This window comes from Culex quinquefasciatus, chromosome 2, assembly GCF_015732765.1.
Source record: "Culex quinquefasciatus strain JHB chromosome 2, VPISU_Cqui_1.0_pri_paternal, whole genome shotgun sequence".
In the NCBI taxonomy this organism is placed as follows: domain Eukaryota; kingdom Metazoa; phylum Arthropoda; class Insecta; order Diptera; family Culicidae; genus Culex; species Culex quinquefasciatus.
Window position 1 is genome coordinate 117,530,272 of NC_051862.1, and position 60,948 is coordinate 117,591,219.

Genomic DNA, 60,948 nt, shown 5'->3' on the forward strand with positions numbered 1-60,948 from the left:
GGGATCCTGGAGAGTGCCTTAGGTTAGATGACGCCTAGCACTCTTCTTGTCATTTATTAACATTTGCAGTGCGCCATTGCATCAAATGCATTGAAACATCACAAGTGTTAAAGCGGCCATGCCTACTGCGTAAAGCCGTATCGCAGAGATGACTCGTAATTGGGTTGAGTTTGAACACTGAGTGTTCGAACAACAACACAATTCTGAGTCGACAGGGGAGGAAGAAGCGTGGGGACACACCACCATACGCTCCGAGATAGCATAGCACCATGCTAAGAAGGTTTGGTACTCCGGGACCCTCTGGGATGGGACATTGTATTTCCACGAATGCCCTGGACACTATTTGTCGTGGTTATAGCGCCACAACTCGCTCTCTGTAACAGTATTACTAATTCCAGTCCACGCTCACCAAGTCGTCATGGCCTAGTGGTTAGCATTTTTGCTTACCAATCCAAAGGACGGGGGATCGAACCCCGCATCGAGCGACTTTGATTTTTCGTTCATATTCATCATTTCAAATTTATGTGTTCTTAACTTTCTCGTTGGGAGCAGATGGGCATCGAACCCAGAACCATTCGCTTACAAAGCGAACACCGTAACCAGTCAGCCACGGCCGCTCCCTAATAGTTACCTCATGACATTAAAATTAAAAACTCACCGTCTGATAACACCTATAAAAAGCGATGACCAGGAGTAAACAGGCTTAACTTATTGTGCCTTTTATGCTCATCCTCAATATTTCTGAGTTTGGTATAAATTAAAGCTTTTTTTTATATTAGCTTAATTGTTAACAAGCCAGCTAGTTTTCTAATAGTTTGGAAAAATAAGTACTATCAACAGGGGTGACATTGGGTCTGGGAGGTGAGATTGGGTCACACAAAAGTGCAAAAATTTGTATGACCTAATCTTACCCCTAGACCCAATGTCACCCCTGATGACGGTAGTTGAAATAGTTGAAACTTGTAAAATGGAAGGAATTAGAATACTATAATATTTAAATAACTAATCATTTTAACAGTTTTATTCCTCTGCTTCAACTGCACTGCGTTAAGGTTTTAAAGCCTTTGCCTAAAACCCATTTATGATATCTTTTTTATTTAATGCAAATAATCGAAATTAAAAATACTAATTCTTCGATGGATCAATTAATCCTCATGGAACGAACTGTCAAACATGAGCTTTCAGCCAATAAAAGATTCAAATAGTAGATTATGCAACTAGTTGCAAAAAGAAGATTTTTTCAGCACGAGTCGTACATTTATCCAACGAGGTTTACCGAGTTGGAGAAATACGACGGGAGCTGGAAAAACAAGTTTTGCAACGAGTTCCTTATAACATCGTTTGCAATTCTGAAAAATAATCGCTGAATGAGTTTTTTTCAAAAAGAAACCAAAATGTGTTGACGTCCAAGCATCTAGCCATTTCTCCGACTTAGTACCCGAGCATGGGTAAATAACAAGGGAAATACGTAATAATACCTTTCTCTGGTATCAATACCAAATTTTGGTATTCCTGGACCCTTTAAAATTTGTCTTAAGGATTATGCAAGAGCAAAATGTGGTATCATACCAATTTAAGGTATTGTTTTGATATTGCAAAATTGCAGAATTTGTCAATGATCGAACACCACATTTTGGTATTACAGTATTTTATCAAATTCCTCTGCAACTATGGGAAAATTTTGACCAATTTTGACAAAATAATTAATTTTGCGCTAAAATGATGTCTCAAAGCGAATGCTTTCATTCAAAACCGGAAATTTCAAACTTGATTTTAAACATTTTTGATAAACCCCCTATAGAAATGACTTGAAATTGTGGAAAATTTTCTTAGTCAGGATGGCACATTTTGGTATTATTTTGGTATTTAAGTGTTTTATCAAATTCCTCTGAAACTGTGGGAAAATTTTGACCAATTTTGACAAAATAATTAATTTTGCGCTAAAATCATGTCTCAAAGCGAATGCTTTCATTCAAAACCGGAAATTTCAAACTTTATTTTAAACATTTTTGATATACCCCCTATAGAAATGACTTGAAATTGTGGAAAATTTTCTAAGTTAGGATGGCACATTTTGGTATTATTTGAATATTGAAAGGTTTCATCAATTTTCTCTGAAACTATGGGAAATTTGTTAAAAAAAATTTACGAGTTAATTAATTTTGCGCTAAAATGACTTGAAACCCAAAAATGTGAAAGGATTTTAAAAATTAGTGTGATATACCCACTAATATTTTTTTTTTCAAAAACGTTGAAATATCTCTAAGTCGGGATAACCAAATACTTTGAAAAACGAGTCAATCGACAGATTAATGAATTTTGGTGAATTTCAATTCAGTTTCATTTTAATAAAACTTATTTTTCAATCTTTTTATTTTTTAGAAGCTTCAAGAACTTCAAGCACAGGCCGTTCATCAATGACAAATGCATTCGGTGTGGTGAAGAATATCACTAAGAACAACATGGAATCATCAGGTGTTGCATATATATCATTACCGTTTTTTCACTAACTGCAACTGCTGCACTAAAAATGGTATGAAAATACCAAATTTTGGTATTACTTGTGCAAATATCAGCGACCAAAATGTGATCTTGGTTGCCCAGTAATAGATGGTAAAATACCATGAAATCATACCAATATCATGTACAGTCATCCCACATATTCGGAACGGTTTCCAGATCGGCCAATGTTCAAAAAATCATAGCAAATCGATGATTGAACTTAATGATTCGCTTTTACCTTCATTTGAATGCTTTTCTTGTGATCTTTCGAATGCTGTATCGAACATCAGCAAATTTTAACTTTTATATGAAGTTTTTGAAGAATTACTTTGACCCTTGAAATCCACACATTCGGAACACTTTTTTCTTACTTTGGATCTTTCCAGGAGTACATATTTATTACCAAATAATGACTTCACACACTGAAACCAATAAAACTCAAGCTTATTGATGTTTTATACATGTTTTGATAACTTTTTTGTGAAAATATCAGTTAAATTCAGGTGTTCCACAATTGTGGGCGGCAGAATAACATCCCACAATTATGAAACATGCCATTTGGAGGCAGTGTTTTGCTGCTCTGGACAAAAAAGTCTTGGAATGAAGTTTTTTGTTCAAAAAGTACTACTTTTACTAGTGAAATAGCAAGATAATGTCCAAATGAAGGTTCTAAAAATTGTAAGATCGACAGAAAAGCTACTTTTGGCATGCTATTGACAAATTATCATAAAAGTGTTCCGAATTTGTGGGTGTTCCTAATAAGTGGGATGACTGTATGTGAAAGACCACAGAAATACCAAAATATGATTTTCCAAGGGCGCGGGAATACCTAAAAATAAAATCATGGCAATACCAAGTTTTGGTATTCAAGCAATGTTCAAAAATCCAGAAGACCTCAACTTGGTATTGAAATGGTTTTATTTTGAGGTATTATTTTACCCTTGGAATAACATGGTTTGGTATTGTTGTGCCCTTACACATACAAGATTTTGGTATGATTTCATGGTATTTTACCATCTATTACTGGGCAACCAAGGGCACATTTTGGTCGCTGTTATTTGCCCAAGTAATACCAAAATTTGGTATTCCCGTGTTATTTACCCCTGCTCGGGTAAATATGCTTCAACGCTATTACTAGGTTTCCCTTTTTATTGTTGTTGCATCATTTCTTTGAATATGTAACTAACAAACTGAATAGATCCTCATCCACATTCTCTATATCCCGCGGGTAAACCTTATATGTGTGTGTAAGTGCGTGTGTTTGGTGTTTGATTAACACTTGAATATTTTATACGAAACAGTCATTAGGAGAAAACGCTTGTTGGTGCCCTCAGTATACAGAAAGTGTAGGTACTAACGGAGGAAAATTAGAGCGAAATGGGCGTGATTTGAATTAGCGATTAAAACGGTTCTTTATGGGTGTAGTAAACTTTGTGTGCGATTTATTTCACCGTAACAAACTAATTGCAGAGAATAGGGATAAAAGCGTGCGGAGAAAATGTTTCTGATTTTACTCGCAATGTCATAATCCTTTGAACACGTGAAGAATTGTTGTTTTAAATATTTCTCCCAAACCATACACGCTTGTAGTAGCAATAAAACACGTGATGTGGGATGGATGCAGCAGATTTTTGTGCCAAGCGTGGAAGGATACGAAAGGAAAACAAAACAGTTAATTTTCAGATTGAATAGCCGATAAATTGATTAAAATGTACATAAATTAATTCTGCCCTGCTTCCAGTTCTGTGATTTCAACATCCGCTTGGCCGGTCAAAAATCCACCCGAACCGGACCGATAGCAGCACCGCAGCGTGGAGCTTTCCCTCGTAAAAACGAAAGTTTTATTAACTAACCAATGCATTTACAATGGAGTGTGTAGCGCGTACCATTACTGGCTGTGATGGCGGTCGCGAAAAAAAAAGGATTCGCCCCCTCTGATGAAGATAGAGGGAAAGAGAAAGAGGATCAAAATTGATATTCATATGGGCGGAAAAAAACGCTCGATTTCGCTGATTGTTGGACTGTGTCATGAATAAAAGTTTATGACTCAGCGAGTGTTTTGAAAATGCGTTTTGCCTATGTAATTTATTGGTTTTGCTGATGATGTGTTTGCTGCCGGATGGCTCGCGCCACGAGCTGTAATTGATTATAAATCTAAAATTTTAATAAAAAGCTATTGAGCAAATAGCACTAAAGCTTCACGTTGCCAAAATAGTGCAATACTGACAGAAATTCGATGGCTAAACATCGATACACTATCAATTCGGCATAACGATAATTGGTACATCAAGATACAACCAGATTGTATAAATAATTAAGCAGGCCTAATTGACTTTGTTCGTACCACAATCTTCGATAACCGTATCACAACTCGGTGGAGTTAATTGCATCCTGATGTGTTTTTCGTTTATTATTCACGACAGTATTAAGCTACTGGTGTTCAATGGGGCACTTTTATCTGGAGTGGAATGTAAAGACAAGAAAAGTGGTTCGCTGAAAAGTAAACATGTTGGATTTAAGAATGGCAAGCGATGATAAACTTGTGTTTAAAAATTTTGTAATATTCAATAGAATTGAACTTTTTTTTAGTCTGGTAGCTTTTTTCTATGAAAAATTGCGCCTTCTACAGGTTGAAAACTGAAACACTTGCTTTTTTCCATACATTCTGACGAGTTTTCCCAAACAAACTTCAACCCCTCCCTCTAAAGGAGGGGTTACCGTGGTCAGAATGAGCTCAATTTTGGAATTGATGGGTCAATCTTTGATTTCAGGGAATAGCCCCGAGGAAGGCCGGATTTAGTAGTAATGTAAATAATTTTTTCTCAAGTTAAGATTCTTTCTGCTTAGTTAAAAAAGGATTTTGAGATATTTTTTATATTTTAACGAAAAAGTTTACGAACTCAATAAAAAAATAATCAAATCCTTGCTTGTTTTGTTGCATGTTGTTGTCGCATGGGTGAATTGCAAGAAAGTACGATGACAATGTAAATATGTATAAGAAACAAGATGTGATTCCTTTTGACAAAACCATAAATAATATTATTTAAATTTTCAAATTTTTATCATCGATAAACCTCTATATTTTAATGGAAATGCAAGAGAGCAATTACCTGAAATAGTTTATAATGCATACAGTTCTGCGAAAAGGTTTTTTTTAGAAAACAATTATTTTAAATATTTGGTCCAAATTTGACTATACAGTACAGTCATCCCACATATTCGGAACGGTTTCCAGATCGGCCAATGTTCAAAAAATCATAGCAAATCGATAATTGAATTCGCTTTTACCTTCATTTGAAAGCTTTTCTTTCGATCTTTCGAATGCTGTATCGAACATCTGCAAATTTTAACTTTCATATGAAGTTTTTGAATAATTACTTTGACCCTTGAAATCCACACATTCGGAACACTTTTTTTTTACGAATGTAAACAAACTTTGGATCTCTCCAGGAGTACATATTTATTACCAAATAATGACTTCTCACACTGAAACCAATGAAACTCAAGCTTATTGATGTTTTATACGTGGTTTGATAACTTTTTTTGTGAAAATATCAGTTAAATTAAGGTGTTCCACAATTGTGGGAGGCACAATAACATCCCACAATTATGAAACAGGCCATTTGGAGGCAGTGTTTTGCTGCTCTGGACAAAAAAGTCTTGGAATGAAGTATTTTGTTCAAAAAGTCCTACTTTTACTAGTGAAATAGCAAGATAATGTCCAAATAAAGGTTCTAAAAATAGTAAGGTCGACAGAAAAGATACTTTTGGCATGCTATTGACAAATTATCATAAAAGTGTTCCGAATTTGTGGGTGTTCCGAATATGTGGGATGACTGTATGAGCCATTAAAAAAATGCGACATGTGCATATTTTCACAGAAAATTGGTTCCATTCTAAAATGTATTTAATAAACTGATTTTTTATGTATTATGGTGTAAGTTTAGTATGTTTTGAAGATATTTTTATGACAGTTTTTTGCAGTTCACCAAAACTGTGTATTGGCGGGCATAATGGTTCAAAATTTACCTACGGAACAGTTTAAAATACCCAACGCTGTGTCAAAAGCATCGTAAGAAGTCTCTTTTAAAGCCCAATCGAAAAAAGATATAAATTTTTATAAAATTATTCATTTTAAAGATACATGCCATTTGGGTTATCATCTTGAGTGATCCGGTCAAAATAAATTAATCCTATGTCGATGGCTCTAGAAGGTGCCCTACGGCTCTATATTGTTAATAGTCATATCAATGCATCTGTTAGAGTCAGTTACCATCATTTGTTACATTTTTTTCCTTGAATCATTGCAGGCTCCAAAAACTCAAAAAAATTGAAGCATTTTCAGAATTGGGATATTTTCAAAAAGTTCACTGTTTTAGTATAACTGGTTAACAGAATGCGTAAAATTCAGTGTAATTAATTGTTAAAACACTCAAAAACTACTACTTTTTAATCCATACAAAAATTCACAGGTGGCTCTTCAGAACGATCAACATAGAAAAATCATTTTTTCTTCATATGGCCTGGGCTGGAAGAAAATTGGAGAATTTTTGTGTTTAAATGTGCTGTGACATTTTTTATAGCTATCGAGAAATTAAAAGTGAGAGTGTGTGTGTGCAACATGGAGTTAAACTTTCTATGAAGTTGCTGTGAAGGTTACCATGGCACTTTGAAAAGTTTAACTCCATGTTGCACGCACACACTCTCACTTTTAATTTCTCGATAGAAAAGGTTTTCAATGCATTATTTGTTTGTTTGGAACCTATTTAACATGTATCATGTAACAGACATCATAAATAATCAAAACAGGCCCGATTTTCACCTAATAACAATGTCGCATTTTGTTATGGGCCATACTGTATGTAAACTTTTTCAACGCTGAAGATTGTCAAACTGGCAACCCTTGGAAAATTCGAACTGGAGCAATGTTCTGTTAAATGACAAGTACAACATTGTACATAGTACCATTGTTTTCCCCAGACAAATTCACATAGTGAAAACAACAAATTGTCATATTGAGTATGTCTAAAAGACTCATGTCCACTACAATGCACTTTTCACTTAATCACAAATTGTCAGCGTATGCCAGTTGCATGTGTTAATCAATAGGAAAACTAGAAACAATATGTTTTGATTTTGTCCTGTTGTTTGAAGTTTATTAATACAGGAAAAATTCGAAACCGTGAATGATCCATTATTGTATTGTGCAACCAATACCCGGGCGTTCATTCAGTTGATTGCCACCAGCAAACGAGTAGAGTCCAGTCCTGCCACATTTAATAACGCTGAAGTGAAAAGTAATCAACGCAATGCACGCTGAAATCCAAGGTACGCGACCGGCAGCCAGCGGTAAATCGCTGCAATCCATCATTTCGTATCAATCCAAACAATAAATCACATTTCCCCCTTTTTGTGCCACGGCGACGGCACGGCACATGGCACAGCAGCAGGACCACATTGCTTCCACGTGCGCTGGTTGAGGCCCCCAAGCTGAGCCCGGCCGTCAACTAGTCAGCAGGACGATAAATCGAGTCAAGTCGGGGCGAGCGAGCCTTGCTGTGTGAGGTTTGGGGGAAGAGGTATATCGCGACCCATTGTAAATATAAAACACAGCAATTGGAACGAAACAGTTTATTGAAAACAATGTTTATAGATTGATTTCAACCGGCAAAGGGATAATTTGATTCTAGCTGAACAATAACAATGTGATCGTTGACTGACAGATTATGTCGTTGTTACAATATCAAATCAGTTTTAATTTGCGGGAAAGGATTTTCATTAACCAAATTAAAAATAGTTTACACCTCATGAGTGTTTGTCATCATTGTAGACACGGAATGTGAATTATCACATTTACAGATTTCTGAGAATCTTTTTTTGAATATTTGATATCCATTCATCGCTTTTAAAAAGTATAAAAGATTACTGAATCATATTATGTTCTAATTAAACTTTAGCATATTATTTGCGATTAAATGGTGGCGCACCAATGTGATAGAAAAATTGTGCATTTTACATTTTACAACTAACAAGCATTTTAGTTTTGCACTGATTATGTCAACATTATTTAACTAAATGAATAAATATAATTCTGTTATTGACGTATAGTGACAGATGCTTGTAATTTATGCCATCTCGAATAGGTAAACAATGTGATGAGAAACAAAAAAATAATAATATTTTGAGTTCAAGAGGGATCTTTAATTTTAAAATAATTAAATGCCATATATATGGCATAAGGGTGTAATGCTGTAATATGGTTAAATCGAAAAAATAGAGTTGTCAAAATTTTAGTCCAACTTTTCGGTTCTTGTTGGGGTCCTAAACAACTCCCCAAATTTGGGAACAATTGGCCGGGAACCGTGGTGTAGGGGTAAGCGTGGTTGTCTCTCACCCAGTCGGCTTGGGTTTGATCCCAGACGGTTCCGGTGGCATTTTTCGGAGGAGATTTGTCTGGCCACGCCTTCCGTCGTATGGGGAAGTAAATGTTGGCCCCGGACTAACCTAAAGGGTTAGGTCGATAGCTCAGTCCAGGTGTAGGAATCGTCTCCCTGGGTCCTGCCTCGGTGAAGTCGCTGGTAGGCAGTTGGACTAACAATCCAAAGGTCGTCAGTTCGAATCCCGGGGTGGATGGAAGCTAAGGTGTAAAAAGAAGTTTGCAGTTTCCTACCCAACCAAACCTTCGGACACCTAGTTTCGAGTAGGAATCTCGCAATCGATAACGCCAAGGCAATGCTGTAGAGCGAATAATTTGACGAGCAAACTATTTTTTTTAATTTTGATATATTAAAAATCCACGTTCAACGCTACATTAAAACCGGACTTGTAAACGGTTGCTCTGGAAGGTGCTCTAAAACTGAATGCCAAACATTGAAGGTGTGTACCGAGCTCTAGAATGCTCAAAACTGTTATTGTTGGATCGCGGACCCTATTATGACATAATTTTGTATTACCCCCCGGTCACGCAATGTTTCCCTCATTTACCGCTGGGAGCGCTAGTAGGTTGACAGTACAGATTGTCACGTTTGTTATTGTTTATCTTCGTGATGTTATTTCTGTGATTTAGATTTAAGATTTCGTACACCCAAAGGAAAAATATATCTCAAAATCTGCAACATTGGATTTGCTGCAGAAAATGTCACATTTTATAACATTTTTTGCAGCAAGCCCGTAGATCATTTTTGCCCGCGTGTAAACATTTCAGCGATCTGCAGTTCTCACCAACACATATAAAGCTGGCCCGTCCAAGAGCAACAAACCAAAGAGAAGAATATGTTGGTGCTCTTTCACTCACTCTTCATCAAGCGTCCATGGCGCGGTGGTAGCGTGTCGGATCAATAACCAAAAAGTTGGTAGTTCAATCCTCGTTCTGCTGAGTGTTTTTTTGTGAAATACAACTGTAGGGTCTGATCCGCTGAGTGTCATGCCCCTTGACAGATAAGCTGAGAGAGAATTAGCGTGTGGGGAAAAACCGAAGAGAAAGAGTTAGTTGAGTGGTAGCTGTGAACGAGGACGGTGCTGGCGGCGATGGTGATCGAGTGTGCGGCATTCCGGACATGTGGTCAGAGGGCGGTCGGGAGGATGATCGGCAGCCTGCGAGCTGCGTCCGGAATGGCGAGGACCCCACAAAGTTGGCGACGAGGATTAACTACAGGTATTTAAGGAACAAGTGCTAAGTCGGGCCATGGTTTTGAAGCCGCCTATGGTGGCGTTATTTTCAAGTGATCTCCAAAAAAAATAAAAAACAGGAAGGGAGGAGGAGGAGTAACGGTCTCTCTCTCTCTCTCTCCTTTATCGAGTTATTTTCGTTCGCACGTATTGCGTGTGCGTGCATTAGGGGAAGTGAGCTTGGATTTTGTCGGCAAGCAGTAAAGGCAAATCGTGCGCTGGTGTGCGTATGCGAAACGTCATAAAGCTGTTTGTTTTTGTAAAGTTGAAAGAAGGTGTTGAACTTGATGAAGGTAGTGGCGCCTTGGTTGGTTGTGTTTATGGATTCACAACGAATTGTTTACATTTTTCTGACACACACATGGGAAAGTCAAATGCTCGGGTGCGTTTAGTGTTCCACGACCAAGAAGGATAGTTGACAGATTGGCTTGACGTAGGATTCGATGATTCAACGTAGGACTACAATAAGCTTGACGTAAAACTTTGTTAGTTTTGACTTGGAGGATCAAAATAATTATGACTGATACTTCGAATGATCTTGTAGGCCTACAATAATTTTGACGTAGAACTACAATTACATTGACGTAGGACTAATACAACTCTGACAATGAACTTAAGTTTTATCAACAGAGAAAATATTTTTTGACGTAGAACTTCGTTTGCTTCATTGTAGGATTATTATGTTGACGTAGATATGCGAGTAGTTTAACGCAGGATGACAATGATTTCGACTTAGATTTTTAATTGTTTTACGGAAGACTACTTTGATTTTTACAAAGAGTTTTAATTGTTTTATCGTAGGACTACAATCATTTTGACGCAGAACTTTGTTTTATTTTGACGTTGGACGAAATAGGTTATCCTGAAATTTGGGTTGCGGTACTAGTTAAAGCAACAAAAAGACGAGCTTACACGCGGAGCGTGGAGGGATGGTTTACTTTATTCCGGGTTTAGACAGTCGTTGGTAAGTCAGGCACCAAGAAAATGTCCCTGTAGTTGAACAGGTGGTGAACATGTAGTTGTTCACGGGTAAATGTCCCTGTAGTTGAACAGGTGGTGAATATGTAGTTGTTCACGGGTAAATGTCCCTGTGGTTGAACAGGTGGTGAACATGTAGTTGTTCACGGGTAAATGTCCCTGTAGTTGAACAGGTGGTGAACATGTAGTTGTTCACGGGTAAATGTCCCTGTAGTTGAACAGGTGGTGAACATGTAGTTGTTCACGGGTAAATGTCCCTGTAGTTGAACAGTTGGTGAACATGTAGTTGTTCACGGGTAAAGTGTTCAGTTGTCTAGCTGTTCACGAATCGTAATGAGTTGTCCCTATAATTATTATAGGTGGTGAACCAAAGGTTGTTCACGGGTAAAGTGTTCAGTTGTATAGCTGTTCAGTGTCTTGCGAACCTTCGTGGTGAACGGACACTAGAGCTGCGGTATTTTTTACTACCTAAGCTCAGAGTTATTTCAAAACAAAATTCACAGTCTTTTTAAAGACTACCTGAGTTATTTTCCAAAATTCTAAACAGTCTTTTCAAGACTAACCCCGCCTGAAATTTTGTTGTATTTTACAAACGAAGCCATCTTTTAAGAGAACTTTGCTTGCAAAATGCGTCAAAACAAAGGTAAACGCAAATCTTCTGAAGATTTGGTCGTTACGTCGGTGAAGCGTTTGAACGCTAAACCGGCTAACGGAAGCAGAAAAAGAAAACAGCCTCTTCTGAGGTCTGATTCTGATTCTGAATGTGAGGTCAATCCTCCAATTCCATTGACAAACAGTTTCGGTGTTTTATCCGAAACTGATGACAAGGAACCTTCTCCTCGTACTGAGCCTTCTGCCGTCGAGAAACGAGTAAAGGCTCCGCCAATTGTAGTGACTTCCGTCTCCGATTTGGCCAGCTTTCGAACGCAACTGAAGAATTGCAAGGAAACTTGCAATTTGAAAGTTTCGTTCCAGCTTGGTCGAAGAGGAGAATGTCGCTTGTTGACGGAATCTTTACAAGATCACCAAACTTTTGTTGGTTATTTGAAAACCACAAACACAATTTCTACACGTATGAGACCAAGAATGCTCGGCCATTCAAGGCGGTCTTGAAAGGTCTCTCCAACGACTTGTCGGTGGATGAGATCAAAAACGAACTTAAGGTGTTGCTTGGCTTTGCCCCATCCCAAGTAATACCGATGAAGAAAAATCAAACGGGAATATTTCTCGCTTTGGTTTGACTTCACAATTTTATCTGATTCATTTCAACAGAAATGAAATCAACAATTTGAAACTTTTGGACAAAGTTCAGTTTTTGTTCCATGTACGGGTAAAGTGGGAGCATTTTAAGAAACATGGCGGTAATGGCCAGAATCTGACCCAGTGCCGGCGTTGCCAGGCATTCGGTCACGGTACTGATCATTGCGCCATGGTTCCAAAATGCATGGTTTGCGGGGATTCTTCTCACGACAAGGACAATTGTCCCGTGAAAGAAGTCACCCAATTTAAATGTGCAAATTGTGGTGGAAATCACAAATCAAATTTTGGGATTGCCCCATCAGAAAAAAGGTTTTGGATTCTCGTGCTAAGCATCAGCCGAAATCCAAACCGAAATTTTCTCAAAGTCAGGTTGTACCTGAAACTTTAAACCAAACGTTTTTGCTATCTCCCTCTAATGAGAGAGCTAGAAAAAATACTTCTACCATTGAAACAGGCAACGGTATTTCCTATGCTGCCGCTGTTTCAGGTACATCCAAAAATTTCAAATCCTCTGCAATTCTTCCTGAAATTGGCCAGGTACCTCAAATTTCATTTGAAAATTTTTCTGCTGGCAACGCTTTGGGATCTTCTGATCTCGGCGATGTTACGTTTGAAAAAATGACTTTTTTGCAAAACTCACTGTTTGGTTTGATTCAAACAATGAGTAATGCTACATCCATGATGGAAGCAATCCAGATTGGATTAAAATTTGCGAATGATGTTGTTCTTACCCTGAAGTTTAATCATGGATCTAAGTAATTCCATCAATATTATGAATTTTAATGCTCGCTCTTTAAAAGCGAAAGAAAATGAATTTTTCAACTTTTTACGAGTTCATAACGTGCATGTTGCTGTTATAACCGAAACATTTTTAAAAACTGGCACTTATTTGAAAAGTGATCCAGATTATAAAGTAATAACTAATAACCGAATGAATCGAAATGGCGGTGGAGTTGCAATAGTTATCCACCGTAGTATGACTTATAGCACGTTACGTGACTTTAAGTTAAAAGTTATTGAAAGTTTGGGCATTGAACTTGAAACTTCCTTTGGGAAAATTATGATTGCAGCTGCATATTTGCCATTCCAATGCACTGGGGAAAATAAAAATTATTTCAAAGGGGATTTGAATAAACTTACTCGGCATAGATCTCGATTTTTGATCATCGGTGATTTTAATGCCAAACACCAATCTTGGAATAATTCAAAAGTAAATTCCAATGGTAAAATTCTGTTCAGAGATTGCACTTCTGGTCTTTATTCGGTTTTATACCCGAATGGGCCAACTTGCTTCTCTTCTGTTAGAAATCCATCAACAATTGATTTGGTTTTGACAAATCAAAGTCAGTATTGTGGTCCTTTAGTGACTCATGCTGATTTTGATTCTGATCATCTTCCAGTAACTTTTTCACTTTCTCATGAAGCAGTTACCAGACCCAATAGTTCTGTGTTTAATTACCACAAAGCTAATTGGGACAGGTATCAGCATCATATTGAGAATAATTTAAATCATGATTTTGTTTTAGAAACCAAAGCTGATATTGATTCAGCCTTGGAATCTTTAACTAATGCAATTTTGAATGCTAGGAATATTGCTATTCCAAAAGTCCAAGTCAAATTTGATTCTCCCATTATTGATGACGATCTTCAGCTTCTGATTCGTCTGAAAAATGTTCGCCGAAGACAGTATCAACGTTCTCGTGATCCTGCACTGAAGCGAATTCAAAAAGATTTGCAAAAGGTTATTGACCACAGATTCACTCTCCTGCGAAATGAAAAGTTCGCAAGAGATGTCGAACAAATTAAACCTTATTCCAAACCTTTTGGAAACTTTCAAAGGTTCTTAAGAAACCTCAAAACCCATCCCTTCTTTAAAAGATGGTGATAATATTCTATTAACTAATGGGGAAAAAGCTCAAAACTTGCTCAGCAGTTTGAGAGTGCTCATAATTTCAACTTTAATGTTTTGAGTCCTATTGAAAATCAAATTTCAATAGAATTTCAGAATATTGTTGAACAAGAATTTTCATCAGATGAAGTTTTTAATACGGATCTGAATGAAATAAAATCTATTATCAAAAATTTAAAAATATGAAAGCCCCTGGTGAGGATGGCATTTTTACATTTTAATTAAAAATTACCAGAAGCAACTTTAAGTTGCTTGGTCAAAATTTTCAACAAATGTTTTGATTTGGCATATTTTCCCAGTAGTTGGAAAAATGCCAAAGTAATTCCGATTTTGAAACCGGATAAAAATCCTGCTGAAGCCTCAAGCTATCGGCCCATTAGTTTGCTTTCATCTATTAGTAAATTATTCGAAAGAATAATTCTTAATAGAATGATGACGCACATTAATGAAAATTCAATTTTCGCTGATGAGCAGTTTGGATTTCGCCTTGGGCATTCAACTACTCATCAGTTGTTGAGAGTTTCAAATTTAATTCGAAGCAACAAATCTGAGGGCTATTCTACTGGCGCTGCTCTTCTAGACATAGAAAAAGCATTTGACAGTGTTTGGCATAAAGGTTTGATTGCGAAATTGAAAAGGTTTAATTTTCCGATTTATATCGTGAAAATTATTCAAAATTATTTGACGGATCGTACTCTGCAGGTATGTTATCAGAATAGCAAATCTGATCAACTACCTGTACGTGCTGGCGTCCCTCAAGGAAGCATTTTGGGTCCAATTTTATACAATATTTTTACTTCTGACTTGCCTGATTTGCCCCCAGGATGTCAGAAATCACTTTTTTGCTGATGACACAAGCATCTCCGCCAAAGGCAGAAGCCTTCGTGTCATCACAAGAAGATTACAAAAAAAGCTTGGATATTTTCAATTCTTATTTGAAAGAATGGAAAATTACTCCAAATGCTGCAAAAACTCAACTTATTATTTTCCCTCACAAACCAAGGGCTGATTTTCTTAAACCAAAAAGTCATCACATTATAAAGATGAATGAGGTTAATTTAAAGTGGGAGGATCAAGTGAAATATCTTGGACTTGGTTTTGACAAAAACCTTACCTACAAGGATCACATTGAAAGTATCCAGGTTAAATGTAACAAATATATTAAATGTTTGTATCCACTAATAAACAGGAATTCTAGACTTTGTCTCAAGAATAAACTGTTAATTTATAAACAAATTTTCAGACCTGCCATGCTTTATGCTGTGCCGATCTGGACAAGCTGTTGCTTAACCAGGAAGAAAAAACTTCAGAGGATTCAGAACAAAATTCTGAAAATGATTCTGAAACTTCCTCCCTGGTTCAGCACCAGTGAACTTTATCAATTAGCCGAAGTTGACACTTTGGACGTTATGTCCAATAAGATAATTGATGCATTTCGACAAAAATCATTGCAGTCTTCAGCTGCATTGATCCGCTCTTTATATAGTTTATAAGTTAGTTTTAAGGTATCCCTTTTCCCTTTTGTACATGTAGGACCTCCTACATTTGAAATCACTGAATTGCGAAAGCTACAATATTTCATGAATAAATGAAAGTTGCTAGTATTTAAAATTGAGGTGAAAAGTCATCGTTTGTGATTGGACACTCAATAATATTTTAACTGAATGAATGTACATGGAAAAAAAAAAATTTGAATAAATATAAATTAAAAAAAAAAATAAAAAAAAAATTGTATAGCTGTTCACAAATTGGATCTAGTTGTCCCTATAATTATTATAGGTGGTGAACAAATGGTTGTTCACGGGTAAAGTGTTCAATTGTCTAGCTGTTCACGAATTGGTTGTAGTTGTCCCTATAATTATTATAGGAGGTGAACAAATGGTTGTTCACGGGTAAAGTGTTCAGTTGTCTACACAGAAAAAAAAATCGGGTAAATTTACATCATTAATGATGTACCAAAAGTGCACGTCATTAATGATGTGAATTTGCATCTAATTCATTTTAAATTTAAATGCCATCCGATGTAATTGTGCCGAACAAACATCTTTCCAAAACATGTAAATTTCCGATGAAATCTACGTAAATTTACCAAAGCTAAATTTTTTTTGCTCCGTTGAATCTTGAATCCGATGTAATTTTCAAATTCTTTTGCAGGTTTATTTAGCTTAGAAGGCACACTTTTAGAAAACTATTTACTAAAGTGAACCATTTTAAACAGTTATGTAGATGCAAAGAATTTGATAATTTTTGTGCAGATTCAGATTCAACGGAGCGGCATATTAACTTAATTTGGAATCACAATCATGTGAGTCTCTTCTCTTACAGATAGTTTTAGAAAATAAGGAAATTAAGCAAAAACTTACTTTTGCTATCTTCTGATCAAACGAAGATGCATGAGTGCTGATGTTAAATCTTATTCTACTGGATCTTGTGCCATCTGTCGATCTAGCTCGATTAAGTTTGTGATCATGCGACCTCGCGCCGCATGCGAAACTCAAAATCCTGATAGCAGATTCGCTGCGACGACTGATGCCCCCGGAGTCGAACCGTTTTAGCAGCTACAACTTCGACCACTTCCAGCTTGAAAATTAAATTGTTACATGAAATTCGACAGCTAAAATAGAATAATTATTGTTAGTTTTAATCACAAAAGCTGTAAAGAAAAAGACAAGGAGAACACAAACCTGTGCAATTATTTCTTTAGAATACCTAGTTGATGATTTATCCGATGCAATTTAGTCATGGGTGATTGCTACGATGCAACCAGATTTTGGTATTGGCCGCCGCATTCTGACTGGTGTGCAGCATCTCTACGAAATCCGGTAACTTCCATGGAATAGTTAATAGTAGATTTAGAAGGCTACCATCTTCTGCCTGAACACTGAAGTTTTCCTTGGTCGATGTTGGTCTGGGCGTGGGCAGCATCAATTACGATCGCCGAGCAGATATCTGCGTCCGCGCCGATAATTTCGAGATCAGCGATCTTCGCCACGTTGTTCAACTTGTTCTCCGAGGTGGCCATGTGATCGGAGATGTACTTGCACACTTCCGATGAGACGTAGATATTCTTCACCAAATCGTCTGCGTTATTCGCATCCCGAAGCGATTATTACAAACGATTTGGTTCCTGCAGCTGCAGCTCACATAACACATTCTCAGCCGGCTGTTCGATCTCTCGCAGGCGCAAAGTTGTGGCACAGTCGTAGGTGATTGCTATCGCCGAATTCTTCCACCAGCTGTTTGTCTAACCAGACCAAACCCAGCGAAGATTTGACATTGTTGGCAAATGACGAGGCATCCCAATCTAGAAAATAACAGAATATGTGATTAGGTTTAGCCATTCCAGTTTACTTTTTAAAATCTACCATTAAATATCGGTTTGTGAGGCGCACCGGTTGTCTGCGATCCCGCTGACGGATTGACGGACACAAAACTAACACTTTTCACGAAAAAACTTGACGCAGCTAGCACGGAATTGCTGCTGTTGCGGTAAAGGAGCGGGTACAAAACAATTTTCACCGATTTCCCGCGGACCGCGACACTGTTTTGCTCGTTTTGTTTTGCTCTTCTTCGTTCCTGTCACTTTTTCGTCGGTCGACGGCAAACTACACAAATATAAAGAAACACTAAAAAATCAACCTAATTTTGAATACACCTTGTAAGAACACAAAATTGCTTACTCCAATTCTGGTGAATCAAAATTATAGTTTCATACACGTAGGCAAATTTGAGTAAGTATTGTAAGTAATTTATTGCCAGCGTGTTTGCTAGAAGCTAGAAGTTTAATGTCATGTTTTTTAGCCACTTTTCTTTGTTTATGTTTGGCCTGTGAAATTCAGATTTATATAATTTTAATTCTGAGTTTTTGAAGTGTGTTGATCTGTATTCAAAGTGCTTAAATAAAATTTCAATTATTTATCACAAGGGAAACAGCAAGGACCGGATTGAACTGTCGCCGAGTTTCTACCATAATCGTCGGGACTGATCAATAGAAATTAGTATTTACCAGCAGATACGGGATACGACTCTACTCCGGATGTGAAGAGTGATCGCGGCCGCCGATAACTTTTTATGAATGCGCAGGCGATGACGTGTCGTGGCCGAAAAAGAAGCTTTCAAGACTCCAACCGTGGAACATCGGATTCACCTGTGCTTAAGGTGCACTGTCGTCAAAGGACCTCCCAGGACAGCACCGATAAGGAATTGGAGAAGATGCTGTTCAAGACTAGGTTACCGCTAGCAGGCCAGCCAAAACAATGGTGAAACCTGAAATCAAATCCCAACCACAAGATAATTGACTGAATTTACGACATAATAATGTCCCCAACGTTTGCAACCTATCAGTGATTACCGTTATTGCCGATTGATGTTAAAATTACTAACGAGCAGGATGCACTGCTTTATACAATGTCCTCCGACATCGTTACGTCGAAATTTGGTACGGAAACTTTTCCACTTCACTCCTCACCAAACAATAACAACATTAAACTGATTCCTTTTGCCAGCTGTCAATCGCCAAACAATCGTGCAATTGAAATTTACATTGTTTTGTCAAAACACTTTAGAATTTTTACATTACAAACTTGATTACATGTTTTTTAAGTTTTCAAATTTGTCATTTGTCAAAAACAAAACAAGCAATTACATGAGATACACGCATTACGTTGAATTTCAGTTTACATGAACCCTCTTTAAGTGTGATTCAACACTTTACGATGAATTTCAATTTTCAATTGAGCTTATTTACATGAAAAACATGAATTCAGTGGCGTGTAATTTTACACTTTTTTTTTCTGTGTAGCTGTTCACGAATCGTAATGAGTTGTCCCTATAATTATTATAGGTGGTGAACCAAAGGTTGTTCACGGGTAAAGTGTTCAGTTGTATAGCTGTTCACAAATTGGATCTAGTTGTCCCTATAATTATTATAGGTGGTGAACAAATGGTTGTTCACGGGTAAAGTGTTCAGTTGTCTAGCTGTTCACGAATTGGTTGTAGTTGTCCCTATAATTATTATAGGAGGTGAACAAATGGTTGTTCACGGGTAAAGTGTTCAGTTGTCTAGCTGTTCACGAATCGTAATGAGCTGTCCCTATAATCATTATAGGTGGTGAACCAAAGGTTGTTCACGGGTAAAGTGTTCAGTTGTCTAGCTGTTCACGAATTGTTTGTAGTTGTCCCTATAATTATTATAGGAGGTGAACAAATGGTTGTTCACGGGTAAAGGGTTCAGTTGTCTAGCTGTTCACGAATTGGTTGTAGTTGTCCCTATAATTATTATAGGAGGTGAACAAATGGTTGTTCACGGGTAAAGTGTTCAGTTGTCTAGCTCTTCACGAATCGTAATGAGTTGTCCCTATAATTATTATAGGTGGTGAACCAAAGGTTGTTCACGGGTAAAGTGTTCAGTTGTATAGCTGTTCACAAATTGGATCTAGTTGTCCCTATAATTATTATAGGTGGTGAACAAATGGTTGTTCACGGGTAAAGTGTTCAGTTGTCTAGCTGTTCACGAATTGGTTGTAGTTGTCCCTATAATTATTATAGGAGGTGAACAAATGGTTGTTCACGGGTAAAATGTTCAGTTGTCTAGCTGTTCACGAATCGTAATGAGTTGTCCCTATACTTATTATAGGTGGTGAACAAAAGGTTGTTCACGGGAAAAGTGTTCAGTTGTCTAGCTGTTCACGAATTGTTTGTAGTTGTCCCTATAATTATTATAGGTGGTGAACAAAAGGTTGTTCACGGGAAAAGTGTTCAGTTGTCTAGCTGTTCACGAATTGTTATGTAGTTGTCCCTGTAACTGTTGTTATGGGTGGTGAACAAATGGATTGTTCACGGGTAAGATGTTCAGTTGTCATGCTGTTCAAGAATTAAATTAGAATTGCTCCTGAAATCATCGTTATAGGTGATGAATACATGGGATGTTCAAGGGTGGAGTATGCAATTGATTGCAAACCGTAATGACTCTTTAAATAGTTTAATGGTGTGTCAGAGGGTTTCTAGAGGAATCGTAACAGCTATTGTAGGTGGTAAATCAGTTTACTCTCCAAGTAGTAAGTTAAAAGAAGGTGTGAATTGTCACAAGAGATGAGCAGAAGTGTTTATTCACGAGTAGTTCTTGGGTTAAAAGTTGGTTTAATCTGTAATTTCTAATGCTTCAGCGAATGACATTTGTTACGTTCAATAATTGGTTATATATATTTTGTTCTAAGATGAAATGTTAATTCAAGAGAGGATCACTGCCAATGTTCCGGAGGTTCGAGAAAAGTGAAGGTCATGTAATTAATGTTTCTTGAATGCCTGGTGTTAATTTGACTAGTGATGTTCACTAGCCAGGGTAAGGGTATTAACTGTAAAACTGACGCTGAGGAGGCTTGTGGATGTCAACTCATGCCTGGCATAGAGATGATTTGTGAATTTTCGCTGTAAGACCAGGAGGAGAAGAGGCTTGTGAATATTCACAGTATAATCTGATGTAAAGCGTTGAGGTGGATTGTGGATTTTCTGGAAGGTCTTGTAAAAAGAAGTTTGTGGATATTATTCGGTGTTAAATTGTAATCCGGTAAAGGTTGTGTATATCATCGAATCAATGGTTAGGATTTTTGACTGGAAACAAAGTACAGCTGTGTTATATCTAATGATAACAGTTTTAGTCTAACTGAAGATAATGGTTTACATTTTATACGCTAACATATTAAAGATAGAGATTAAACGCAACGGGGGAATAATTCGTTGTTTTCAATATGGTGTAGCGTAAGTGAGCATCAACTGCCAAGTAGATTGACAAATCAGAAACTGCGCTAGTGACGAGCTCATTTGCATTTCTTTTGTGATATTAACAGATGTTCGATGGAAGTGAAAGGCAGATAGTTTTATCGTTATGTTTATGTTGTTGTTTCGAAGACATGTCTGGACTTAGATAACTTTAATGAATATTTTGAGTAAGAATTAAGTTATAAGAGGATTTTCTAGTAAGGAGGTTATTCGGAAGTGTTCATGTTCATTGTATGGAATGTTATTCGAAGTTGCTAGATATAAAGATTTTTAGATGACATGGTTGAACATTACTTGTAACACTGTTGCACAGGACTTTGTTTAAAAAATGTCTTACTAAAGTTTTCTGAAGTTTTCACTGCTCAGAAGAATAGATAGATGTTGGTAAATGGTTGAAGATTTATCGAGAGGTTTCTAAATTATTGACGATGGCACGACACTAGAATAAATGCTATTTACTGGATAATATAGTAGGCTAACTAAGCATTGGGTGGTAAAAGTGCTGATTAGTTACATAACTGAAGTTTATCAATCACTACTTTATAAAAGGGCATCAAGAAAGTCTGAAACTGTAGTTCTCATTTTAAATAACTGTTTCTGATTCGGGCATATATCATATAATTTTGCTTAGATGCATGGTTTAGATTAAATTGATTGATAGTGAGTTTTCTGTCCGATTAAATATTAAATAAATAAGTTTTTAGATGTTTCTATGCATTATAACAATCATAGGAAATTTAGAATTGATTTAATTCTGTATAACAATATCGATGTTTATGAATTGCAAAACTATATGTTTTGTTGAACTAGATTTGTTTGATAGTTTAAAGTAGTGAACTATGATTGTGAATAATAAGTATGTTTTATTATAAAATCTTAGGAAATTTTCACTTTACTTAGACGAAGTGGCACTCATTTGTCTAACAGTATGCATGCCTGTGACAGGAATTGAGCAATTATAACTGAGGAAATATATTGTGGTTAATATGAGGTGATATTGATTAACTCAATGAAGTTTCAACATAAGACATTTGACATTTGCATTTGATACTGATTCATTGGAATATTGTTTCAACTTTATTTTGTTCGAAGGTTGGATAGGATCTGAATTAGAATTTATTTGTAAACGAATCATTCTTGTGTTGAAGAAGAAATCGAAACCAAGCCCATCGATACAATATTTTACCTTTAAAGCAGGATATAACTGAGATTAAGATCATGGGATGTTTTTCCGTTACGTTGTGTTGGTGTGTTTTGTTATATATTTTCAGACGTTGTGTAAGACGAATATAGTGAATTGCGCAAGGGCCATAACGGATATATTTTTAAATTTGTTGATTCAGGATATTGTGCTGAGGTAGACGTTCTACTTGGAGAATATATTCCAGTGATATATTTAGTCAAACAAATATAGTTCTCGAGTACATCTTGATGTGATTACCGACATCATCAATATTAAAACAAATAGAGATTCTGTATCCTAGATAAACAAATGTTAAATCAGTAATTTTTAATGTAACATGGCTAAGTTCACAAAAGGTAGAACATAGTAAAAGCGTTTATGTATATGGAAATTGATTATGCATCAACAGATGAAGAAAAAGAATTTATTCAACTTTTGTTGTGTAAGATGTATACATTAGAGTAGCATAATTGATAGGTCACCTTCACGATCTGCATCACATTATTACCATGAATGGGTAAAACAGGTCTCAAGACGATAATATGTCGACGTCGTCGTGCTATCGCACCCGCCATTTTGACGTTCCGAGAAAAACGCGTTTTAATGTTTAACCTTGAATAAACAAAAACAAAAGCACGCAATGTAAACAATAACAAACACGTTTTGTTTGGCTGACCATTTTGTGCATTGTCCCGAAGTTTGGTTGAAGTTGGTTGCTGGAGTCCCGAGTTATAATTAAAAATGTTTACGTTAGTCTAACTTGTACGTGCGTCAAACGCATCCTGACCTGAAATCCCTTTGCCCTTTGTCACACTTACATCAATTTTTAGAGAGTGACAAGATAGCACGACAGGATTGAAACTTCTTTTATATGTAGAGTGACAAAAATATTCAGAGCTTTTTTGGTTTTCATTGAATATCTCAGGATTGAAATCGATTTTTGGGGATCTGTGAAGGTCAAAAGATGAGGCATTGTGAGCTGCACAAAATGGCGTTCTTAACTCAATTTGGCCCAAAATGCACGTACGACAAGTTAGCATGATGGCGACGATGTATAACAGTAAGCAGTAAGTTAGAGTAGAGTTTCACATATGACAGATACTATTTTATTTTAAAGAAGTTAGAGATTTCTATTGACATTGTTAGGTTTTGCACTAGGTCAACATCATTCAAATAAAACCAAGGGGGTTTGTAGGGTCTGATCCGCTGAGTGTCATGCCCCTTGACAGATAAGCTGAGAGAGAATTAGCGTGTGGGGAAAAACCGAAGAGAAAGAGTTAGTTGAGTGGTAGCTGTGAACGAGGACGGTGCTGGCGGCGATGGTGATCGAGTGTGCGGCATTCCGGACATGTGGTCAGAGGGCGGTCGGGAGGATGATCGGCAGCCTGCGAGCTGCGTCCGGAATGGCGAGGACCCCACAACAACCAAAAAGCCGTCGGTAATGTCGATAATTGTCGGTAACGGGCAAAAATGTCATACTCCTATATCGCAAAAAAATGCATGAGGACAGATTTCATGCAGATTCTGATATACTTTCATGCCGCCATGCATCACAATCATGCGACTGCCAGTTGGGTGTATTTTGTATAATTGTGAAATAAAGTTCTTCTGGGTTGAATCTCCGAGGAGGCAGGTGGCCTCTCGGAGCCTTGAAAGCCACCGTCGTCGTCCGTGAGTTGTTGGTTCCGGCAGTCTCACAAAGAGTAAGAACACAACGTAGGGACTGGCCGATTGGGCCGAACAGTTATGTTATGTGTACTAAAACTTGTGCAATGATTTGACCTACATGCCAGTGATGCTGAAAATAAACGCATTAGTGGCCAAACTGCCACAAAAATTGATATTTATGAGAGTAAAATATTGAAAAAAATCAAATGCAAAACGTCAGCTCTGGTTACGTCCAATTCTGGTCAAATTTGGGATTTGTACTCAGTACGCCCACCGAAGCAAACCGCTGAATGCCCGTCCAAAGTCATTTTGTTACATCCTGTTGTAGGTATGATTTATTAAACACAATAGTAGTTACTACCACGGTTGAAATCAAAGTTATAAAATGTGTTTTTTAAGGCAACCCATTACACTCAAAGCCACTTCGAGTGTGTGGTTAACGTGTACATCAAGATACAACCAGAGATGTAGTGAGTAGATTGTATCGAAAGCAAAAACTTCTCTTCATAATGTGTTGCAATTTGCGCCTCCATAAGCGGATAGTGTTAGTATAATGACGAAAGCAGTTTTCTGATTCAGTTCCAAATGGGGTTTGTGCATGACAAACGGCTCTACTACCTTCCCACAATAAAACACTCAACCGCTTCAAATGATGGGAATGGCTAATCGTCAGTTACCGCATAAAATTCCGCAACAGTGAAAAGCAATAAAAGGATTCAACATGGTGGCGGTGCTCAGTAACAATAGTATAGCATTAGACTGGTAGTTTCGTGCCACGGCAAATGAACTGTTGTATTTATAACGTGAAAAGTCGTAATCGTTTTACTCGCTTTTCCTGCTACTTATTGCTCGCTGGTGTGGTCCTCCCTTCCAATTCTGTGCAAGTTGTGTCGCGACTGACACAGTTTTCCATAAATGAGTATTTTTCCCGCTCGCGAAACAAACTTTTCAAATACTCTTCATCATGCAATCTTGCTGTTGGAAACAACCAACTAGCTGTGAAAAAAAAAAACTAAGTTCAAACTGTCTGTTCGACTAATTAATTTCAGGGTAGCTACTTCGAAGCGCTATTATTTCATCAAGAGCCAGCTCACCAACTGACTGACTGCTGCTGGTTGCAACTAAATGAACTTTGCATGAAGGAGTGTAGAAACGAGGTCCTGGGAAAGTTGAAAGGGAAATAACACTCTAGATGGGCTGCTGATTGAATTGTTTGTCACGAACCAGGAAACTGGTGGAGTTGTAGTCGATACGTTTACGATGCTGGTGTGCGTACAAAAGTTTCAGAATAGCACAGGAACTGGCAGCATCAAGTGATGGTTCTCCAGTACTGGAAGTGCAATCCGATTCAATCAAAGAAAGACTTATTTGTTTACTGCAGCCCAATGCGTTCCAGGAATAATACAGTTTGTATTTTAAAAGCATCTATGAAAAAAGAGATAATAGAATTTAATAAACAAAAAAAAAACGCGTGGAAGGCGTAAGATAAAAGAACTTCGGAAGTCTATAAATTACAACCCCAAATACGAGCTTTATTGATTACGACTATAGCTGGCGATCCAGCTTTGAAGTTAAATGTGAATTTACCGCAAAATCGAATAATATTTTTTATTTGATTCATCGGTAACTTTTCTGAAATGTTTTCAAAGAAATAGATCTATGTATTTTTTAACATCCTAATCCCAACACTGTGATTGATTTATGATGTTGCAATTAATTTACGAAACACGTGCAATTGATGTTATGATTAGTTTTCACGGCATGTAGTCGGGCTTCACCCACAGCTGACAATAACTGCAAAACAAACAGAAAACAATGTTTTCAATTTTCAATTGTGACAAAACCAAACGTTGTCATACCCACCGGCGGGCCCACTCTCTGGCAACTAATTAAGTGGTGTGAACAGCACGTGGAATGTGACCACCCACCCAGCACACACACACACACACACACACACACACACACACACACCACCACCACCAACGTCGGGCAAATCGGTGAGCTGCGAATGTTAATTGATTGTTCCTGGAACCGCAAAACCAACGCGAATCTGTTCGGTTTTCGCGGTGTCGACACACACACACACACACTCACACATACACACGTGTGTGCGTTAATCAAGACCAGGTGTTCCGGGCAGATCCAACGGCGGAAAATCCCGTTGCGATGTGAGCGGGTGCGGGTCGTCATGGTAGCCGTGGTTCTAACTACAGGGGTGTGAAGTCATCATCTTGCCAGTTAGTGGTCAATCATGAACCCTCCAATTGGGGCGGTCTCGTTTAACTAACCAAACATTTGCTACTGCTCATTGATTTCGTTGGTATTAATTTAACTAATATCAAGTGATATGCATAACGTTATTTTCCAATTTCTTCAATGTTTGCGTGTAGAAATAGGATGATGTGTAGCTAGTGCACACAAATTTACAAAGTTGCATGCAATATGTAAAAGAAATGAATAGCTCTGATTCTCCAGACAAAAAAAAACACATTTTTTATGACTTTATTAAAAAAAAAGAAAACAACTTTGCGCTTCGAGACAAGTCATGTAGAAACATACTACATAGTATCCGGCATCACCTTCTTTTAGTGGTTAAAAAATGGACAAAGACGAGCAGCATTGTACAGTCATCCCTCATATTCGGAACAGTTTACAGATCAGCCAATGTTCAAAAAAATCATATAAAATCGTCATTTAAAAGCTTTTCTTGCGATCTTTCAAATACTGTATCGAACAACTGCAAACTTTAACATTTATATCAAGTTTTTGAAGAAAAACTTTGACCCTTGAAATCCACAAATTCTGAACACTTTTTTCTTACGGATGTAAACAAACTTTGGATCTTTCCAGGAAAACATTTTTGTAACAAAAAATTACTACACCCACTGCAACCATTCAACTAGAGCTTAGTGATGTTTTATTCGTGGTCTGATAACTTTTTTGTGTGAAAATATCAGTAAATTCAGGTGTTCCACAATTGTGGAAACCACAATAACATCACACAATCATGGAACAGACAATTTGGAGGCAGTGTTTTGTTGCTCAGGATAAAATAATCATGAAATGAAGTTTTTTGGTCAAAAAGTACTACTTTTACTAGTGAAATAGCAAGAAAATGTCCAAATAAAGGTCTTAAAAACAGCAGGGTCAAGAAAAAAGCTGCATTTGACATGCTATTGACAAATTATCACAAAAGTATTCTGAATTTGTGGGTGTTCCAAATATGTGGGATGACTGTACATAAGTTTGATGAATAACTAGTGTTGCGAAGCACCTCCAAATTGATTCCAGGAATTGCTCTACGATCCAATAGGGTCCTAAAGTCCTATGGCGTCATCCATAAAGTATGTCACGCTCTAGGGGGGGAGGGGGGGTCTGAGCAAGTGTGACATTGCATGTTCTAAGTATAGGAAAAGCGTGACAAAGGGGGGGGGGGAGGGGGGGGTAAATTTGGGCTGATTTTAGCGTGACGTACTTTATGGATGAAGCCTATGTAAATTTGTATCTACAACGGTCAAAAAAACACGTTAAAATCTATTTTAAGTTATTTTTTAATCTAAAAGCGAAAAAAATAGTTTTGTCAAGTCAACATTTTTTAATGAATCAAAATGTCAAGCAGGAGACTTTTTTCAGAATTGATTTAAAAATACGTTTTGTACCCTTTGTGGTCACACAAGTAATAATTGTACTTACAAAAATAAACTTTTATCGTTGTGAAAAATAATATAAGCAATTTAAATTTAACTTAAGGACCCAATCGTACGACGTTATCCTGCCACGCTACCTTTTTATCTCCATTGCACAGTGTTCGGAATGGCAAAACTAAGTGGAATAAATTGATAACTCCTTTATTTGACGTCCTAGCCAAATGGTGTCTTTGGAAGAGTTGTTGTACTTGATAAGGGCTATCTTTTGATGCTATTGACATACAGGATGACGACCTTCCAGGGTGTCAACCAAAAACTAACTTTGTTGGATGACGTTGTAGGGCTTTGATGTCTTGGGCAAAGTTGTAGAGGAGAAAATTTCATGAAAGTTTGTTGAAGGCACCAAATTTGTAGCTCTTAATCTACTCGAGATATACGCAATTTTTGCCAAAATGGTTCAAAAAAGCACTTTTTTGGTGATAACTCAAAATGTTAGCATTTTAGCGGCCTACTATGTTCTGAAGAGTTGTTTATGACATAAAATTACACATCTTTGCCGAGGACAGCAAAATGTTTTGAGCATTTATTGAAGAGTTATAACCATTTTTATGTGATTTTGGGCCTATTTTCAAGTTGCTATGTTTTCAAAATGGCGCATTTTGGCGCAAAACCGAACAATGCACCTGAAAGTACACACTTTCAACTACATTTCTCGAAAATATCACCGTGTCTATCCGTGTCTATTTTTAGATATCTCGATTTGAATTTGACGGTTTTTAATTAATCTATTAATAAATATTAATCGAAATCATATTGAATACGAGTTGAAAATCGGTGAATTGAAGGGAAAATTGATCAATTTTTATGGAAAATACTTTGCCTATAAAAAAAAAATTAACTGACCAAATATAAAAGGAAATATTTAATTTTAAATACGAACAATTATTTATAATTTTAATTTACATTATTTTTGGGCTAAACATGTTTTTATTCATAATTTTAGAATGTGTGTCATAATTTTAAGCATAAACAATGTATTTTCCATAAAAATCGATTAACTAACCGATTATTACCACGTTTTCAATAAGATTCCACTTTAAAATATAAATAAATTGATTAAAAACCGCCAAATTCAAATCGAGATATCTAAAAATAGACACGGATAGACACGGAGATACTTTCAGGGAATGTAGTTGAAAGTGTGTACTTTCAGGTGCATTGTTCGGTTTTGCGCCAAAAACCGCCATTTTTAAAAAATAGCAACTTGAAAATAGGCTCAAAATCACATAAAAATGGTTATAACTCTTCAACAAAGGCTCAAAACATTTTGCTGTCCTCGGCAAAGATGTGTAATTTTATGTCATAAACAACTCTTCAGAACATATTAGGCCGCTAAAATGCTAACATTTTGAGTTATCACCAAAAAAGTGCTTTTTTGGACAATTTTTGCAAAAATGGCGTATATCTCGAGTAGATTAAGAGCTACAAATTTGGTGCCTTCGACAAACTTTCATGAATTTTTTTCCTCTACAACTTTGCCGAAGACACCAAAGTCCTACAACGTCATCCAACAAAGTTAGTTTTTGGTTGACACCCTGGAAGGTCGTCACCCTGTATGTCAATAACTTCAAAAGATAGCCCTTATCAAGTACAACAACTCTTCCAAAGACACCATTTGGCTAGGACGTCAAATAAAGGAGTTATCAAATTATTCCACTTAATTTTGCCATTCCGAAACACTGTGCATTGACTAAAACTTTATAATTATAAAATAATTATTGACTTTAAATTTGCCTTTCTAATTTGTAAAAATATTGATACCTTTTTTCATAGATTTCAAAGTTAAAAGCATAAAATTGAAAACAATGCGTACAAACTTTGTGATCCCGTCACGAATGAATCGACCATTAGATGTAAATTTGAAGTGTAAAAGACGTAAATTAAATTATTTTGCTGATACCAAATCATTCAACACTTCCTGATTTGCCATGTTTTTATTTTCACTGCCAACCCAACAAGAGCAGGCAGAATTATACATCAAAGTTCCTCAAATTTTATTGAACAAAGTTCCAAAGTGATCGAAATGTATGTGTGGCAGTTCAGATTTACAACCGAACAAATTCAAATCATCTAAAACAAATTTGAAAAAAGAATAAAATTGCAACAATTTTGCAAAATACCAGCAAAGGAAATAATTATGTATAATAATTTGTACAAAAAAACCATAAAAATAAATTAGCGGGGTATTAAAAAAAATCTATGTGGTCCTTAAATTCAATAAATAGCAATCTCCGATAAAATTTACGAATTCTTTCCACAATATGTTTCGTTTCATCGCATCGGGGTAGGTATGATTCCACACGGCATCGTTTAACCACTGCCAGTTTCTTCATTCATCGAGTTCACAGCTGCTGCAGAGCTTCGTGTGCCGTTGAAATGAACTCCGCCGTTGGCGCATGCCAACTGGTGGTCCCATTTTCCTCGGAATTCCGGCTGGGGGAAAAAGCCGGCTTCGGGCCCGAACTTCCTCCCCACCAAACAACCCGAAGTGTGTGCGTACGATAGCAACAAAACATCATTGTTTAGATCCCGAATTCTTCAGTGCCGTGGAAACTCGCGTGCCGGAACCATTCTGGCGTGTGTTGGCAAAAACGTGGTGGAAAAACTTTCACGAGTGTGTTGACATTAAACGACGAAATCGAGAAACGCGTGCGGCGTCGGAAGTGCTACGCGACAGTGTGTGAAACAAAACGGGAAACAACTTTGCTAAAAAGGACACAAACTCACTCAGTATGTCCGAGTCCGTCCCATAAGTGAAATTTATTCAGTCACAGGCCGCCGGTTCAAAGCCGGAACGGAGCGTAATCACATGTTATCTGGCCCAGTCTATCTAATAATGCGAAGGGATAACAAACACGAGACAGCGTCGTCGACGTCGGGAGTTTGTGGTTGGTGGCCACAAACAGGACGTCGAGGAGGAAGTAAACGGAATCGCAAACCAAAATCCGGTTACCGGGAAGTAAAAAGAGATGTATGGCTGGATCCTCTTGGAGAGCACCGGATAAACAGAAAGGACCAACAGCTTCAGAGAAACGTAAGTAGAAAAAGAATGACATGCTAAAGGAATCTCCCCTGCTCTCTTTTTATTTTTATTTTTTTATTTTTTGCCCCTCGACCTTTGGTATGCTTTTATCAGAGAAGGAAAAAAATAAGGGAGAAGCGTGAGAGCAACTGTTTGAATAAAATATTATCCTGTAATTGATATCATCATTAGTCTCGTTGAGGTGTTGGATGCCACTAAACAAACAAACACACAAACACATGCCATGGCAGTGTTTTTCTCCCTGCACTGCATTTTAACATTGTTGTTCATGAGGCAGGGTATCCACTTTTTCATTCTGGTCCTTTAGAAATTTGGATTTAGGGTGAATACGACTTTAAAAATTTCATAGACTATCTATGGAATTAGATTTTTTATGTTTTATTGAAACTTCATTGACAGATTTAAAAGATTCACTTTATCACTTCACTACACAAGTTTTGCTCTCCTAGCTACCTGCTGTTTATTCGACCGTATCAATATTTTTTTTAGGTTACACAGCAAAAAATCCGATGGCAAAATCGCATGCAAAAGCATGCACATCACCTTTGTCAAATTTTGCAAACACAAAAAAAGCACCCGACGGGATTCAAACCCAGCACCAACAGTAAGGACTGGCCCACTCGGCCATCAGACCGATGAAATTAGTAAGGATGAACGCATATACCAGCTTGACATTTCGGTCAAGTAAGTTTCCCATACTGATGGGCTAGATATTTCAGGGTGTAAAATCACATAAAATTGCATAAAATAATGCAATATTTATTGTACACACAGGCCTTTTACACGCAGCTGGATTACTACTTTTTTAGCTGTGTAGGTTTGGCTTTCGGTCTATTCCCCAAACAGACCGGAAGCCAAACCTAACCTAAAAAAAATCCTGGCTACCCCTTACAGTACGTTTTCTTCCAGGATAGTAAAGGACTAAGCTGAGAACAGCGAAGAAAACGAAAACGAGATTTTCTGCTGTCAGATATTATTGGTAGTAGTTAGCGAAAACAAACCAACATAACTAAGTTGTTGGTTTTAATTTTGCCCAGTTTCTTGTTTTTGCGAAACATTTATCTGGCAAATCTAATCTAATCTACACAGAAAAAAAAATCATGGTAATATTACATCTGGGAAGGAGTACATCTTTTATGTCAGAAAAAAGGTGTAATTTTACCTCTGGAAATGTGTAATTTTACCACTTTTCTGGTGTAATGTCACTTTTTCAGTCTAAATTGAGGTAAAATTACATCATAAAAGAGGTAATATTCAAGCTTCCAAAATTAAAGCTTCCAAATTTACATTATTTTTTTCTGTGTAATCTAATCAGACCCTAGCGCAGCCAATCTTTCGAAGGGATCCTGGAAAGTACCTTAGGTTAGATTACGCCTAGCACTCTTCTTGTCATTTATTAACATTTGTAGTGCGAAATTGAATCGGAATGCATTGAAACATCACAAGCGTTAAGGCAGCTAGGCCTACTGCGTAAAGCCGTATCGCAGAGATGACTCGTAATTGGGTTGAGTTTGAGCACTGAGTGTTCGAACAACAACATAATTCTGAATCGACAGGGTGGAAGTGTGGAGACACACCACCATACGCTCCGAGATTTTGGTTGTATTCGTTGAGAGCACCATGCTAAGAAGGTTTGGTACTCCGGGACCCTTTGGGATGGGACATTGTATTTCCACGAATGCCCTGGACACTATTTGCCGTGGTCATAGCGCCACAACTCGCTCTCTGTAACAGTATTCCTAATTCCAGTCCACGCTCACCAAGTCGTCATGGCCTAGTGGGTTGCATTTTTGCTTATCAATCCAAATGACGGAGGATCGAACCCCACCTCGAGCGACTTTATTTTTTTGTTCATATTCATCATTTCAAATTTTTAATTTCTAAACATTCTCGTTGGGAGCAGATGGGCATCGAACCAAGAACCATTCGCTTACAAAGCGAACACCGTGACCAGTCGGCCACGGCTGCTCTTAACCTTCCCTTGGTATTAAAAAAAAATCACACATAAGGTATTGGGGTCCTTTTCGACCCCAAACTTTAAAAAATCGTCAAAAATCCAGTTTTTGACCGATTCCGGTTCTTTTGGTCACAAATGAAAGCTTAGAACGTTCCCTTTCCGAAACCGACCTGGAAAACCGGATTTGGTCATTGTGGCCACCGGGAATCGGCTACAACCGAAAAAGGACCTTTTTGAGACCCCAACTTTGACGACCTGTATCTCCGGCAAATTTCAACCAATCAGGATGCTCCGGGTTGCATTCGACAGGTATTTACCTGTACTTTGACCACAAATATTAATATCAGGGCCAGGTGACCTACCGGTTCCGGAAATCCGGAACATCCGAATAGTTCATGTGTTCCTGTTTTTCACATATATGTGATACCAATACTCTCATGATAGTTGAAATTGATCCATAAAACTTACTTAAAACACAATACACGATTGCCAGAACCACTCTGGAGTGTTAGTAGCCACTTCCGGGTAACCTGGAACCGGTTCCTGGGTACCCGATGAACGGCCAACTTGACTTTTTTGGTGAAAACCTATCATGTTGCACATCTAACTCCATGAAATTGAAAGATATGTCCATATTTGGTAATGCCGTTGTTCGCTGAGCCATCCTGGCCAATCTGGAACCGGTTACCGGTGGCCCCTTGGGGACACTTCAAGAATATGAGAGAAACCCTATCATCCGACATATCAAACTTCATAAAATTGAAAGATGTGTCAATTTACGGTCATGCCGTTGTTCGCTGACCCATTCTGGCCAATCTGGAGCCGGTTACCTGTGGCCCTTTGGGGACACTTCCGGAATATGAGAGAAACCCTATCATCCGACATATCAAACTTCATAAAATTGAAAGATATGTCAAATTACGGTCATGCCGTTGTTCGCTGACCCATTCTGGCCAATCTGGAGCCGGTTACCGGTGGCCCCTTGGGGACACTTCCAGAATATGAGAGAAACCTATCATCCGACATATCAAACTTCATGAAATTGAAAGATATGTCAATTTACGGCCATGCCGTTGTTCGCTGACCCATTCTGGCCAATCTGGAGCCGGTTACCGGTGGCCCCTTGGGGACACTTCCGGAATATGAGAGAAACCCTATCATCCGACATATCAAACTTCATGAAATTGAAAGATATGTCAATCTACGCTCATGCTGTTGTTTGCTGACCCATCCTGGCCAATTTGGAACCGGTTACCGGTGGCCCTTTGCCCCTTGGGGACACTCTCGGAATATGAGAGAAACCCATCATCCGACATATCAAACTTCATGAAATTGAAAGATATGTCAATTTACGGTCATGCCGTTGTTCGCTAACCCATTCTGGCCATCATGGAACCGGTTACCTGTGGCCCCTTGGGGACACTTCCGGAATATGAGAGAAACCCTATCATCCGACATATCAAACTTCATGAAATTGAAAGATATGTCAATCTACGCTCATGCTGTTGTTTGCTGACCCATCCTGGCCAATTTGGAACCGGTTACCGGTGGCCCTTTGCCCCTTGGGGACACTCTCGGAATATGAGAGAAACCCATCATCCGACATATCAAACTTCATGAAATTGAAAGATATGTCAATTTACGGTCATGCCGTTGTTCGCTAACCCATTCTGGCCATCATGGAACCGGTTACCTGTGGCCCCTTATGACACTTCCGGAATATGAGAAAAACCTATCAAAAATCATGAAATTGAAAGATATGTCAATCTACGGCCATGCTGTTGTTTGCTGACACATCCTGGCCAATTTGGAACCGGTTACCAGTGGCCCCTTGGGACACTTCCAGAATATGAGAGAAACCTATCATCCGACATATCAAACTTCATAAAATTGAAAGATGTGTCAATTTACGGTCATGCAATTGTTCGCTGACCTTTGGTTGACATATCCATGAATTTCATGAAGTTTGATTCGTCGAATAATAGGGTTTCTCTCATATTCTGGGAGTGTCCCCAAGGGGCCACCGGAAACCTGTTCCAGAATTGCCAGAATGCATAAGCAAAGAATGGCATGACCGTAACTTGACATATCTATCAATTTCATAAAGTTTGATATGTCGGATGATAGGGTTTATCTCGTATTCCGGGATTGTCCCAAGGCCACCGGGAACCATTTCCAAAATGGATTAGCGAACAACGGCATGACCGTAACTTGACATATCTATCAATTTCATAAAGTTTGATATGTCGGATGATAGGGTTCTCTCATATTCCGGATTGTCCCAAGGGGCCACCGGGAACCATTTCCAAAATGGATCAGCGAACAACGGCATTACCGTAGATTGACATGTCTTTCAATTTCATAAAGTTTGATATGTCCGATGATAGGGTTTCTCTCATATTCCGAGAGTGTCCCTAAGGGGCCACTGGTAACCGGTTCCAGATTGGCCAGAATGGGTCAGCGAACAACGGCATGACCGTAGATTGATATATCTTTCAATTCCATGAAGTTGGATATGTCGGATGATAGGGTTTCTCTCATATTCCGGAAGTGTCCCCAAGGGGCCACCGGTAACCAGCTCCAGATTGGCCAGAATGGGTCAGCGAACAACGGCATGACCGTAATTTGACATATCTTTCAATTTTATGAAGTTTGATATGTCGGATGATAGTGTTTCTCTCATATTCCGGAAGTGTCCCCAAGGCCACCGGTAACCGGCTCCAGATTGGCCAGAATGGGTCAGCGAACAACGGCATGACCGTAAATTGACATATCTTTCAATTTCATGAAGTTTGATATGTCGGATGATAGGGTTTCTCTCATATTCCGGAAGTGTCCCCAAGGGGCCACCGGTAACCGGTTCCAGATTAGCCGGAATGGGTCAGCGAACAACGGCATGACCGTAAATTGACATATCTTTCAATTTCATGAAGTTTGATATGTCGGATGATAGGGTTTCTCTCATATTCCGGAAGTGTCCCCAAGGGGCCACCGGTAACCGGTTCCAGATTGGCCAGGATGGCTCAGCGAACAACGGCATTACCAAATATGGACATATCTTTCAATTTCATGGAGTTTGATGTGCAACATGATGGGTTTTCACCAAAAAAGTCAAGTTGGCCGTTCATCGGGTACCCGGGAACCGGTTCCAGGTTACCCGGAAGTGGCCACTAACACTCCAGAGTGGTTCTGGCAATCGTGTATTGTGTTTTAAGTAAGTTTTATGGATCAATTTCAACTATCATGAGAGTATTGGTATCACATATATGTGAAAACAGGAACACATGAACTTTTCGGATGTTCCGGATTTCCGGAACGGGTAGGTCACCTGGCCCTGATATTAATATTTGTGGTCAAAGTACAGGTAAATACCTGTCGAATGCAACCCGGAGCATCCTGATTGGTTGAAATTTGCCGGAGATACCGGTCGTCAAAGTTGGTGTCTCAAAAAGGTCCTTTTTCGGTTGTAGCCGATTCCCGGTGGCCACAGTGACCAAATCCGGTTTTCCAGGTCGGTTTCGGAAAGGGACGTTCTAAGCTTTCGTTTGTGACCAAAAGAACCGGAATCGGTCAAAAACTGGATTTTGATGATTTTTAAGTTTGGGGTCGAAAAGGACCCCAATACCTTTAAAGTAACTTTTTTATGGACGCTCCCCTAGGGGTCGTCCAAGGTTTGTTTGTTTTGTGAAATGTGTATTTATACTATAAATTTAATGTCAGAAAATTTCAAGGCTTTAGCATGTATATAGCAAAAGTTATGGCAAATTAAATTTTCAAAAAGGCCGAAAAGGACCCCAATACCGTAGGAAGGTTAACACAATACTCGGCATATATCAGCAAATTTAATCCAGGAAAATCTCTCTGTGAAGTTGATAACGGTCAAACATTAAAACGTGTTTTCTCCGATTGTAAAAAACCAAAAGCGTTTTTGCGCATGGTGCGTTTTATTTTCATTTTATTTTAAATGTTACACTTGATTTTTAAGACTCCTAACTATTTTTTTCTTTAAGGCCAACTAATCACCTTTCACTTGCGTCCAAGACAGTTGAAATCGGATGAAAAGGCGCGGAGTTGTGTATTTTTTTTTTGTAGAAAGTGGTTTTTAGAAAATTCGACGTTGGTAACCCTAACGACCGAAAAAAATAAGGGTGTACATATTAGCCAAGGTGGGCAGGACTGGTGTCTTGTCAATTTATCTATTTTTTTTTTGCATTATAATGAAAAAAGTGATCACAAATGGGTTTAATCTTTTTTTTTTTTAAATTGACACAGGGCTTCAAGACACTGTAGCTCTATGTATACGTGAAGACGGGTCCAAGTGTTCGAAAAAAGAAGTTCATTTTTCGAGTGATTTTATAGTTTTTCCTTTATAAGTTAAGGAAGGCAAAAACGTGTTTTCCCATAAAAAGTACCATGAGAGGAGGCGGATGGTGGTGTCATGTTTTAAAATGTTTTGCCTTTCTTTTATTTTTAATTACAAGAAAAAATTTCAAATAATTATTATTTCATCATAAAAAATACTTAGTACCGGGCGTCTCCATAGCATCAACCGGAATTTTCAAGCATCATAGACCCAGATGCAAACTTGGAAATTTGAGCACATTTGTTTATGGTTAAGGGTAATTCTCTACCAACTCACACGAAATCGGGAAAAGTTGCCCCGACCCCTCTTCGATTTGCGTGAAACTTTGTCTTAAGGGGTAACTTTTGTCCCTGATCACGAATCCGAGGTCCGTTTTTTGATATCTCGTGACGGAGGGGCGGTACGACCCCTTCCATTTTTGAACATGCGAAAAAAGAGGTGTTTTTCAACAATTTGCAGCCTGAAACGGTGATGAGATAGAAATTTGGTGTCAAAGGGACTTTTATGTAAAATTAGACGCCCGATTTGATGGCGTACTCAGAATTCCGAATAAACGTATTTTCATCGAAAAACACTAAAAAGTTTTAAAATTCTCCCATTTTCCGTTACTCGACTGTAAAAATTTTTGGAACATGTCATTTTATGGGAAATTTAATGTACTTTTCGAATCTACATTGTCCCAGAAGGGTCATTTTTCATTTAGAACAAAATTTTTCATTTTAAAATTTCGTGTTTTTCTTACTTTGCAGGGTTATTTTTTAGAGTGTAACAATGTTCTACAAAGTTGTAGAGCAGACAATTACAAAAATTTGATATATAGACATAAGGGTTTGCTTATAAACATCACGAGTTATCGCGATTTTACGAAAAAAGTTTTGAAAAAGTTACTTTTGCGTTTCTCTTTGTTTCGTCGTCCGTGTCTGTCGCGGGTGACCATGAATGGCCATGATCGATGACGACCAACTTTTTCAAAACTTTTTTTCGTAAAATCGCGATAACTCGTGATGTTTATAAGCAAACCCCTTATGTCTATATATCAAAATTTTTGTAATTGTCTGCTCTACAACTTTGTAGAACATTGTTACACTCTAAAAATAACCCTGCAAAGTTAGAAAAAACACGAAATTTTAAAATGAAAAATTTTGTTCTAAATGAAAAAATGACCCTTCTGGGACAATGTAGATTCGAAAAGTACATTAAATTTCCCATAAAATGACATGTTCCAAAAATTTTTACAGTCGAGTAACGGAAAATGGGAGAATTTTTAAAACTTTTTTAGTGTTTTTTTCGATGAAAAAAACGTTTATTTGGAATTCTGAGTACGCCATCAAATCGGGCGTCTAATTTTACACAAAAGTCCCTTTGACACCAAATTTCTATCTCATCACCGTTTCAGGCTGCAAATTATTGAAAAACACCTCTTTTTCACATGTTCAAAATGGAAGGGGTCGTACCGCCCTCCGTCACGAGATATCAAAAAACGGACCTCGGATTCGTGATCAGGGACAAAAGTTACCCCTTAGGACAAAGTTTCACGCAAATCGAAGAGGGGTCGGGGCAACTGCTGTGTGAGTTGGTAGAGAATTACCCTTAATTGAGTCCTCTTTTGACCTAAAGTAAGAATGAAATTGTGATAAATTCATTATTTAAAAAAAAGGCTTCAGCTTCTGGGGCCATAATACATAAAAATTTCGGTTGATGCGATCAAATTTAAACAGTTTTGTCTTTTTCATAAATACGTGAACCACACTAGGAAATCGTGCATAAACCACATTAAATTTGAGTTATAGTTTTTCAAACTGATTTCGTTTGAATTATGTTGTTTATTTTGCTACATAAAATAGACAATCTAGAAATCAAAACATTTGATTTACTTATATCATTGTAGTGTTCACCCTGCCTTGCACTCTATACGAAAGTGTATCCGTCTCCCCTGATAATTGCTAATCTGACTGTTACTCGACACCGGTGGTCGGTCTAGAATGAATTTTACAACCAGCGAACTATTCAAGTTAAAGGGTTCTCCAAAGCAATTGAGTGTTCCCATAAATAATTGATGGATGAAGTGATTTGTGTGCTCCCCACTCTCTCACTCACTTCAATTATTATTTCACTCACACTTTGCCTTCCTCCCCACTATCGTCGGGAGATCTTCAATGATTGTCGTCGGCGAGATATGATCTATTCCGGAACCCCCACCGTCAAGCGCCCTTGTAAATTAGGATGATTTATGCTAATTTAATTCATGGAGACGCTTAAATTGAATAATGAGAATGTATAATGTTTTAATAAATTACGACGCCCAGGTTGGTCTCTACCACCGTACGACGTCGACAACGTGAATATCGTTGATGGCTGGAGGTCGTCAGAGCCGTCGCGACGCCCGCCAGGGTGTCAACTATGCCAGAGGCAGTGGGAGGACAGGATGGTGTTTGGATTCATTAGTGGCAAAGCTAAAACGTCTATAAGCGGACGGGGAAAATTAATTCAAAGTGATAAGGTGTTTCGCCCCTGGATGCCCGTCTCACTTTGTGTGGGAGTGTGGAATGAGACAGAAAAGGAAATTTCAATTATGAGCAGAAGTGCGCTAAATCGCAGACAGAAAAATAACGAATGGTGGTGGGCTCAGACCAGCCAGCCAGCAGTCGCTCAAAGGAATGACCAAGGTGGGGACATTCCCGGGGTGAACGACGATGGCACTAATTCCGTTATAGAAGTGAATTAATTCCTGACGAAGGAGTGTTTATGATGTTTGCTGCTTTTAGATTTCAACTCACGAATTGAAGGAACGAGCGAACGGAGGCGAACGACTAGTACCATTTTAATGGTCTTGCTGCTTGACCTCTTTTTCGGGAGGGGAATTTATGGAGTTGACGAGGAAAATACTTTTTAACGAAGAAGTGGCGCTTTCAGTGAATAGAGGAAAGGCTACAGCAACGCTGTTGAAAATGTTAACCAACCCTAGATTTAAAACTAACAATTTAATGTAAAACTAAAAATTATTTGTAATTGATCGTGTGAACCAACCTAACAACAATCATCGTATTGATCATCGCGAGCGAAATTGTTAGCTACTCTCGCGAGATCGTCACGATAACTGCTGCGCCTGTATTGGTCAGCAGTAGGTTTCAGATCAGATCAACAAAACCCCCTAGAACAGATCCCAATAAACCACGGTCAGAGTAGTATCTCGGTCGCGTCTTTTATCCCCGACGAATAAACTTCTTTTTTTGATTGTGCACCCGATTGACGATTCTTGGCTAATATCCATCCGAAAGTGCGCGAGTGATCTGTCCTGTACGGTACAGGTGTTCTGGGCTGTGAATCTGCTGTGTTGCTGGCATTGGCTCACTTGATTCCGCAAGTGGCCAAACCGTGAAGAATTGTGCTGGCCTGCTAAGAGCAGAAGTAGCTGGGAAAGGTGTTCTGACGAGTGTTGGAAGTGTTGGCGAGTGTTGGGAGTTTTGGCGAGCGTTTTGGGTTTGTGATCCGTTTGGGTTTGTGCGTTCAGTTTTGCTTGATTGCGCAAGCACCTGAAGCTAATCGGAGTTCGGCAAAGTTTCTGCTGCCATCTGTGCGTGTGTGAGGTGCTCGGGGAACCTACCTCGACGTGCGTGGCTACCTGTGGCGTTTTTTGGGCCACTCTACGAGTGGGTGTTAATTCCTCCCATCGAACCATCCGGGACCGAGCCCGGCCCCATCAAACGCTTTTCGGAACATCATGATAAGAGCATACAACAGGTTTAAAATGTTTTATTAAATTGTGTGTAAACTCTTGCTACTGGAATGTTTTGATAGTTGATAAATTTTTGTGTAACGAAGGTTCTCAATAGGACTACAACTACTGTTGCTGAGACAGATAACCAGGCGAGTAAACCTTTCGGCAATCTAGACCATTATTGGCCCTTAGAACCAACCTCGGGCGTGCCAACGAGATAGAAACAGACGAATTACCTAGTACACGGAGAGACCGGTCAGGGCAAATCTAAGAAAATCTTGGTTAAATTAACTATAAGTATGGGTTAAGTTTTTACACAGCTTTTTTTCAACATTCGATTGTTGATTTTGTTAACCCGAAATTGCTGACCACTAGTAACTAAAAAAATAGTTGGAATTGCCATTTTTGTTGGCAAAATGGCCGAAAAAGAATTCTAGCAGTCGACTGCTAGGATATTTTTTTTAAGAAGATCAACTAAAAATTTGTTGTTTTCAGCTGAAATATTATGGAATATTCTGTAAAAAACAGTTAGACCATATTTTTCAACTATTTTTGTTAAACATTTGAAAAAAAGATGTTTAATTTATCATGAGTTCCTGAAAAATAAAAACCGAGCAAAATTTTCACCATGTTTTAAGCGTATATTTTTATAATGTTCTATAAAATTAAGTCTTGTATTCACTTACCTTCTCTGTGAAATCAGGCGATAAGTCATCATCATCTACAAAGGTCTCAGGTTTAATTATTTTTCTTATGGTTGGACACAAAATTTACACCAAAGCTAGCCTCATGCTGCAAATAGACATATGAAATTTATTAGTAATTTATTACAAAATTCTTAATTGCGACTATAATCTGGAAATAAAGCAACGTAAAAAGATGTTATAATAATGGGGAAAGAAGAAATACCAATAATGCTACTTACCAAACTTGCATTAATTTAACAACTACTTTTGGCAACACACTTGCATTGCATTTGATTCAATTTAATCAACGTACTCCGATTCCCAAAAAAATATTTTGAGTTTTACTTACCAGTTTATTGAGCAGTATTCTTTCAACAACATTTTTTAAATATTGATTATCTTCTTTTATATATCTTTTATAAATTTTATTTTTCAGTCCTTTCCCTTCACCTAATTTTTATTTTGATATTAGGTGTACGCATTACCGTGTACTACATGGTTGATGATTCTGAAAAAAATAATGATTCATTAAAATTTAATCCATTTTATAGATTTCTAATTAAAATCACAATAGATAAATTGTTGTGTTAAAAAAAAACCCATACTTGCTTAGATTTAGCAACATTTTGTTAAATTTGCCCGTGCAAGTTTCGTGCAAGAGTTCGCCCGCCTCTTCCTTCCACTGCCCTTCTCTTTCCTTCAAACATTATTTTAAAGTCGCACCAGAGGTCCTCATTGCAAATGTCCTCGTCTTGCTCTTCATAGTTCATCACCTGCAAAGAAATTATCAACAAATTTACTCTCCAATTGCACCTTCACAATTGCAACAGTGTTCACTTTGATTTCCCCCTTCAACATTAGCCAAATAGTGTGATTTTCACCTTTCCATCCTCTCAATTCACAATTAACAACACGAACTCAACTCTTTCGAATCCTGACTTCAAATGACGGACGTAAGCAAAACCAAGTTCATCTTTCAAATATTCAACCAATTGTTAATTATATTCAACCAACAATTTTTTTCATTTTCAAGATGACCTGCAAATAACTCTCGAAGAATGAATTAAAGAGTTAACTAATTATGATCGTTAGATTCGTTTATCTTTTTTTTTTGTAATTGCCAAGGGTTGAGCTAGAAAAAAAATTGAATTATATTGTGCAATTCTCACTAACTTGGACTTCGCACTAAATTATTGCTATCGATCGCACGCGCGGAGTTATGATTTTTTGAAAAATGTGGTTTTTGCGAAAAATAACAAAAATTGCCATTTTTCGGACCACCCTAACACTGCGTATGTCACTCTAATGGCCAAACAAAAAAATACGGGTTTAATTATTTCGGCCAACGAACCCCCAGAAAAATTTTGAGCCCGATCGGAGAACTTTTTCGAATCATGCTGCAGCATGTTTTCGTGGGGAATTGCTGTATACGATCGAGCTCAATTTTTTTCTGGGCCGAAATAATTAGACCCGTATATTTTTGTTTGGCCATCAGGGTGACCTACGCCGTGTTAGGGTGGTTCGAAAAATGGCAATTTTCGTAGATTTTCGCATCCATTTCATCCGATTTTAGCTGTCCTAGACGCAAAAGAAAGGTGATTAGTTTGGCTATTTGGAAAATTAGTAGAAAGTTTCAAAAATTTAGCTTAACATTTGAAAAGGTCGTATGAAAATTTAAAATGCTGTTTTGAAGGTCTCGGGACCAAAGAGCCTATGTCTGAAAATAATTTTATCGGATTCCTCGGAAAATTTCACATAACATATCAAAAATTGTGAAGTTTTGTTTTCGATACTCTGAGATACGATTTTTTGAAAACAAAAACTGGATATTTCGACGCGCCACGCGTAAGAATGGAAAAATGACGAAAACGGGTAAAAAACGACTTTTTTCACTAAAACTTCGATAACATGAAAATTTCAGCAATGACCTATAGATGTTATGGTACCAAAAGTTGCGTCTTTTAATTACGAAAATTATGGTACCCTAACATGTATAGGTCATCGTTTTAAAGTTATCGCAGTTTTAGTGAAAAATGACGATTTTTTCCCGTTTTCGTCATTTTCCCATTTTTGCGCGTGGCGCGTCGAAAAACCTAGTTTTTATTCTCAAAAAATCGTATCTCAGAATATCAAAATTATAACTTCATCACTTTTTTTCGAATCATGCTGTTTTCGTGGAGAATTGCTGTATATACTTTTCAAAATAAATGCTGAAAACATCTACTTTGAACATAGGACTTATATTTCCACTTTAAGGGTGTTATTCGAAATGGCATGAACTCGTTGCAAAACCTGATTTTTATAGCACTCGTCGTATTTATCTAACTCGGTGAACCTCGTTGGATGAATTCACGACTCGTTAAGGTGTGACAGGCATGTAGAAAATCTCAACATTTCATATTAGAGAACATTTATTGAATACACTAAAAAGATGATTTCTAATCACTCCTGACTGTTTCATGAAGAATCGCATGATTAAACTGAGTTAGGGACGATTTTAAGCTCAACATTTGCCGTTCCTAAGCGGACATTCAAACATTCTGATCGTTTTTCTCGAAACATCGAGTTGATCTACGGGTGCCACGATATGAGATGGACCGAATTAGCTGAAATTTGAGGTGAAGACTCCCAAGATGTATCCCGTATGCATGAGGAAGCCTTATTTTGAAAGTTTGCTTTTTTTTAATTACAAAAATCAAAAACTGATGATTTTTTATATGAAAAACACAAAAATATTTTTATCTTTTTTTTTTATTAGTTTTTTGAAAATCGGCCTTCGTCATGCACACAGGACCGGTTTAACGGGTCTTCACCAAAATTTTGAGCCGATTTGCTCAAGGCAGTGTTAAGATATGGTGGCACCCGTTTTTTGAAAGTGCTAACTTCAAATAGCTATATCCCGGCAATGATACAACCAAATGTCTTCAAATTTGTTTTGATGAAAATGTATATGTTAATGCCCTGAAAACAGATTTTAAATAAAATTAAGTGTGTGCTCACACCAACATCTGACATTTTTGTCGATTCACATGTATGTAACCCTTCAAGCATGAAAAGGATAAACGCCTATATGAACTTGACATTTAAGTTATGTTAGTTACCCATACTGATGGATTATATATTTTTGTGTATAATAAATATCACATACAATTTTATAAAATAATGCAAAATTTATTTTACACCCAGGCATTCTACACGCAGCTTGTTTACTTTTTTTTTTTTGCTTTGTACTGTTTGTTATGAATAAGTTGTGAGTGCTTTTGTGCAAAAATTGTTTAACTTTGTTTACGTAGATAATTTGAAAGTTGATTTCAAAGCAAAACTTTTTTGACAATGTTGTTCGTTGTTTTGCACGCAGAAAAAAATCCGCATAAACGTGAATATCATTCATAATACCACGAAGCCTGCTAGATTATGCAGTGTTACAATTGAAAACATAATTAAACCATAGCCATTTCATGCCATTTCAAGAATATTGTTTGATCTTTTGATACCATATTGTACAACCAAAACCACATTTTTCAGAAATAACTGCCTACTAAATGGCTTTGCTCTCTTGCAAATCTAATTTTTTTTTTAATGAGCAGCTACATGAACGGATGACCTGTTATGAATTTTTCACTTCCGCAATATACCTCCTTCATAGAGAAACAGAGAACGAAACATGCTCGTTAAATTATCGCACCGGTTGACTCTTTACAATACGGCAGCCTGAAATGGTGTCGAAGTCGTTCCAAGTAGAGGAATAACTCACCGGGTTTCTGCGTTACGACTCGACGCCTCTTTTAAAATAATTTCACTGAGGTTATTTTAATTAATTAACATTAAAAACAAACTGTGAATGCTAATTAACGTGATATAAGGAACCCCCAACCCAATGGAAGGATTTTGCCATGTCAACTGTGCACAGTACTCAACGTCACGAGCTGCTTCCAAAATCGAACAAGAGGATTGAGAGTGCTCAAATGTACGGATAAGGTTCCATTTGTGCTTTAAACAGAGCAAATTTCAACCAAACTGACCGTATTTCAGGTGGGCATAGAGCGAGATTCCACCACCGGAAAAAATAAGAAGCGAAAATCCGGCCCATACAATGAATATGTGTCCCTAGTCCCAGGACAATTCGACAATGGCTACCAACAACCGAAACAAGATACATTATGCATATGCTCTACAATGGACTGCCACCCCGGACCTGGTCCTGGTCCCGGAAACCCAATCTCTTTCTGGGAAAGGGACAAAGAAGCGTGTGAAAAAGAGTTACACTTCCGTAACTGAATCGTCGTTCTGTTTCTGATTTTCCCCAGGTTGGTTGGTCGGTTGAGCTTGCGGGTGTGTTTGCCGGGGCTTTTCACTATGCCAACCTGTCCTAAAAAGCCCTCTTACCCGTTTCCCAACCCCAACTGGAACCCAACCTTCTATAAATTCCAATTCCACCGAATTTAGCTGCAATAGTTCAAGTTCCGTTAGGTTGTTTTTTGCTTCCTTCGGCCCAGATTAGATCGGATTGAATAGACAACACGGTTCCCCGGGATTCCACAGCTCTACTCACGGACCGGACTGAGCTGGACCTGGAGTGGCGGATTTGGTGCACCGTTACCAAAAAAAAAAAGCGACAGCAGGGAATGTGTGTGTGTTGCTTCCCGAACGGGGAGGATTAGTCTCGGTGGGAATTTGATAAAACAGACCATAATTTGTTTAACACTTTTTTCCCACCCACCCCGAGTGAGGATTGTGTGAAGATAATTCCGGTAGTTTATGGTGGAGCTGGAAAAAATGCAAAGGGAAAAAATCTGCATTGAATTGTACTTGCAGTGCAACGGTGCTTATTTCAGAGCATTACTGCAAGGTGTTAGAACTAGGATTAGGATTTTCTATCAAATTCTGTAAAAACAAGTTGCCTTGATTCAAACAACTTTTTTGTCTGGCATCATTGGAAGATTACTGGTTGAGTTATTTTTTTATTTTAATAATTGTCTATGCCAAAAGTTTTATTTTGCTAAAATTTTTGATTCCGACAGATCTTTCATTTTTTGAAAACTTATGACTACATACCAACGTTACCGATGTATAATACATTTTCCAATGTTTTTTTTTAATGAACTGTTTAAATTCTGGCTTGTAATTTAAAATATTGCCTTCCAAATGGGTCCAATGGATCAAAGATCTGGCAACCTTGTATCAAATTACCACCACTTAAGTTAAATTTGTGGACATTTTTAAGCTAGTTCTCACTGATCTGTGTGTTAATAAAGTAACCAATTTATTTAAGAGGCAGTATTTGTAAATTCTGCTCGGTTTATTCTAGAGGTTGTATTGAAGTGCTCCGATTTGGATGAAACTTTCAGCGTTTGTTTATCTATACATGAGATGAACTCATGCCAAATATGAGCCCTCTACGACAAAGGGAAGTGAGGTAAAACGGACTTCGAATTTGAAGGTCCAAAAAACCTAAAAAATCTTAAAATTGCTCGCATTTCCGTAAAACTTCAGCAATTCCAACTCTCTAAGTTGCATTCGAAAGGTATTTTGAAGCACTACAAAATGTGCCATCAATTTTGTCATAATCGGAATCCTCGGAAAATTTCTCGTAACGTCATGATTCGAATTCCCGGACGCTTCGAAACCCGGACACCTCATCTTGTTTAATCAATTATTTGGATATAAGTTCGCATTATTATTGTCAAAATGGTGTTTTTTGATGAATTCTAACATCAACTTTGATTTCAAATATGTTTGGACGATGTAGCCAATGCTAAAACAAATAAATTAAATTGAAACATGAGTTTACCAAAACTGTGAAACATTTCACTGAAATATTTCATATTCATTCGAAGCAGAATTTTATGGTTCTGATTTCCTAAAATCCTAGTAATTTTTTATACAAAATATCGATTGTTTTGATGTTAACAGCTTATTTGAGAACTAAAAAATGCCGTTAACTTAAATATATTGATGCAATTCATAAGCAAGATTGAGTGTCCGGAATTCGAATCAAAAGTGTCCGGATTTCGAATCAGCTTTTATCAGTGTCCGGGATTCGAAGCACAACAAGTCATTTTAATTTTCAAATTCTGATGAAAAATGCTCGAACAGACATATTTTGCATGCATTCATTTAAAATTGACTGTTTGAACTACATCCTGATGATATTTCTATATTTCCAACTTATCACATGATTTTTAGCCAGCTATAATAAAAATGATATGCTACTAAGTGTCCGGATTTCGAATCATGACGTTTTGTTCGAAGTTTTCGAGTTGTAAATTTGATTGGAAAAAAATTAATTTAAAATAAATTAAATTATTGTTTAACAATTGTCCGAGACCCGTGGTGTAGGGGTAAGCGTGGTTGCCTCTCACCCAGTCGGCCTGGGTTTGATCCCAGACGGTCCCGGTGGCATTTTTCGAGACGAGATTTGTCTGATCACGCCTTCCGTCGGACGGGAAGTAAATGTTGGCCCCGGACTAACCTAAAAAGGTTAGGTCGTTAGCTCAGTCCAGGTGCAGGAGTTGTCTCCCTGGGTCCTGTCTCGGTGGTGTCGCTGGTAGGCAGTTGGACTAACATTCCAAAGGTCGTCAGTTCGAATCCCGGGGTGGATGGAAGCTAAGGTGTAAAAAGAGGTTTGCAATTGCCTCAACAATCAAGCCTTCGAACACTTAGTTTCGAGTAGGGATCTCGCAATCGAGAACGCCAAGGCAATGCTGCTGTAGAGCGAACAATTTGATTTTTGATTTTTGTTTAACAATTTGTTGGATATGGGGTGAAACTGGCATTCGCCTACTTGATACAGTATTTGACGTATTGATCACAGGGTAAATAAGGTATATCTATTTCTTTTTTCAAAAATGTTTTATTAAATTATTTTTTAAATCAATACTTCTAACTAACGTGAAATTTCCCGAGGATGTCGAATGTGTAAATATTGAGCCCTAAAAGTGCCGTCATTTTGGCCTACAGGGCAAAAACTAACGTTGAAAAATGTTTGTTATTGAAAAATTGAATATGAGAAAAACTGCGATTGGCCAAAAAATTAAAACCATAGGCTTATAATGAAATTACCGTACTTTTGACCTTTGGGAGTATGGGAGTATAAAAGATAAAAGTCTAAAAAAAAACAATTTTAAACCGTAATTTGCAAAAGCTATGAGAAAAAGTTAAACCAATCGTGGATAGCTATGAAGTGCTTCAAAAGACTTTTCGAATGCAACTTATAGATTTGGAGTTGATGAAGTTTTACCAGGGCCCCGGCGATGGCCTGATATGACCTACCGAACAACATCGGCAATATGGCGTCGTTTGTTTACAAACATGAGATTGTTTGTGGACGAACCGAAAAATTTACTTTTTTGTAAAAAATTCTATATCCATTGTGCAATAACATTAAGTCTTACAAAACAGACAAAATTTCGTTAAATTCTAGACCAAAATTTATTTTATTATTATTTTTCAATTTAAACCTATTTTTTCGCGATTCTGATCAATATTGCACATCACATCATCATGGCTTTAGTGTATCTTTAGTTTTCACATCGTTTTACTGTAGAATCGTGTTTGAATTTTGAATTTTGCATAAATTAAAATAAATTGCAAAATTCCCAACTTCAGCCATGTGCAACAATTTCCACATCACCCATGCGGGAAACCGATAATGGGGTAATTCATGCGTTCCAAACTGTCAAAATTCCAAAACGTCATTGCCAATATTCGGTTCGCTGCTTTTGTTCGTGTTTGAAGTTTCGGGCCGAGACTCTGAGTTTTACGGATATGCGAGGCTGAAATATTTCAGGAATCAACAAAATAATTAAATTAATTCCTGAAATATTTCAGCCCAAAACATGTTTCTTCTTTTACAACCACTAGATCATTTTGTACATTTTTGAGCCCTTCTAGACAATTGTAGAGCTTGTCAAAATGACCATTTTTGTTCTTGAAACATGAATTTTGGTCAATTCTATCAAAAGTTACGGGCAAAAAACGATTTAAAAATGCTCATTTTCAAATTGAGATTAAATAAGTTAAACAAAAAAGACCCCCGAGATATTTTCAGCAAACGTTCTCTAGAATGTGTACTTTTAGATGCTTCTAAGAGCGAGGTCAAACTCCAGCACCTTTTCGAGTTATTCGGATTTCAAAATGGCGTCTTTTTCGTCGTATTTTGGCTATAACTTTCGTTTATAAGGTCCAATTTTCGCTCTCTTGGAAGATAAATGTGTGTTTTGATAAGCTAAACAAATGTCTAGAAAACACCAACTCGCTTCATAAACACTTCAACCTAAATTACAAAAATGGCTCTAGAAACTTCCCGTTTGAAGATAGAGCTATGTGCTTTTCAGCAAAGTTGCTCAGAATGGTGTTCCCTACAACTTTTCTGAAGACACCAAAGCGCTATCTCGTCATCCCGCCAAAATAAAAATTCTAAACCACCCTAAAATTTGGACCACCCTAATGTCCACCATACCAAAAGATACCCCAATTGACCCTGATCATTTGTCCCGAAGACACCAAAGCTCTAAATCTTAACCTGTGGCCACTATCAATTTTGTCACGCTAGATTTCGGTTTCGGTTTATAAACTAAATTTGTCCGAATTCATCATCCATTCTTTTTTCGATAGATAATCGAAATAACTTCCAAACGAGTCTAAATATTAGTAAATCTGGCAATCCTGTTGTGACGAAAACTGCGATAACTTAAAAAATTTAACGATGACCTATACATGTTAGGGTACCAAAATTTTTTAATTAAAAGACGCAACTTTTGGTACCATCTATAGGTCATCAATTTTCATCTTATCGCAGTTTTAGTGAAAAAGGTCGACCTTCAAAACAGCATTTTAAGTTTTCATACGACCTTTTCAAATGTTAAGCAAGATTTTTGAAACTTCTTACTATTTTTTTCCAAATAGCTTTCTTTTGCGTCTAGGACAGCTAAAATAGGATGAAATGGCGCGGAGATATGACTTTTTGAAAAAAGTGGTTTTTGCGAAAATCTACAAAAATTGCCATTGTTCGAACCACCCTAACATGGCGTAGATCACCCTAATGGCCAAACAAAAAAAAAACGGGTCTAATTATTTCGGCCAAGGATCCCCCAGAAAAAAATTGAGCTCGATCGGAGAACTTTTTTTTTCGAATCATGCTGTTTTCGTGGAGAATTGCTTTATGAACATTTTAGGCCGGATACTAATTGGACTAAGTTATTTCTAGATCTTTTGCGTGATCAAATTTTTGTTTAACATCGAGAAAAGCACCAACCACCAGATTGACTCATTGCTCCCAATACTCACACTATTTTATTTTATCTTGCGTATAATCATGGAACTAGATGCAAATTGTAACTGTTACTCAACATGGGAACATTGATTTAACCAAATCAAGCCACGCCACCCACCGCCCCCCCACCTCAGTTCTACACGTTGACATTAAATTACTCTCCCTAGTAGTTGACAACATCAACGGGGCACTATCGAAGCTTTTGGTTCACTTTTATCAGCAAACGAATCTGAACCTGACATTTTCCACCACCAACACTGTGAACACGTGTGTGTGTTCTGCTCCATTTCATACACGGTGTAACGCCTCTCAGTTCATTAAAGATAAAGGTGCAAAACTAACTGGCACCCACTCGCCTTGGCGTCGTGTGGACAGAAAGGGTAACTGGAAGGGCAAAAACACAAACGAGAGTCCCTTACAAACACCAACCGGACCTCCCGACCGGGTCGGGACCGTTTTGGATTTGAAAGCTCTTCCAGTTCGACGCCAACACACCGTCACCCACCCATGTGTGAACGTCCTTGTGGGCAGTGAATTTGCTCGTGATTTTTTTAATCTTCAGTCATTCTTTCTTGTCGGTGGACTATGGGAAAATAGAGTTGATTTGAAAAATAAAATTATTTTTTTCATCCAATAATTATGGTCACTTTACTTACTGTAAGAAACACCCACATTCTATACTGACATTTTTTTATTCTCTTTGTTTAGTTTTGTTTGTTCTTAACATGTTAAGAAACTTAGCACTACAAATTTTTAATTATAGCTGAAGAAAGAAGAAATAAGAATCTTAACTAATCTGTTATACATTTATATCAAGCAAAAACTGTACCTAAAATGTCAGAATTTACCACATTTTTTTTTTCAAAATGCTGCTTCAGTGACACAGCCCACTCTCCATGGGTCCAACCGGTCTCGGCGATGTCTTGCATTCTGTGGCTAAATTTCATTTAGTATTTTCGCTCTTTACCTTTGGTTCGGTGGGTCTCCATTTTATTTACCTTCCATTTCCACCTTCATGAGCCAAAAAACACACAGCACACACACGGTTACACAAACACTCACACCGTTCGTTCGTGCGACAAACGACTGGATTTTTATAACTCTTTTAAAAATAAAAACCGGTGGCAAAAAGAATTTGCGGTTCCGAGCGAATCGTTTATAACAGTCACGCTGATGCTGTTTGCTGGTCCTGCCGAGGATATTCCCACAAGTTCAACGCCGTACTCTGTTTTAAAAAGTGTCGTTCTCCGACTCTGCCCATGGTTCTCCCAGCGCCCTGTGTTGAGGGTTTAATGCAGCCAGGACCAACATTACAATTTTAAGGCATTTTCCTCAGCTTATGTAGCGGTCATTATTTACAATGTGCTGGAATTTTTTGTAATGTTAGCTGTTTGAAGAAAATGTAATTTTAATCATGTTCTAGCATGTTCTGGTTCTGAACGGCGGAACATTTCTTATACCTTGCACCGTCCACCAACATTTTATGCACATGCTCAAGTTCTTAAAGTCCCAAAGTTATTGCCCCCCTTACCTTGATATGTTCGTAAAACATCCTGAAAAATCTATTCTTTTTTAGACAAAAATTCTATAAATATCAAAACAAAGAAAAAAGATCTCTTGGAGGTTTTTTGCAGCACTTTTTAGAAAAGTGTGTTTAACTCAATCTAAACATTTTTTATTTTTTTTTCTTAGTTTTCTTACAATGAGTTTTAGTCAATTTCGAACAACTTTCTAGAGCAAAGCAATTTTTTAACCCACATGCTGACGAGATACAGGCTTGGGATCAAGTGTCCCCGGGGATCAAGTCTCCCCACTCTCCCCTACACTATTTACATGGTCTTTGTTGATTTTTCCTGAACAAAATCGACGACGGCATCGAAATGTGAAAAAAATATAAACAGTGCACGCCTTCTAACTTCCTAATCGAGTCATAACCCAAAAGAATAATGCTATCAACTCACACCATCAAAACAAATGTGTTCAGCGATGTTTTCAGATTTCATCAAATCTCCAACAAAGCTCGACCGATTTTCCAAAATTTTTGCTTTGATTACACTGAAAAAATAATCCTATTTTCAGTTATAAGTAATGTAATTAAGAACGAGTCCACGAGCAAAGCATATCCATCTCAAATGGACCTCACCAATGTGTCTGAAATTTTCAAGGGTTGTTTGTACATAGCAAACTAGCATCTGGCTTAAATATGAACACTTTAGGTCAATGGGAAGTTGGGCAAATCGGGAGACAAAGTTTTACGCTTCAATAACATCAAAAATCTTAAAATGTCAAAATTCAACTAAATTTCAAAATTCCAAATTCGAAATCTGAAGAAGTTTTAGTGAAAAAAGCACAATTTTACAATTTTCCAAATTTGATAATCTGAAGAAGTTTTAGTGAAAAAAGCACAATTTTCAAACTCAAATAAAAAAGTGTTCCATCCAGATATCAGCTTAATTCGACCTGAATCTTGTAGGGGACATCTGGAACTACCATTTGAGACTGAGAACGCTCTGGGTAAGGTAGTTTAACACATTAAATTTACACTTTTTCTTTTAGTGATTTTTTTGGTTGTAAGTTTTTGCTCGGGAGACCCCTTGGATCCCATTTTCTGGTGAAAATTTGGTCATATTCGTGTTTCTGAGTAAATTTTACAATAGAAACATGCTTAAAATAGTAGTTTATGCAACAAGTTGCAAAAAGAGGATTTTTTCAGCACGAGTCGTACATTTATCTAACGAGGTGATGAAAAATCAAGTTTTGCAACGAGTTCCATACAACGTTTTTTGCAATTCCGAAAAACACCCTTTGGACAGAAGTATAGGACAAATGTCCATGCATTGAGTCAATGAATCGATCAAATCAAAAAAAAATGTTGAAAAGTATAACTTTTCCTAACAAGTGCTGAAAAGTTCAACTTTTCAGCATCCATTTCAGTGCTGAAAAGTAGAACTTTTCAGCATTTGTTTTGAAAAGGGTTAATATTCGATTCTGTTATTTTTGGTACAGAAAAGTAGGCTGTTTCGTCGTTCAAGAATGACAGGAAAAGTAAGTAGTTTCACGACGGAATTGCAAAAATGTTTATTTTCATCTATTAATCAAGTTCGTTTCCAAGGATACTGGATGTTACCAGTTAAAAAGCAGCTTCTTTTTTTACTCTCTTTGCAAAAATGGTAATTTTCAGAAGCTAGTAACTTTTCAACGAAAAAATCCGTAAAAATGGTGTCTTGATTTTTTTTTTTTTTGAATTTAGCCTAGTGATGGGTCAATCTTTGAGTTCAGGAGGTAGCCCCGTAAAAGCCTTGATTTGGACCACCGTAATGTCTACAAAGTTTCATTAAAATCGGAGAGGGTCGAGTACAAAAGTATCAGAAAAATTCCTGATTTGAGCTTGAATTGCTCTGCAGTTAACTTTAGTTAGTCTGCCGAAGGTCCCTGGTTCGATTCCGGTAGACGACACATGTTTTTTTTTTTTAACTTGAGAGCATCATTCTCTTGGCCATCTCGTGCTTTGTTCTTTGTGTTCGTAAATGTGACCAATAGAGTTATCTACGTGCGCATGTATTACGTACACGAAAAAAAGTGAGGTTAAATTTTGTACCGGCCAGCAAAACAAATGGTGTGCTAGTGTGTGTGAGATTGCGCTTAGATAGCTCTATGATCTCTCAGACGAGTCCTGCCCAGTTTTGGGTGAAGTCTACACAAAAAAAAAAATATGTGAATTTACTCGACATGTAAAAAATGAATCACATGTAAACTCAGTTGATGTAAACTTGAGATTCGACGTAAACGGTTGAATCACATGTAAAATGATGTTTTTACGTATAATTTGTTGCAAATTTACATCAAATTGCATTTGAACTTAAATGTTTAATGACGTGCAAAAGTGTTACATCATAAATGATGTAACATTCGGAAATATTTTTTTGTGTGTACGCGTTATTGTTGAAATATTTTTCATACCGTGATTTTTTAGCGGCAGCTACGAAGCAAATAGCAAATTTTTAAATGATCTTCCAAAGATGATTACATTTTCAGTTATGAAGGAGACATTTCTTTCAATTGGTTGACATTTTTATATTAAATTCTGTATTGTGTAATTGGAGTCTTCATTTGAGTATTTTTATTTAATTTTTTACTTATTAATCTATGAGGGAATAATACATTGTAATAACTGATGTATGGTTCAAACGGACAACTAGGCACAATAAAGTAAGAAGTATTTACTTCTTGAAAGTTATATAAACGCTTAAAAGTGTTTCAATTTCCATGTATAGCAAAATGTGGTATCGTTAGTAAGCCTTCATGTAAATAGTTAGCAGTTCAAGTCCAACGCCAAAGCTTCAAGCTGCTGATCATGTTCACGCTGTAGCTGGAGTTAAATTATGCATGCTAATACTGACAGTTTTGACAAACAGAACCCCGACCGGATAAATGAACATCACACAAGCCCGCTGTCAGCTAGCCGATGGCTGAGCTTTTGCAGGCTCATCTTCATCTATATGCAAATACGCTCTGTTAGCCGGTATAGCTGTGTTGACTGACTGACGCAGGCCATCGGGGTTCACTTCCGTTGCTGTTGTTCCAAAGGATCCAGACCCGGATTAGATAAAAAGGCTTAACAGGATGCTGGATTCCTATAAATTCTAAATATAATCCTAGTTGTCAAGAAGCTGGCTGGCTTGGCTGACTGACTGACAAGGTTAATTAGAACTTCGCCTCACTTCGATTCCCGCTAAATTGAGCGTGCATCCTTTGAGAGGCATTCGAGCGAAATTGCGTCAGGGAACACATTTGCGCGCTGGGTAGACAGCTCTTTTGACACGTCGTCGGAACGCCAAGATGTAACAGAAGAAAGAAACGTTTCTTGCTGCCAAGCTTCCGGTGGGAAAGATACCTATCAGCGAGCAGTTTTGAAGTTGACAAGTTGTGCTCTGCTATGTCAGTGGACTCTAATGGATTTGTATCTATTTTGGGGTTGCTCTTTTAAAGCTAATCACATCGATGGAAGAATCATTTCCAAGCTTATGATTAAATTCCCTTTGGCGGGTTGCAGCAATTTGCGGGGTGTGTTAAGATAGCACAATCAGATCATTGATATCATTAATAATCGTTAACGGAGCACATCAACCCGAGCTTTTGCCCCAAGATTTATGTTAGATACATTTTAGTATCTTCAAAACTGCAGGAACCTTCGATTTATTTTTTTGATCCATCCCCTAAAGTACTGTCTTCAAGACAATTTCCAACAAAGTCTATTTTACAATCAAATTGTTACAGGATTGGGTCCGTAAGTTGACAATTTTGGAATAAGACAACAACTTCCTTGATTGTTGTGCACCCTCAATATGAAAAGTGATAACAATGCACAGAGTTTTCCCGGTTTTGCTGAATATCTCAGGATTGAAATCGAATTTTGCGGAACTATAAATATCAAAAAGTGAGGCATGAAAATCTGCACAAATGACGCCCTTAGCTCAAATAAACCTAATATCGACGCGAGACAAGATAGAACGATCACGACGATATAAATCATTGTACCTATATCATCAAAGTTGCAGCAACAATAAAAATATTATTTTAAATTGTTTGCTGTTTTGTTCGCCAGAAGACTGTTACGAGTTTAACTTTAATCATAACATTATAACATCAACCCCATAAAATGTTGCAGATCACAAAACTTTTCACCAAGTGCTAATAAAGTTTCTTCTGCACACTTATTCAAAGTTTCCGAGCAAAATAGTTCAATCCACTGCTTTGCAACTTTTTGCATGATGAGCTCGTTGTCAGGTTTGGCTCGTGAGTGGATGATTGTTGTTGGCTAATACAACAGACATGCACAGGAGGAAACTCCGCCAGTATTATCTAACAACAAGTTGTAGTGGAGAGCAGGTATTTGTTGAAGTAGTGAAATTAATTCCATCCATTTCTTGCTTCACACATGTGTGATAGCAGCCTTGGGGTAACTTTTGCTATGAAACAAAGCGTCAGACACAACCCGAATGGCAAAATAAGCAACTTTTGCAACCGGAAATTGGATTCTCTTTTGTACGCGCTGCTGGTTTGCGTGTGGAACAATGTGCAGATTGTGCGATTGTGAGTAGGGGCAGTTGAAGCCAGCGTGAAGGATACATTTATCCTAAGTTTGTTCAGATTTTTTTTCATATATTTGAAATGTTCTGAATATCACATTTAGCATTTAAAGCCATTTTACAAAAGTTCTTCCACTTTGTAAAGCATTATTCAACGTTAAACAACATTTTTTTACTGCATTCAAGAAACTATTGAAGATGTTAAGTGGCATGTCTTGCAAAGCTCAAGGAACTCAAAATTGTATAAAATATTTTGCGCGAGAATTCTGCCACAAGCCTATCATAATGATTTAAAGAGCAAGATGGCTAATGTCTGCAAAAAGTGACAATTCTCAAAGATTCTTTTCAAATGTTGAATACCATTTATCTCCGAAAGCCAGTCACTGTTGTGTCAATCATGCTAATCGATTTGAAAAAAGGTTAGTAGCCAAATATCCATTTTAAATCCATTTTAGATCTTTAAAAAAACATTGAAAAGTAGAACTCTACAGACATTTTTCTAAGGATAACTTTCGTTGTTGTTTTTCACTAACTTTAACTATATTTCATATGAAAATAAGTATGCAGTAAATTTGTACTGTCCCATCATATGCATCTACTGATTTTTCATCAATTTAAATGATACTGAGCAATTCTCTCAGATTTCGATCATTCGATTTTTTATTTGTATTTTTTAATCCGACTGAAACTTTTTTGGTGCCTTTATCTTTTGAAGAAATTTTTGAATCGATTTGGTGTCTTCGGCAAATGCAATAATTTAAAAGATAAAAACTGTGATTATTTCCGAAAAAGTTACTTAAAAATGAGGGCTTTTGTTAATTTGATTTGGTTACGCGGTGGATTTTCTTGAAATAATTCGAACTGTCAAAAATCCACCAAAGCATCTACCGGTGGATACTTTTCTACCACAGTTTTTTTGTGCGATCAATGTGGTAGATGCTTTGGTGGATTTTTGATAGTTCGAATTATTTCAAGAAAATCCACCGCGGTTAACCAAATCAAATTAACAAAAGCCCTATGGCTTTAACTTGGAAACGGTGCACTTTATCAAAATTTTACTGAAATACTTTTTGATTACAAATTTGATTTTACATCGAAAAATGAAGTTGAAAATTTTTTGCGAACAATATTTAATTTTTTTGAAAAAAATAGTATTGATTCAAAAATTCATAACTCGGTCGCACAACCTAGAAATTTCTGAAAAGTTGGCAATTGAGATTCCCTAAAACATATCTAAAAATTAAAAAAAAACTTTTTGCGGTGCTGTACATTGGAACTCCGCAAAAATTTGAATTATTTTTGATCGATCCTAGACATGCGAAATATGATTTTAAACGCTGGAAAATTTATTCCTAATTCCTCATGCTATTTCCTTTAAAATTTTGAAGTTCTTTGAAAATATATATTGTCGCCCCCTGATTTTTCGAATCGATTTTGAAAAGGGGGGGGGGGCATAAACTTTAAAAAATATTTGCAATGGCCTAACACGGGAAAAATAAAATACGACCTACACACAAAAAAAATATTTCCGAATGTTACATCATTTATGATGTAACACTTTTGCACGGCATTAATCATTTAAATTCGAAAGGCAATTTGATGTAAATTTGCAACAAATTATATGTAAAACATGATTTTACGTGTGATTCAACCGTTTACGTCGAATCTCAAGTTTACATCAACTGAATTTACATGTGATTATTTTTTTTCCGTGTCGAGTAAATTCACAGATTTTTTTCTGTGTAAAGTACAAACCGAGCAATAGCTACAAAGAATGACTCTTAAATGCTTTGTATACATTGTCACGTGTATTTTACCGTGTTTATTCAATAATCTATCCTTGAAACAGTCGCACGTGCAAGAAATTCTCCCAGTTTCACACGTGCAGATAATTTACTCTCATTCGCTCGGCCCCCGATAACTGTGTGCCGTGTTTGCAGTTCATATCTTAAATCATGGATGCATGCGCTCATGCTCGTGTTCATTGAAAATTCAGCACCACTCGAAAACCGCTAAGCTGGAAAATACGGTGGACATAAAAAGGCGGAAAAGTTTAAGGTGCAGTACTCATTCGAGCAGCATGTGCTCTCCAGAGCGGAAAAAAGTGAAGAAACTGTCCGAGAAAAGTTGGGAGAATATATAAATAAATAAGTAAGCTCCAAACTCCAGGGCCACTACGGGGAAGAAATCATGCCGTGTAAAAACCTAAATCGTAAAATAAAGGACACTCGAAAGTAAACCCGATCATGAAGAAGCTAGTACGAGCTGCAGGTTAAATATATTTAACGTGGAACCATTTTTGACTGGAAAAGAATACCTTCAAATCATCCACAAATAAAGCAGTATTAATATATTTATCCATATCATCAATAAAGATATTGTAAATTATTTCTGCTAACAGTTACTCTTTTTTTTCTTTCAGAATTCACCCAGCGCTATAATAATTTCATTCACCTGAACCTCATTGGAATGTTTGGACACGCGTGATAAGTATAAATTAATGCATGCATAAATGTACATTTCCATCGTTTTATTCAATTTTAATAAACCTTTCAACTTTTTCAGATTCACACTACAGCCAAAGTGCCGCACACTATTCGGCGGTTGGGCTATTGATGAGGTCCCGTGCACTTTCCCGAACCAGTCGAGCCCGAAACGACCGACGAACCGGAAACGGTGGCACTACAACTTCCACCCACACACCTGCTGCTCCTGCAGTGCATTCAACTGGCGGATCATCGCGGTGAAGTTACGATTTCCGAGGCTGGAACGTGGAGACGGTTAAATCCAATATGAAAATAATTCACTATTTATGTTTGTTTTATGCCCTGTTTATTTATTAAAAACAGTCTCCGAAAAAATTGAGTGGTGCCATACTCGGCATCGAGCTGGGATATTGATGATTCATTTAAATAGCAACGATGCATCCAAATTGAATAGGATTTAATAAATAGCTTGATATTTTTCAGTAATACAATAAATATAATAGATATCAAATATTAGGCGAGAAAGCAATTTCATCAGTGGCCTAATGTTATTTCATCAGCTGTTTTACTGTCCATTCCTTTTACATCCAAACATTAAATCTTAAAAGAGTCCATCTAGGGGAAACTCCCGTATGTTTGGCAAGTTAAGGACTCGCTTCTTACTCCAAGTTGCAAATTCTCATCGTTTCAACAAATTGTTTTGTAAATGAGTTGATAGAAACTTGCTTGCTTACTTCTCACACCTTTTTGCCTTTCTTACTAAAGAAAGGTATAGGTTTTACTTAATGGCTGGACATCATTTTCATGTTCGTAAATATGACGATTTACGCTCTACGGGGGGAGGGGGTTGTCGCAAGTGTGACGGGGGGGGGGGGGGGTCCGTGAGACTGTGACGTCACGCTAGACTATTTCTTTAATACTGAAAATTCATTCTTAAAATAAAGATAAAAAAAGTTTAATGTTTGATAAACTTTAGTCATAAATCAAACACGATTCAAGGCTTTGAGAAACAGAGTTTTTGATAATAGATTTAAAATGCTTAAAAACTGTGATAGTGATGGTGATTTCTGACGTTAAAAAAAATCCAAACGCAACCGGTAAAATTCCAAATTTAAAAAATAATCCATTTTATAAAACATGCTGAAATTGTAAAAAAAAATCCGATTTAATCCCACCTGGGTGAGATAGAGCCTTTCTTACAAAAGAATATAACAATGGTAGAACTGTTTTTCAATTCATAACATCGACTATGTTTATTAATAACGTCAGCACAAAAGAAAGTGAAATGATACAAAAAATCTTATGATGAAAGCAAACCCTTGTAAGTGATGTTTTCCAAAAGAAATTAAAAACGCAATTTTCACCGAAAGAGTATTTTTAATCGTACATATTCTTAATCAAACAAGTGTTTATGACAATGAGATTCGCTGCTTTAGAGAAACCCACGCCAGGTGGGTTCCATTGTGAATGCAAGCAATGTGAACGAAAATCTCTACGCAAAATAATGTTTTTATCATTATTTAATGTAACTACACAAGTAACCGCGAGGCACTAAATTGCGGCATTAAATCAGCATTATATTGGCATTTAATACCAGCAAATAATACTCCAAATCAATTCATCAGAACTTTCCCCTTGAGAAATATTTCAAGTGGAGCACAGTGATGCTGATTTAATACT

General features: G+C 37.3%; 2 long non-coding RNA genes across 2 annotated transcripts; one reads left to right on the forward strand and one right to left on the reverse strand.

The window, feature by feature from the left end:
* Positions 1-16,722: 16,722 nt before the first annotated feature.
* Positions 16,723-18,034, reverse strand: LOC6049965. Its single transcript, XR_005277625.1, has 3 exons — positions 17,683-18,034; positions 17,002-17,621; positions 16,723-16,931 (listed from the first exon to the last, which is right to left on the reverse strand). It is a non-coding gene; the product is annotated as an uncharacterized LOC6049965 (long non-coding RNA).
* Positions 18,035-30,204: 12,170 nt separating this feature from the next.
* LOC119768088 lies at positions 30,205-59,824 on the forward strand. Its single transcript, XR_005277904.1, has 3 exons — positions 30,205-30,686; positions 59,205-59,272; positions 59,348-59,824. It is a non-coding gene; the product is annotated as an uncharacterized LOC119768088 (long non-coding RNA).
* Positions 59,825-60,948: the final 1,124 nt, after the last annotated feature.